General features: G+C 36.6%; 4 protein-coding genes and 1 long non-coding RNA gene across 6 annotated transcripts; 4 read left to right on the forward strand and 1 right to left on the reverse strand.

Annotated features, from left to right (window-relative positions):
* Positions 1-31,004: 31,004 nt before the first annotated feature.
* On the forward strand, positions 31,005-33,403 carry LOC145068445 (Ubiquitin carboxyl-terminal hydrolase family protein). Its single transcript, XM_079015415.1, has one exon. It carries the CDS (start codon positions 31,394-31,396, stop codon positions 32,660-32,662), a length of 1,269 nt encoding a protein of 422 aa, XP_078871541.1. The 5' UTR covers positions 31,005-31,393; the 3' UTR covers positions 32,663-33,403.
* A 1,496-nt stretch (positions 33,404-34,899) lies between these two features.
* Positions 34,900-36,245, forward strand: LOC145065991 (uncharacterized). Of its 2 annotated transcripts, none has more exons than XM_079013129.1 (2): positions 34,900-35,032; positions 35,375-36,245. In XM_079013129.1, the coding sequence occupies exon 2, from the start codon at positions 35,381-35,383 to the stop codon at positions 36,020-36,022; it is 642 nt and encodes a 213-aa protein (XP_078869255.1). In that variant the 5' UTR covers positions 34,900-35,032; positions 35,375-35,380; the 3' UTR covers positions 36,023-36,245. The 2 variants fall into 2 exon arrangements, with proteins under 2 accessions (XP_078869255.1, XP_078869256.1); XM_079013130.1 differs by lacking the exon at positions 34,900-35,032 and adding an exon at positions 35,042-35,185.
* Positions 36,246-36,441: 196 nt separating this feature from the next.
* On the forward strand, positions 36,442-38,184 carry LOC145065993 (uncharacterized). The gene is made up of 5 exons (XM_079013131.1): positions 36,442-36,597; positions 37,424-37,500; positions 37,605-37,677; positions 37,779-37,834; positions 37,938-38,184. The coding sequence occupies exons 2-5, from the start codon at positions 37,430-37,432 to the stop codon at positions 38,056-38,058; spliced, it is 321 nt and encodes a 106-aa protein (XP_078869257.1). The 5' UTR covers positions 36,442-36,597; positions 37,424-37,429; the 3' UTR covers positions 38,059-38,184.
* A 15-nt stretch (positions 38,185-38,199) lies between these two features.
* Positions 38,200-41,184, reverse strand: ABIL2 (ABL interactor-like protein 2). The gene is made up of 10 exons (XM_079013128.1): positions 40,877-41,184; positions 40,226-40,330; positions 40,077-40,159; positions 39,849-39,999; positions 39,653-39,752; positions 39,477-39,569; positions 39,328-39,376; positions 39,155-39,234; positions 38,570-38,712; positions 38,200-38,472 (listed from the first exon to the last, which is right to left on the reverse strand). The coding sequence occupies exons 2-10, from the start codon at positions 40,313-40,315 to the stop codon at positions 38,293-38,295; spliced, it is 969 nt and encodes a 322-aa protein (XP_078869254.1). The 5' UTR covers positions 40,316-40,330; positions 40,877-41,184; the 3' UTR covers positions 38,200-38,292.
* Positions 41,185-69,591: 28,407 nt separating this feature from the next.
* On the forward strand, positions 69,592-70,279 carry LOC145065530 (uncharacterized). Its single transcript, XR_013688444.1, has 3 exons — positions 69,592-69,667; positions 69,852-69,951; positions 70,171-70,279. It is a non-coding gene; the product is annotated as an uncharacterized LOC145065530 (long non-coding RNA).
* Positions 70,280-72,089: the final 1,810 nt, after the last annotated feature.

Below are 72,089 nucleotides of genomic sequence, written 5' to 3' on the forward strand. Positions count from 1 at the left end.
ACATGTATGGACATAATTGGTGTATAATATGACTAATCATGATAAGTGACACCCTACGGGACTAGGAAACACTTGGGACAAGTGTTACAATCACATGTGATTGTATGAAGGGAGTGTAACGCCACACAAAAGAGTGTGTGGTCGGAGTGTGTTGCCGCACACAAGGAGTGTGCTTCCGTACACAGGTGTGTGCGGTCGTACACCCCACACAAAGATGTCCAAAATGCCAAATCTAGGGTGTAGCAAGGCTAGTTTCATGTCTAACTTGAATATGGAAGTCCAAGTCTCACTTTGGAGGTTCTTTTAGTAGTGTGCGGCCCACCTTATGAAGGTGTGCGGCCACACTCCTTCAAAGAATGAAGAACATGATGATTCAAGGCTTAGATCAATTGTATGATGAGCTAGGTGATGGAAAACTCACGTTTTTTAGGCTTTGGGAGGGTTTGCGGTTGAAGACTCTTGAGACAAAAGGAGTAATGTGCTGCCAAGGAGTGAAAGGAATGAAGGGAAGGGGTCTACCCTTTATATAGGATGATTGTGTGGTCCTGGGGGTGTGTACGGTTGAGGAGAGGGGAAATGAAGTGAAAATGAGCCTCATTTATATATAGATAATGGGTATGCGGCCACACACTCGGGTGTGCGGCCATACACTCGGGTGTGCGGCCATACACTCGGGAGTGCGGCCATACACTCGGGTGTACGGCCACACTCATGTGTGCGGCCATACACTCGGTTGTGCGGCCACACACTTATGTTTGCGGACATACACTCGGGTGTGTGGCCACACACTCCTTTTGATGGAGTGTTTGGCCTATCTGCAACCCTAAATCTTAAACCAACCCATCCCTAATTCAAACTTTGGTTGTACAAGGCTTTAGATCATTCAAACAGGCTCAAAACAATGCTAAAAGATAGCTGAAACGATTTTAACATTGATAGAATTGGCTAAGTGTACAAGATAAAAGTTTCGGGTTGTCACAGTTTAGTCTTGACCGGGCCCGACACATAAGTCAAAACAAAATCATCGAGGGGACCAAGATATCGCTTTTAATCCTCTTAGAATAAAAGGAACAGATAAACTTCGACTTATATGCTTGTACTAACTACTTGTTAAATCATATACAACAACACGTTTTATAACATCAAGTTACTGATGCGGTTTCGCACTGTCAATGTACAACCAACTCATAATCAACAACTCATATATCTTGGTTTGAAAATTATACGATATTATCATCTCATAATCACTCGTGATATATTCCATGAAGTGATTCATGTGACTGTGGGTTTAGTCCAATGCTCAAATCTTATTTCAAGAGCACTCATGAATGCTTGTAGCAAGCCTTTGCAATGTCTAACACCTTAGACAATCTTACAATACCCATTCACGATAGTCTACTTACATAACCTACTCCCAAAGTATGATCGATTGTGGATAGTTTGAATAAACTTATTATTTGGAAGCCAAAACATGCAAAATGAAACAATAGTAAACAATTGAAACAAGGTAGTAACTTCACTTATAAATAAAACTCCTTTTATTCAATCATCAAATGTCAATTACATTTTAGCTATTACAAGTTTCTAAATATCTATCTAATCATTAAAACTAATATTGTCCTTGTTGGATTAGCGTCTAAGTCCATAACTATAATTGGTATGTACTTGACCCGATTTGGCATGGTTTATTTGGGTTGCATGACATCGAAACAATTTGGATAGACTTTCGTGAGAAAAGGATATTCATGATTTATTAATATATTATAAGTTCTAATATATTAATATGAAATCATATTATTTAATTAGTATTGATCAAGAATTAATTTCGAAATAATTCTTGATCAAAAGACACTAATTAAATATATGGGGATTGATTGTGTAAATCATTCATTCTTGTAAATGTGGGCTTATGATCCATAGTTCTTCGTGTTGGGCTAAACCCATGGAGTAACCCATGGATACTCCATGGAGGTTTTAACCCATGGAACATCAAGAATATGGAGAGTCATGAGTTACATGGTGTAACCCTAATAGCCACAATATATAAAGACCCCATAGCTCAAGAAATCGGCCTTAAGGGATTCATATGAGAGGGATAGCCGATTTTGAGCATAAGAACTTTTCTCTCAAGTTATTTCAAGTTGTTGGTGGTGTTGTGTGAACCATTTGAGGTGTCACACTTGGGGCACTAGGCTCTTAAGCTCCATGGAATCAAGCTACAATGAAGAGGTATGTTATCCTAACTAAAATATTGTATTGTTTATGTCAAATTGCTTGCTAGTTCTAGGTTAGTGCCTTGGAAACCATTTGCATGTATAATTAGTGACAACACAGATCCAAGGTATTTAGGGTTGTATGTGCACCATAGGATGTTGTAGTATACTAAAACCCATCAGTGGTATCAGATCCAATGCTTGTTTTCAATTATACTTGATGCAAATTGCTGAAAAAAGCTGAAAAAATGAATTTTTGTTGTCTAGCCAGGGGACTCGACGAGTCCATGTGTAAACTCATCCAACTCGTCGAGTTGGTTCTTGCACTCGGCGAGTTGGAGCCCCTGACAGCAAAATTTTGATTTTTTTGGCCTCTTTTGGATTAGAATCATTACCACAAAATGTTTTTGTTCATAAAATTTGATTTTGTTATTATGGTAATGAAGATTCTCATTCAATTAAAAGATAATTGTCATAATTTCAGGATTTGTATTAGTTTATATGTTCATGCTAATTTCTTGAAGATTTGAATTATCTTGTTCTTATGAGTGTGAAGAGATTAATAGAAAAATTATGTGATAATTTGTTTTCGATCCAAATTGGTCTAAAAGTTGTTCATAAAATGTGTTTTTGTAACTTGTCATCAAGTTATATGAAAAGTCTCATTTATGATTTTTAAAACTCATAAGATTTCCATAAGTTATGAAAATGAAGAGTCTCATTTTAAATGCTTTAAAGTCTTCCATAACTTGTCCTCAAGTTATGAAACTTGAAGAGTTTTTTCATTAAAACTAATTTAAACTCATAAGTTATGGAAACCAAAAGTTTTTTCAATTGTTCAAAACTTGCCCTCAAGTTTTGGAATTTGTAAAGTTCCCCCCCCCCCCCCCCCCATGAATACTTTAATTCCAAGTTAAACCCTTAGATTTTTAAAAGTTAAAATTCAACCTTTATATTATTACAATATTAATATATATATATATATATATATATATATATATATATATATATATATATATATATATATGTATGTATGTATAAGAACAAATTCAGTCTTACCGTTAATAGGCCTCATTCACGAAGTTGATCTATAGGGGGGGTATAAGGTTACTGCCTATAAAATGGCAGTTTAATGGGAGTCCACTCTCACCCACCGCTTCCTTGACTGGTAAAGGTTCATTAACTGAATGGGTACGAAAGGACTATAATTCTCCCTTCATTAAAAGTATAATGATAAATACTAAGTAACTAAACACTTATAAATTCCCAATCTTAGATACTTAGGAAGATGTGATTTTGGTGCTAACCTATGAAATTACACTTTGTACCTTACCAAGTCGTTGGTGGAGCGTGTGTGGGTAACCGACACACTAACATGGACTAGTAAGAGTGGAAAAGGGTGACTTAATGTTTATCATAGATCGGTGGAGCGCGTGTGGGGCATTGGTTGCAAAAGGAAGGGGCATTGGTTGTAAAGCTGCCTATTTACCTGAAAGATCATAAGGATGGTAAAGTCAAAAAGTTTGACTCTACTTCAGGTAAAGTCCACTATCTAACTCTATTAAGTTTCTATTTGGAGATTCTTAATACATGATGTGACTAGGTCGCATTTTGATATTTTAAGACTTAAAGAAAAGAGAGGAAGCTTAAAGGAAGAATATGTCGATTCTGATTGCTAAGATCGATTTTGATCGCATGGTTCGGTGATCAGAATTTTGAGTTGTTGTTTAAGAGTTGTGATAGATTGCCTAGGAATAAATAACAACATTATTTTCATATGCATTTGCATTGTAAGGATAAGTTTTTCTGCAAGTTTTAAAATAAAAGAAAAGTTTTGATTTTATTTATTTTAAGTATCCTTACAATGACATTTGTGAAAAAAATGTTGTTTATATGATTCCATTGATAGCAATATTGGACAATGCATTTGATTCTTTCGTTTGTAGTAGTGTCATAATTTACCAAATGAGGAAAGATTCTCGTCACTCAAGTTTCAATTGGATAACAACTTGAAATCATGCAACTTGTATTGTATGATGAATGAGAATTTTTCATCTTTGGAAAATTAAAATTAATTCATTGTTCATATATTCGTGTGAGTCAAGTTAAAGACTATAGGATCGGGTACACTTGGTTGTGCATTGGCCAGGTCCACCACAAGGAACAATAAGGCTATCATCATGATTTACTAAAGCTTAGTAAATATGGTTGTGCTTACAAGTTTAAGTATAATTTTGAAACATTGGAAAAGTTTCAATGTATGGCAGGACGAATGAGAAGAATCAAATTAGGCAGAAAGATAAAAGTTTCTCCAATCTAAAAAGATGGGAGAGTAGTTCAGTATCATGTTTTATGATCATCCTAATGATTATGAAAAAGCATATCACAATTGATTCTCTAAGGACATTTAGTGCATTTGCTTGACTAAGAAGAGGAATCGTGAATTGTTGAATTGATTAAAATCAAAATGATGAATCATACCTCGTTCCAAAACAATTATTAGAGTGATACTCCAAGATTGTAACTTGAGTGACATAATCTTAAGAAGGTTTGTAACACTTATCAAATGTAGAGTAAAATGTTTTCTTACTCTTGTACATTTGAAATTGGTAAGTTGTGATGTTTTGGATAAAACAAAGACCAACTATGACCAATTGTGTGAAGTGTCTATAAGTATCCGCACTAACTCTTGAATATTTGTTTTGTCAAGGAATCGTTCTTGACAAGAGAGACTTATATGTCAAAAGGTCAGTAGTAGTCTTAAAGATCTTGAAAAGTTTCAAGAACTAATCAAGAATAAAACATGTTGTTTATCACTGGCACACGACTTGAGGTTTGTAACCTATCGTGTCGACATATTCTTATTTTTGTTCCCATTCCAGTTAAAGTTGACTATGCATGTGAGTTCTATAAGCTCTCAGTTGTTTGCATAACTACTTGGAAGCAACAGTAGTCCCTTGTGTTGCTAAGTGGCAAGAAGTTAAGATTAAACAAGTTCCGTCCATGTAGTGTGGATTTGTCACTAATCTTGTCTTGTGAGTATGTTTATGACAAATTCACATGGATAGGAACACATACACCATAAAAATCTAAGTGTCATAAGGTTTCTCTCTGATTCATGAAAATGATGGTGAGGAAACGCTTTCACTGAGTAGATTTTAAGTAGATAGCAATTGTGATATTTGCATTCTCATAGTCGTTAGTGGAGCATGTGTGGTTAACCGGCACACTAACTGTCACACCCCCAAACCAAGGATGGCGGAACGTCCAGGGGTGGAGGACTTCATGTTCAGTATCACAACAATATGTATAACAGTGCTCAAAGTAAATACAACCATCATAAATATAATTGAAAAAGTTACACCAAAGTATTTGTTTACATGATTCAAAATCAATTACAATATGATGACAAAAATAAATTGTTGACAGTTTAACGTCCCATCCTCAAAGCGCTGAAGTTTTCCTGTTTCACTGATTTCCTGAGAATACAAGTAGTTTTGAAAAGTGTCAACAATTAAGTTGGTGAGTTCATAAGAGTTTTGTTTGGAGTAGAAACCGTTTTCCTTTTTAAAAGCGATAGGATATGAATCCAGAAAATCCAATATTTTCTTAGTTAGGTGTAGACAAAATATTCCTATATGATGTGTTGATGAACCCTAGATTGACCCGTAGATTTCCTCTATAATCATCCAGCGTATATAAGTTATAGAAGATTTAAGTCAGATAAAACGTCGAATGTAGTGGGTCTGCCCTAGGTCCACAACCCAACGAGGAACAGGAGATGAGGCGGGCACCACTAATTCTAAGCCAATCCAGACTAAATTCTTGTATGACTCAAGCATATACGCTCAATGATTATAGTTGAAGTCTAACAATGCTAACCTTTAATGTGAATATAACCTATACATATCATCGTTCACCGGGGAGTAATAGAGATTAGTGAACCTGAACTATGCATATGAATAGCTTATCGAAAGTGATGTGATGGTGAATATAACCTATACATATCAAAAGTGATGGTGAATGTGAATATAACCTATACATATCATAGTTCACCGGGGAGTAATAGAGATTAGTGAACCTGAACTATGCATATGAATAGCTTATCGAAAGTGATGGTGAATTCCTTTCTTGTAATTAAGTTCCTAGGGTAGATGAAACATAAACTATACCTATTATAGTTTATTACTTTGTTTGTAATATGTATTTACCATAACTATACCGATTATAACTAACGCGTTCGTTTGTGGGGGTATAATGGCTTAACTATACTTATTATAGATTATCTTAATCGTCCATAGCGGCAATAACTCTTTTGTAAGTGTAAGACCTTTAATATTGTGTTTGTTATATAAATAACCCTAAACTATACCTATTATAGTTTATCGATTGATTTCGTGAGAAATGAGCATAGGCCTTACTTGTCATAATTTATCAATGTTTATATTTTAATGGATATAGCCTCGTAATATCGTATATATATATATATATATATATATATATATATATATATATATATATATATATATATATATATATATATTGTCATACTTGTGAAGGTGTAAATCCACTTGTTTTCTGATGTATGTCTATGTAAGAATACAAAATTTGTCATATATTGCAATTACACATAATCACATAACAATGTATACCTTGCTCAACATGTTACAAGGTGAAATGAAATTTATTGTGTTTTTCTGTTAATAACATTTTCTGTAACTGTTATTGGAAAAATTGTAGAAAAATCATAAAATGTCCAAATCAGGTTCTGTAACTTCTGAGAGTTTGGAAAATGAGTCTAGTTTGTTCATAATTTTTATTATAATTTTTAATGACCTCTAACTTGGGTGAAAAAGTCCATAATCACAGACTGGTCCGGATTGATGTTTGAAATGATAGGCAGTTTTGTAAAAATCACCATAAATTGTAGAAAAATCGTATGGAGATGTGCAAGTAGTCATTTTAAAGCTAAGAAGTGGAACTACATGCACCTAAAACAGTTTTGAAAACAAAAATATTTAAGATGTCCAAAACAGTCCGTGAATGGAGTGAAACTTTTCTGATGAAAGCTGTTAGAAAAATATAGTTATCTTCTAAGTATTTTAACTTGTATTCCCCCCCCCCCCCCCCCTAAAAACTTGAGAAAACATGAAAATGTAGGGGTATGAACTCACCTTAAGTGATTTCAGTAGGTAAGTGTTGAAGAAGAGAAGTGTTCAACCCAAGAACACTTGAAGAATCACTTGAAGATTCAAAGATCTAACACAATTATAATGGAGTTTGTGTAAGATATCCATGATTTGAGTGGAAATAATTGAGGTAATCATAAAGAGAATGGATTATTCTTACCAAATGTGGAGGAAATCCAAAGAATCAGCCCTCAAATCTCGAGTTCTAGAGAGGGAAAATGAGAGAGAAAAGAGTTTGCTCTTTTTGGTGAAAAGAGAGGAAATGAGAGAAAATGAGGAGAGAGGGTGCATATTCAGCCCTCAAAAACGTGGGAAAGAGTGATGATTGAGTGGAAAGTATATTGATGTGACCTAGGTAAGGTGGGGAGGTGTGGCTAGTCATAGAGTGGGTGTGGGAGTGGTTGCTTGTGTCATAAAGTAAAGCAAAGTCAACACTCCACCTCTTTGTACTTTACCCACTTGCTTTTATTATTTAAATAAAGGTTTTTATGAAAATATGATTAAATTGTGAATATTTAGGGTTTATTATGTTAAAATATGATTTTGGGTGAAAACCCCGCGTTAAAATAATTAAAAACGGGCCTTAAACGTAAAACTATGCGAAAACCGGGAGAAATTGAGCTTCCAGCGAGACCTCTCGGTCCTAGGCCGAGGCTCGGTCCATACTGATGCTGAGTCGGAAACGAAGGTGCGAGCCAGAAGAAGGAGCGAAGGCGAAGGGCGAGGGTCTGGTCCGAAGGCTCGGTCCGAAGGGTCAGCAGGGGAAGCTTCGGTTCGGAGTTAAGAGGCAAGAATGACAGAACCGAACGGACTGTAGTGAACAGTAGTGAACAGTACCTTCGGTTCGGTTAGTGAACAGTACCTTCGGTTCGGATCAACAGCCTTCTTCATCAGGAGGGTTCGGTTCCTAAGAGGGGTTTCGGTTCCTAAGAGGGGTTTCGGTTCCTAAGGTCCGTTTTTCGCGTAGGCTTCCGTTTTTGGGCTGTTTTCGCCAAATTCGAGGGTCGGGATGCCCCGAGTGATTATAGAAAGTTAGGAGAGATTTCGAGAGAGATTTTGAGAGAGATTCTACATACTCAGAGAGATTTGGGAGAGATTTGACATACTTGGAGAGATTTCACATACAAAGAGATATGTGGGAGAGATTTCACATACTTAGAGAGATCTGGGAGAGATTTGACATACTTGGAGAGATTTCACATACAAAGAGATATGTGGGAGAGATTTCACATACTTAGAGAGATTTGGGAGAGATTTGACATACTTGGAGAGATTTCACATACAAAGAGATATGTGGGAGAGATTTCACATACTTAGAGAGATTTGGGAGAGATTTGACATACTTGGAGAGATTTCACATACAAAGAGATATGTGGGAGAGATTTCACATACTTAGAGAGATTTGGGAGAGATTTGACATACTTGGAGAGATTTCACATACAAAGAGATATGTGGGAGAGATTTCACATACTTAGAGAGATTTGGGAGAGATTTGACATACTTGGAGAGATTTCACATACAGAGAGATATGTGGGAGAGATTTCACATACTTAGAGAGATTTGGGAGAGATTTGACATACTTGGAGAGATTTCTCATACAAAGAGATATGTGGGAGAGATTTCACATACTTAGAGAGATTTGGGAGAGATTTGACATACTTGGAGAGATTTCACATACAAAGAGATATGTGGGAGAGATTTCACATACTCAGAGAGATTTGGGAGAGATTTGACATAAGAAGAGATAGAGTGAAAACGATTGAGAGAGGTTTCATTGGTGACCTTTTTGAGTGTCCGGCTACGCACTGCAAGGTCCGTAAACCTCGTTAAGCCCTGTTTAAGGATCTTGCATACTCCCGATGAGTATGCGACATTGTTTTATCGGTTTGGCTCGCCACGTACCTCAGTTTTAGGTTAAGGAGATCTAGGTGTACGCACTTTTTGATTTAGGATCTCTCGTTAGAATAGAGAGTTGTTTAGGAGTTACTTATCATAAGCTCTAGCACTTACGGCAAGATGAGTGGATCGGTTTGACTTGTTGACTTTCGTTGACTTTGACTTGACTGAAAATTGACGGTTGTCACACTAACATGCACTAGTGAGAATGGAAAAAGGTCTGACACATTATGATTATGACATCCCTGCTCATAATTCTTTAGACACACATGTAAGTTATCTAAGGAAAGGTGTATGATTTTGGATACATGTCAAAGCTAGTGAGAGCATAAGTGTTATGCTAATAATTATCATGTTAGTGGGAGCATGATTATTATGTTAAGTTTTGCAAGTTAGCAATGTTAAACAAAGTTTCAAATTTGCAAAGATGTAGGGTTTGAAAAGTTGTTTTGCTATAATTAAGGGAGAGGAAATTATACTTAATTTCAATTCTAAAAGCTTAAATTGAGATTTTAATCATCTTTAGTCAAGGATATATATATATATATATATGAATTTTATGTTGGAATGGTTCAACATAAGGAAATTCCATATATATTGCATTCTCAAAATTCGATTATGATAGCGACATCCCTCTTCATAGTCGAATTATGAAAACATGGCAAATAAAAAATATTGTAGCAAAAGGTTGGTCTAGGATCATGTCTTTATGTGAGACATCATGAATCGTGTCTCATATGCTTTGGGTATAGGTGTCACACCCCAAAACCGGAACGACAGAAACGTTCGGGGGCGGAGGACGTCATGTTTAGTATCACGAGATATGTATATGGTAAGCAAGTAATGAAAAACCATTTTATTTAGAAAGAAAGTTTTTACAATGTGTGTGTTCACAAAACATAGAAGTCATAAAGAAATAACAAAACAAGACTTGATGCTATAATGCTCCATCTTCTGAATTCCCAGCACGAGCATCTATCTAATAGTCTCCTGAGAATACAAGTTATTTGAAAGAGTTGATCAGCAATTAAGCTGGTGAGTTCATAAAATTTTAGTGATGTGAGTAAGCTGTAAAATGTGGTTGAAAATGTATATGTACATGTGATGTAAACTGTAAGTTCTATTTTGAAAGTTCGCCTGTTCCTCTAGAAAATCATATATTTCCTACTTGAATGAAAGTTAAGTAAAATGACACTACAAGCCTTTCTATGCGTACTAAGTGGGTACAAGTTATATATACTTAGAGTAAATAAACAATCGATTGTGCGCATCTACCCTAAACTCACAACCCAACGGGGAACAGCAAGTAAGGCGGATAGCACACATTCCATTGGTTGTTAGATCGTTGTCATATATAATCCTGGTGTATTCACTTGTTACTCATGGAGTTATTTGTAATGGTTCCTTTATATCTAATGATGAGTTCTTGTAAGAAAACCTATATTTTGTTATAGTAAAATATTGACCACAGTGACTACTTTTATAGTAGCTTTGTTTATACTGCTATATATAATCTGATATCGGGTAGAAAGTTAACTGGGTGAATTTGCCTTAAGCCCACAATCCAACGGGAAGAGGGAGTAAGGCGGAAAACACACATTTAAATATCTATTGGATGTTAGTTTTATATATAAACATGGTGTATAAACTAAGGTATTATAGAGTTACTCACTGAAAGTCTTTAAAATTGTACTGACTTAATAAAATGGATTAAGCCCTTATCTGGGAAATCTCTAGTTTTGTATATCAAAAGTACTGACTTTGAAAAGTACGTTTTGTACTAGAAAAACCGTGCTTCGACTCTGTGTCCTATAACCTGATCCATACTTGGTACCCTTATGATGACTTAATGTATACTAAGCATAAATATATATATATATATATATATATATATATATATATATATATATATATTCGGGTAGATAATAGATTGGGGGAACTCGGTTCAAGTCCACAATCCAACGAGAACAGGAAATGAAGCGAAGGCACACATCCTATTAGCTGTCAGAATCTATTAGCATATATGTATTCTATAGTGTATACATTAAGGAATCATAAAGTTAGCATTATGATCCTAACCTTTAATCGTAGCCTTCTACCAAGGCATCTTCTGTTCTGAGTTAAACCCGATTGTTCCTTTGTCAAATGTAGAAGTATATTCTCCCTAGTTTATGACTATCTTGACTAGAAAATAGATCGAATTTCAAGTGGTACCGACACTTTATGAAACTAATGGGAGAAGTAAGTACACAGATGTCGTTTATAATGACCTGCGAATGTACTAATAACCTAAAAACATATTTGTTTTATTACGGTCATAATGTGAAAGCTAGAACCCCTACTAAACACTCTCAATGTAAAGAGATTGAGGGAACCAAACGCGACCCCAGCAATTCCTTTCAAGCCGTGTAATTCACATTAAAGTTATATGATCATGTACACCCAATATAACTATCACTAATGCGTTAGTGATTCATTGGTATAATTAGATCCTGTCTGTGTGTTATCATGCTATAGCAACCTAACTTGTTTGTTATGTTCTATTCTGGTATTGTTTGATTCTCTTCACTGTTTGTTCTGTTCTGGTATTGTTTGATTCTCTTCACTGTTTGTTTTGTTCTGGTATTGATTCCTTGTGTGCTTCATTGTACTAGAAGTAATGAATAGCATTCTCCTAAACTATACCTATAATAGTTTACTAATGCTCTACTTGGACTGTTACTAAAAAGACTCATTTCTCTATTAAGTTATGCTTTTAAATCTACAAACGGAGTTTTGTATAACTATCAAGTAACATAACTTTAAACAAGTTATTGAAATGTTTTGACAACTTATAATTAACATAAGTAACATTTTGAAAGATGTTTAACAATAAACATTTACACAATTAACATTGTGTTCAACCTGTATCCCCCCCCCCCTTAAAACAATTCAAATAGTTAAAAGATTCATTACGGGGTATGAACTCACCTGATGTGGGTGATTTAAACGGGTATGCGTGTAAGGATGAGAAGTTCCACGAATGAAGTCCCGAGACACAATAAGTCCTAAATGATATATATAGACACATATTGACATGAATACAGTGTTTATAAACAACTATATAAAAGGAAACACCTTTCGGGACTAGGAAAGACCTTGACCAAGTGTTGGAATCACATGTGATTCAACAAAGGAAGGTAGAATGGCACTCACATGAGTTTACTACCATGGGTTTACGGCCCAAGGTAGTTTACGGCCGTAAACTCATGGTTACTCATGTATGAATGCAAGTTTGAAGGCTAGGGAAAGATTTAGGGACCTTAACTCTACTCTAGGATGAGGAAAACCACCTTCTTTGGAGTTTTTGAGGTGTTTACGGCCCTAATGAATTTACAACCGTAAACTCATGGCCATTTATGGTTACGAGGGTCCTAAAGGTCATAAGGAAGCATCCTAAATTCAAGTCTAAGCCTTTGGAAGTGTTTGTGGCATCAAAACACCCCTAACTTGAGTTTTCGGCCCTTGGACCATTTTGGCTTGAGTTTGCGGCCGTAATCACCTATGGGTGATGGTATTTTGATTGCTTTGAGTCCTAAATACATCAAGGTAAAGTTCTAGGCTAGTCTCTTGGCTTAAGGAAGGCATTTAGGGCATTTTGGCACCATAAAATGGAGTTCACGGCCCAAGAACATCCTTGGCCGTGAACTCACTTCTAGCCCTTGTTTCTTAATGATTTTGAGGTTTAAACACATCATGGGTAGTCTCTAGGTTCCGTTCCAAGGTTTGGAGGGTCATTGGGCACACTTTGGCCCTCAAATTTAGTGTTCACGGTCCAAGAAGATCTTGGGCCGTGAACACCATTTCCTTGGTGTTTTTGGCTGATTTTCATGTTATCTAGGCATATATTACACTTTAATACACTCTAGGGTTAAAGTACATACAATTGGGGGTGAACGGATGAAGATCCTTGAGAGAGAAATCGGCTTTTCTCTAGTTGGAAATGTAACAAATGAATAAATATGGTTAAGAACCATATATATACCCTTAGGGTTTTTGGCAGAAAATATTTTATTCAGGCATTGAACTCTAACATCGACGAGTTTTGGAATAACGGAGTTGCACAATACCCTAGTGCATCCTCTCTCCTGATATCTCTTTAAGTGTAAATCCTGAAATGCTCAAACTTATCCCAAAAGTTTGAAAGTTAGCAGAACGGATTTGACTTCGATTGTTGTGGATGGTTTTACATAATGGAAACTTTTGGGTTGTCACAATAGGATTGATTAAATGTTCTATAATATTCATCCGTTCTAAATTTTCCAAATGCCTAGGGCATTAAGAAGGGAAAAGGTCTACAATTAGATACGACTAAAATGATTAAGCAATTGTCGAGGACAATCCAAGGTATACCAAAGATTGGTTGCTCATGGAAAATTGGAAGTATAGTGTTAATTTTGAAAGGACCATATTGACATATTCTGAAAGGAGGGAACTCTTGATCAGAAGTGATAGTCAAAATCAAAATGGAATATGGAAATGTTTCCATAAGTGGAAGTTATTCATTAAATCTGTGTAAGATTAGAAAACTTAATGCAGGAAGGATGTTCAAAGGAATGTACTTTGAATTATAGACTTCCTTTCCATGGAATTTCTCTCCATTGGAATAATTTGTAAATGTCTGTTGTCAAGTCTTTGTGACGTTGGTGCATAGTCATTACAAGAGGATCAATGCATATACATTTAGAATCTAACAAATTTCAGTAAATGGAAGAATCTTGTATTCTTACATTTGCGGTAAGGATTTGGGATTGCGAAATGAGCATCATTGGAATCATGTTCAATTGGTCTATTTCACAAAGTAAGAATCATAGAAAAATGTAGTGTGCATACTCGGAGTATGGCATAACTATTGTTTAGACAAACATAGTGTGCATGCTTGGAGCATGGCGTGACTATTGTTTCAGTTCAAGTATTAAGTTGATAATTTGAAACATTGTACAATGAATAATGTGTAATCAATATGGTGTTTAAATAAAAGGTGTTTTATTTACTCTCAAAGGTGCTTGGGGCCACATAGGATTAGTATTATTTTTGTGTTTCACTTTGCATGTTTTGACTTCACGAATAACTAGGTTATTCAAACTCTCCACAATCAATCATACGTTGGAAGTATGTATGAATCAAGACTGTCATGAATTGGGTTTTTAGGTGTCTAAAGTGTTTAGACATAGCAAAAGTTGATGCAACATTCATGAGTGCTCCTGGAATGAAACTCGAGTATTGGACTAAACCCAGGCTTATTTGAATCACTTCATGGATTTTATCACGAGTGATCATGAGACGATAATATCTTATATTCTTCAAACCAAGAGATATGAGTTGCAGTCTACAAGTCGATTACACATTGATTATGTGAAAACGCATCAGTAACTTGGTGTTATAAAACACATTTTTGTGTGTCATTTGATAAGTATATAGAGCAAGCATATGAGTCGAAGTTTATCAATTCCTTTTACTCTTTGAGGGATAAAAGCGATATATGTAGGCCCCCCAATGATTTAGTGATGACAAATGTAGGTGCTCGGCCGGTCCTGGACTGATTTGATTTGTTCAATTAGTTGGTCGTCATAAATCAGAAATCGAGAAACAACAAATGGACAAAGAGAATGATAAAAATCCATGTCTCAGTCCATATGATGTCTATAATGGAGGAATATATGATCCCTTATCTAATGGAGACGTCATTGATTTGTTTAGAGTACGACAACGACTTTTAAGAGCTACGATTGCTAGTCAGGTTGCAGAGTCATACTTGCAATAATAGATATTATACTTATCCAAGTGGGAGATTGTTGGATTAGTGTCTAAGTTCATAACTATAATTGGTATGTACATGACCCGATTTGGCATGGTCCATTTAGGTTGCATGGCATCGGAACATTTTGGATAGACTTTTGTGAGAAAAGGATATTTATGATTCATTAATATATTATAAGTTCCAATATATTAGTATGAAATCATATTATTTAATTAGTATTGATCAAGAATTAATTTGGAATTAATTTTGTGATCAAAAGAAACTAATTAAATATATGGGGATTGATTGTGTAAATCATTCATTCTTATATATGTGGGCTTATGATCCATAGTTCTTCATGTTGGGCTAAACCCATGGAGTAACCCATGGATACTCCATGGAGGTCTTAACCCATGGAGCATGAAGAATATGGAAAGTCATGAGTTACATGGTGTAACCCTAATAACCACAATATATAAAGACCCCATAGCTCAAGAAATCAGCCCTAAGGGATTCATATGAGAGGGCTAGCCGATTTTGAGCAGAAGAACTTTTATCTCAAGTTATTCCAAGTTGTTGGTGGTTTTGTGTGAACCATTTGAGGTGTCACACTTGGAGCACTAGGCTCTTAAGCTCCATGAAATCAAGTTACAACGAAGAGGTATGTTATCCTAACTACTATCTTATATTTTTTATGTCAAATTTCATGCTAGTTCTAGGTTAGTGCCTTGGAAACCATTTGCATGTATAATTAGTGAAAACATAGATCCAAGGTAATTAGGGTTGTATGTGCACCATAGGATTTTGTAGTATACTAAAACCCATTAACCCTTCAACCCAATACTTCTTGCATGCAGAAAGTGCTTATCCTTGATGAGTCCCTTTGTAAGGGGATCTGTTGGGTTCTTCTCTGATGATATCCTTTTCACTACAAGTAATCCTTATTCTACTTGATGTCTTATAAAGTGATATTTTCTGTTGATATGCCTAGATCTACCATAATCCCTTGGTTCCTTGGCTAAGGCAACTGCATTTTCATTGTCACAGAAAATATCCATAGGCTCCTTTACAGATGGTACAACTCCAAGCTCTCCAATGAAGTTCTTTAGCCATATTGCCTCCTTTGCTGTTGTGTACTCTGATTCGCACGTTGAATCAACCACAATTTCCTGTTTGGAACTTTTCCATGTTATTCCTCCTCTATTAAGGGTAAATATCCATCCTGACTGAGAGTGAAAATTATCTCTGTCAGTCTGAAAACTGGCGTCACTATTCCCTGTCACTCTTAAGTCATCTCTCCCACCGAGGGTAGGGATCCAGTCCTTAGTCCTCCGCAAGCACTTAAGAATGTTCTTTACTATAGTCCAGTGAGTTTTACCAGGTTTCCCTTGATATCTACTGACCATGCTCAAAGCAAAGGCCACATCAGGATGAGTACATGTCATAGTATACATGATCGAGCCAAATGTAGAAGCATATGGTATTCGACTCATTTCTACTATCTCAAACTCTGTACTCGGACTCTGAGTTTTACTCATTTTGGTATTGTTATGGATTGGTAAATCTCCTTTCTTGGAATTCTCCATGCTGAAACATTTCAACACCTTTTCCAATTAGGTGCTCTGACTAAGTCATATTAGTCTTTTACTCCTATTTCTCAATATCCTTATCCCTATATTGTAAGCAACTTCTCCGAGGTCCTTCATAGCAACACACTTCCTAAGCCAAGACTTAACCTCCTGCAAGGTTGGAATATCGTTTCCTATGAGCAGTATGTAGTCCACATACAACACGAGAAAGCTAACTTAACTCCCACTAGCTTTGGCATATACACAGGACTCATCCTCGCTTCTCGAAAAGCCAAACACTTTGACTTTCTCACAAAAACAAAGATTCCATCTACGAGATGCTTGTTTCAATCCATAGATGAATTTCTCAAGCTTACACACTCTATTAGGGTACTTTTCATTGACAAAACCCTCTGGCTGATTCATGTAAACATCTTCAGCCAACTCCCCATTAAGGAAAGCGGTTTTGACATCCATTTGCCATATTTCATAATCATGAAATGCAGCTATGGCTAGCACAACCCTTATAGATTTAATCTTCGCTACTGGTGTGAAGGTCTCGTCATAGTCAACTCCAGGAGTTTGAGTAAAGCCCTTTGTAATCAATTGCGCCTTATAAGTGTGTACTTTCCCATCCATGTCAGTATTCTTCTTGAAAATCCATTTGCAACCGACTGTCTTACGACCAGATACATTGTCGACCAAGTTCCAAACTTGATTGCCATACATGGATTGAATCTCGCTGTCAATTGCCTCTTTCCATTTTGCAGACACAGGGCCTGCCATGGCTTCCTTGTAGTTTTTAGGTTCATCCAAATCTACCAGCGTACTATCACTGGTAAATGTATCACTTTCAGCTGTTATATGAAAACCATATAATACAGGTGGAACACTGACTCTACTGGAATGTCTCAGAGGTATGAACTCGTCAATTGGTTCAACAGGAGTTTCCTCCTCGGGTTAAGTGCTAGTATTTGAGGTTCCTTCATCGCTTAACTCTTGAAGCTCTTCAAGGTCAATTTGCGTCTCACTGTCCTGTTGGCATATGAGTTCTCTCAAGCGAAAGACTCATCTCCTCGCACCGAAGACAACATTGCCACTCGGTCTATAGAAGGGATATCCAAAGGATTTCAGTGGATAACCGATGAAAATACAACGCTCACTACGAGGTTCGAGCTTGTCATGAGTTTCTTTTCTCATAAAAGCCTCACAACCCCAAACCTTGATGTGTGCTAACGAGGGAACCTTCCCTGTCCACATCTTGTGAGGTATTTTGGAAACCTTTTTAGTTGGGACAAAATTAAGGATATGGGCGGCAGTCTCTAAGGTGTACCCTCATAATGAGATAGGTAACGAAGTTCGACTCATCATGGAACAAACCATGTCCAGCAAGGTTCGATTGCGCCTCTCAGCCACACCATTAAGCTATAGTGTCCTAGGTGACATCAATTGTGAAACAATTCCACACTCCTTAAGATAGTCTTGGAACTCGATACTAAGATACTCTCCTCCTCGATCGGATTGGATTGGAGCATCTTTATCTTCCTGCCTAGCTGATTCTCCATTTCTTATTTAAACTCTTTGAAATTTTCAAAGGTTTCTGACTTATGCTTGATTAAGTAAATATAGCCATATATGTTGTAATCATCAATAAAAGTCACATAGAAGCAGTTAGCATCCCGTGTGGCGGATCTGAAGGGTCCACACACATCGGTGTGTATGAGATCCAACAAACCTTCACCCCTTTCACAAGTACTAGTGAAGGGTGACTTGGTCATCTTTCCAAGCAAATAAGATTCACAAGTGTCATTCGACTTTAAGTCAAATGACTCCAACACTCCATCCTTTTGGAGTTGGGATATGCGCTTCTTGTTAACATGTCCAAGACGAATAGCAATAATTATTCAGTTCTAAATCTAACCTACTACTAAGAAATAAGGTAAAAATTCTAATCTTGGTGACAGATGAATTTTTCCTATTCCCCATGATCAAGTTCATCTTCCCGTGCTCCACATCCCTACTTTCTTTTTAGTCCCTGCAAATCAGAACAAATGTGAAAACAACATCCTGTATCCAGCACCCAAGAATTAGCATGTGATGAGTTATTAGACAAAATAGTATAAATACCTGCGAATGAGGGTTTGATCTTCCCATCCTTTATGTCTTGCAAGTCTTTGGGGCAGCTTCGCTTTCAGTGCCCTTTTTCATGACTATGGAAACACTCTGCTTCCTTTGGGTTTGAGGAGGGTGTAGCAGGACCACCTTTGGACGCACTAGAAGAGGATCCAACATGGGACTTCCCTTGTGGCTCTTTGAGGAAGCTTTCCTCTTTTTTCCCTTTCCATGTCCAATTACTAAGATAGGGGCAGCAGCAGTAGGAGTAGAAACAATAGATTTTCCTTTAAGACTACTTTCAAAAGTCCTTAAAAGGCCTTGAAGCTTGCTTAGAGTGACTTCCTCCTTGTCCATATGATAAGTCCTATGAAACTGATCATAACAGGGAGGCAAAGAGTGGAGAATAATATATATGGCCAACTCTTCATCGAAGTTGACATTCAACTTCAGCAAGCGGTTCATAAATCTTAGCATCTTCTGCAAGTGGTCCGTGATGGACTCTCCATCCTTCATCTGGGTTGTTATAATGGAGGCTATGATTTAATACCTTTCCTTCCTAGCACTTTGATGGTACCTTTCCATCAAATCTTGGTGCATTTCATAAGGCCAAAAGTCCTCATAGGACTTCTGAAGCTCAACAGTCATGGTAGCAATCATAATACATGACACTTTGGTCGCGTCCCTCTCATGGGCCTTGTATTCAACAATTTGTTCGGGAGTAGCGGTAGATTCATCAATCTTCTTAAGCTGTTTAGCTAGCACATATTCTTTGTCCTCATAGAGAATGGCCATTCGGATGTTTCGAATCCAATCATTGAAGTTCGATCCATCAAATATGACCCTCCCACATAAGTTCATGAGGGAGAAAGAGCCTAAAGGGTTTGGGTTTGAAGCGGTGTTGGAAGACATCTGAAAAGAAAGACAAAGTTTAGATTAGATAATGATCCTTAATATAGTACCCAAATGAAATATTAAGGCTAGGACCCAACACAATATTTTACAATTCGGAAGAGGGATGCCATAATCCAATTGCAAAATATTTGAAGGTAGGTAAATAAAGATTTTCCAATTTCCACCATGAAAAACGAAATTGATTATTAAGTTTTAAATGAATTGAAATTCCTAGATTCTTTTAAGATTCATTGATCTTTTCAATGGCATGCTTAAATCTCGATTTTGCCCTTCAAGTTTGTGACTGGGATGTCGATGATCACAAACAAGGTGTGAATAACCATGCAAATTAGTTTGGTACACTTAATGTTACAAATCACATATTCAATGTGCCGGTTAACCACACACACTCCATTGATCCATGATTAACATCAAGCTACCCTTTGTCATACATTGTCAATCCCAAATTAGTGTGTCGGTTAACCACACACACTCCACTAACGACTTAACAAGGTGTAAAGTGAAATTTCAAGGAATAGCACCATTTTCACATTTTTCCTAAAGTAACTACGATTGGGAATTATAAAAGTTTAGTTACTTTAATAATTATCATTATACTTATTAATGAGAATTAATGTCCTATCCTACCTATTCGGCTAATGACCCTCCAACAGTCAAGGAAGCGGTGGGTGAGAGTGGACACCCATTAAACCACCATTTTATAGGCAGTAACCTTATACCCCCTTATAGACCGGCTTCGTGAATGAGGCCTACTAACGGTAAGACTGACCTGTCTTATACATATATATATATATATATATATATATATATATATATATATGTGTGTGTGTGTGTGTGTATGTGTGTGTGTATTAAACTCTTAATATTATAATAATATAAGGGTTGAATTTTAAATTTTATAAAATTCTTGGGCTTGGAATTAAAATTCATAAATGAGACTCTTCAAGTTCCAAAACTTGAGGGCAAGTTTTGTAACTTGTCAAAACTTTTGATTTCCATAACTTATGGATTTTAAAGTTCCATGAATGAGACCTTTCAAATTCCAAACTTGAGGACAAGTTATGAAACCTTTCAAGATCTCTTGAATTCTATAACTTACAAGAGTTAATAGTTTCATGACTAAGGACTTTTTCATATTCCATAACTTGAGGACAAGTTATGAAATTTTTTCAAGAAACACATAGATCAAATTTAACTAATCTAATAATCACATAATTCATTATTTACCAATTTGACCTAATTTGATTCATATTACAAGATAACTTCAAACTTGACAAATAATTAGTTTTACACAAAATCAAGTAATTATCTTAAAATTTGACAACATTCATGTTTTTGGATGGGGATAAACATTACCATACTAGTAAAATCAAATTTTATGAACCAAAACAGTTTGTGGTAATGATCATAATAAAAAACAGGCCAAAAACTCAGAAATTTTGCCGTATGATGAAGCAACTTGTCGAGTGCACTAATGAACTCGATGAGTTCATCTTCATAAGGCACCTACTCGTCAAGTTCATAGATGGACTTGTCGAGTAGGCCTTGGCAGAATCCAAAATTGTCATTTTTCAGCTTTTTGAAAATCACACAATTGCATCAATATAATAGAAAACACCCATGGCTATGATACCACTGATGGATTTTATGTACTCTAACATTCCTATGGAGCACATACAACCATAATGCTTTGGATCTAAGTTTTCTCTAATTATACATGCAACATTGTTTTTCCAAAGCATAAAGCCTAAACAAGCATGCAAGGTAACATTTGAATCATAAAAAACAGTTAGATGATTACCTTGTGTAGTAGCTTGCTTGTCTTTGAACTTTAGGATCCTAGCACCTTAAGTGCGATGCCTCAAATGTCTTATAAAAAAACAAGAACAAAATAATGGACTTGAGTGAGAGGTTTGGGAGATCAAAATCGACTAGCTATAACTCTAGTGTGCAGGGGGGTGATTTTAGGGTGTTAGGGACTTCTTTTATAGCTTAGGATTACAACCATGCAAATCCTAATGACTCTTCTTATTTCTTAGGCCTTTTGGGCCAAACCTTCTTGGAATCTCACATAGGTTTAGTCCAAATCTAATCAACATGAGTCATGAGTCCAACTAGAAGTATTACTGATTTACGTAATCAGTCCCTGTGTCTTTAATTAGTTTCTTTTGATCACTAAATTAATATCAAATTAATTCTTGATCAATACTAATTAAATAATGTGATTTTTCAATTAATATATTATACTTATAATATATTAATAAATCACAACAACCTCTTCCTCAAATATCCATCCTATCAAATTGTTCAAAAGTGTTACAACACAAATGGACCATGCTATTATCGGGTCAAGTACGTACCAATTATAGTTATGAGCTTAGACACCTAATTCAACACGACCTATTCTCTCCTCGAAATCTTTCTATTGTGCCTTTCTCTTGCCACATATCCTTGAGGGCTAGAAATTAAGGAAAATGGAAGAAGATCGAAAGTTATTTTATAAAGAAGCCATGGCCAAAACCTTCATTTTTTTACCCAAATTGAAGTTGAAAGGAGACGCGGGTTGGTTCTCTACCAAGATTGAGAATGGGTTTTGATAAAAATTACTTCACAAACACCATTAACGAGATACCCAAAGAAGAGTGTGTTTACAAGTTTGATTTTGAACAGAGAGAAAGAGTGTGTATACAGGTTTGATTTTGTATAATCCATATGTTCACTCTCAATTGTCATCGTTCTTTTGTTTCCTATTCATTAGAGGGGAGGGTTTTGCTTTTGTTTTCCCTGGATAAGGGAGATGCGGGGTTCCAGATCTGGATCCTCTGTTCCTGCTCTTACAAAATGGAAAATGTTTAACAGCCGCTAGGAAATCAAGAGATTATCCCTTCTCTGAAATCGATAATGGGTGTAAGAGAACAAAAATGATTAACAACGATTCTAGTTATTGAAAGTGGGTAAGAAAAAAATTGAAGAATTGATGAACATGGATTGTTGGGTGCTATTTCATGCAGGTTTCTAATAAAAAATGAAGAACAAGGGTTGGAGATGAAGGAGTATGGTGGTGGTGGTGAAATTAGGATGGTGAACCAGAGGGAATAGAAATAGAAAGAAGAGAACCAAAATTCATTGAGAGAAGGACTCCTTTGTATATTATTTCATTTTTTAAAAATAAGAGAAAACATCATAAATGGTCTCATGATAGGGAAATGACGAAAATGACCTTCAGTTAACAGCAAAACTTAACGGAGTTAACAATAAGGATCAATCGTTAAAATTTTTGAAAACATACGGACCATCTATGATGTTTTTAAACCACAAGGACTAAACTTCAAATCTAAAAAAACCACAGGGACCATTTATGATGTTTTTTCTAATATTAACTAATCATAAATACAAAATTTAATATCTATTTATCAAATTCATATAAAATTTACATATATTCTAGAAAAATCAAAACACAATAATATATTTTATAAAAATATATAATTGAGATAAATCTTAAAATACAAATATTATAACAAAACATACAATTAACCTCTGTAATACTATTCGTTTATAACCACATAGATTGTTATATTTATCTAAAAATGTTATAAATGTAACTTTTTTATTAATAAATTTTATTTTAATAAAACCATAATTAATTCAAGTTAGTTATATACAAACAATTTATTTTGTTATAATCTGATGATAACATAATATATTAAATTGTTGTAATGTAAAAAAAATAATACATATTTATTAAATGAATTTTGCTTTTTGACAATCTATAATATACTAAAAATATACTAAAAAGTATATTTTTTGGATGTAGAAATGAAATGTGATGAGACATGGAACATTACTGAGATATATATGAGATATATATAGTAAAGTTCTAATATTTTCATCGATTTGGCAAGAAAGTCTTAAACTTTATTTTTTTAACATTAAAGTCTAAATTACCGACAGTTTTTGACATCTTTACCCTTTTTCCGGTTAGCCAGTAATTAGGACTTTTTTGTTAAAAAAAAATAAAGTTTAAGACTTTCTTGTCAAATCGTCAATTAGGACTTTACTGTAAAAAAAATAAAGTTTAGGACATTCTTGTTGCATCACCACTGTTTTTCTTACCATCATCATCTTTACCCTCACACAATCACGATCAGGAGAAACATATGCAAAAGAGAGAGCGACAAAGGGTCAAAAGACTTTGTAAAACTTTCTTCTTGCTTCGCCACGGAATCTTGAACTAAAAAGTGGGGACAAATTATACAAACACAAACAACACATGCCTAGTAAAAAATATGTGAATGTGGAGAAAGGAAAGAAGGCTAGGACAATTTGTTTTTTTTTTGTTTCTTATTTCTCCATTTTTGGGACTGCAAAAACCAACACAACACTGATTCTTTCTTTCTTTCTTTCTTGATTATCTATATTTTTTTCAATGTCGATTTGTTGAGATTAAAAAAATGATTTAAGAAGAAGCAAACGTTTCAATAGGATCTAGCTGAAGTAGAGAATGTTTTAGGCGTTGTTTGTTTTTTCTTAGGAAAAATGTCTACAGTCTGCGGATCACATCTGTAGACCTTTGCAGTAGAAGAGGTGGACCAAATGTCTGTAGTCTGAAAAAAGAAGACTGTTTATTTTTTTAACATCTGCAGACTACTAAAATAAACTAAAATCTAAATAAACTGATTTTTTTAAACTTCAGAATGATTTTTTAATATTTTTATGACTTTGTTATAAATAATTAACGAATATAGATCAACTTTTATGTATTATTGTATAAAAATAAAAATGGTGTGAATTAACGTATATATTTGATAAAAACCAACAACTTTGGTTGCAAAGTTATAACTAAACATTATAATTAGTGATCAAAAAATTTGATACATAAATCGATGGAAATAAACTTCGATTTTTTCAATTAAATCCATTAAAAACGTACCATAAATATTTTCTCGAGAAAGTGACGATACTGTATTAAATAATGTTTTACAAATTTTGGCAAAAAATATAAGATTATATTATGATTTTTTTTCATATTTATAAGAACAACTTCAACGACTATTATTGTAATAAATATTTATTTATAAATTTGTCAAAAATATCATGTTTGTATCGTCGAACGTTTTTTTTAAGTTTTGTATTTTTTTTCAAATTGTTTATCATTAATAAAGTTGGAAAAAAATATAAATTAAAAAAAACTTAAAAAAATAAAGATATATATGTTTTTTTAGGCTAGAAGATGTTTGAAGATGTTAGAAGACTCTGGTTCACATCTGCGCCAAGAAGAGGGCGCGTAGACATTTTTAGGTTTGCAGTCTTCAAAAAAACAAACAGTCTGCGAAGGCTAATGTTTGCGCGGCGCAAACAGAAAATGTCACACAGATCTGCAGAGAAAAAACAAACACTACCTTAATAACTCTTAGACACTTGGGTGTGGGCAACGCCAAAGGGGGCGTCATTGCATGTTATAACGGCGTAAACACCGTCCCACCTCCCCGTTATTGCACGTTATTAGTTTCCACGTTATTTTTCGTTACCACCACCATGGCCTTTAACGTCCTTTTCTTCTTTTTTCTTAAAACACGTGAGTGGGCGTTGCCCACTCCGACCAGTCTTATGCTTAAAGAGTATCATACCATTAAATTTCTAACCAAAAAAGAGATATATACACTAAAATTTTAATATTTTCAACGATTTGACTAGAAAGTGCTACACTTTATTTTTTTGACAGCAAAGTCCTAATTGATTTGACAAGAAAATCCTAAATTTTATTTTTTTGACAAAAAAATCCTAATTACCGGCTAACCGGAAAAAAAAGGGAAAAAGTGTCAAAAACTGTCGGTAATTTGGATTTTACTGTCAAAAAATAAAGTTTATGACTTTCTTGCCAAATCGATGAAAATATTTGGACTTTAGTGTATATATCCAACATTATTTACAAATTTTTTATTCCATTTCGATTTAAAAAAAAAATAAAAATGGATTGAAGATGATCTTAAAAAACAAAAACAAAAGTAATCCAAATAAAGAGGAATTCTAAAATTTATTTATGCTTTTTTGGTTACAACCTCAACAAATTTCGTTTAAGGTTGATAACATGCCTTCATCATTTAAATATAGTGTATGTTCTTCATACAACATTTGTAGGTGCTCATATCCTATATTGATGTCATTACATCATATAGCATATACATCGTAATGAATTGATTTGGGTTGGATTCGGTTCAACAAACTTATTAAATAGGCTAAAGATCTCAACCAATACAACGAACTTGGTTATGATCGGGTCGGGTATTAATTTTAAAGTGTGTCAATATATGGGTCGGCTCAACATCTTGACACCTAACAAAGATGGTAAACTACTTATTAAATAGACTAAAGATCTCAACCAATACAACGAACTTGGTTGTGATCGGATCGGGTATTAATTTTAAAGTGTGTTCATATATGGGTCGGCCCAACATCTTGATACCTAACAAAGATGATAAACTACTCATTAAATAGGCTAAAGATCTCAACCAATACAACGAACTTTTTTGTGATCGGGTTATGTATTAATTTTAAAGTGTGTCCATATAAGGGTCGGCCCAACATCTTGACACCTAACAAAGATGGTAAACTAATTATTAATAGGCTAAAGATCTCAACCAATACAACGAACTTGGTTGTGATCGGATCGGATATTAATTTTAAAGTGTGTCCATATATGGGTTGGTCCAACATCTTGACACCTAACAAAGATGACAAACTATTTATTAAATAGGCTAAAGATCTCAACCAATACAACTAACTTGGTTGTGATCGGGTAAGGTATTAATTTTAAAGTGTGTCAATATATAAACTACTAAACTACTAAACTGTATCTCTCTTCCTAATAAAAGACTCTCTAAGATGCCACATGTCATGCTTTATACACCTTAATTTGCCACGTGGCATTATTGTATGCATCGGGTTTTCATTTTCCCGCTCATTCAAAAAGCCATTGACAAAATCCAATATAATCCATTTCAATTTGAATCTTTCCTGTGTCGTATCCGAAAAATCAGTCACCTAATTGGTATTCTCTCAAATCCTCAATCTTAATAAAACCCTAATACAAAAGAATGATTATAAATAATTCTTGATCGTTCAAATTCATATTTTAAATCCAAAAAAGACCCAAAATGTTAGCCTAAAATTTCGTCAATCGGTATCCCCAGATTATAGGATTTTGTTTGGTATGATTTCACCTTCTTATAGGATTGCAACTCCACCTCCATCTTTTTATTTATTTTTTCGGTTTCTTGATTTGTTGCGCCTCCACCCACAACCATTTGTGCTGCTAATGGAAGTTGTTTAACCCTAATGTTGATTCTCAACTGGTGATAGCAACGACACTCCAACCAAGGGTCGGAAGAGAGATGTTACATGAGTACGAAGTTCGAAATTGGGTTATGCAATGTCATCCATGAATGGTACGTATGATATACCTATTTATTTATTTTGTGAAAACTTTTAACTTGATTTTATTAAAACAATTTATTTAGGTTTGGAAGTAACTATTGTCTGGATTTGATTGTTCTTCTGTTTCTATTCTATCTACTTCAATGTACATGAATTTGATTTTAAATCTTTAAGGAAACGTAGAAGGTATTTGTTGTTAAGAAAAATGAGGATGTTAATTTGGTATTCTCTGTAGATTTTAGGTTTCACACACATCATAAGTACATGAACAACCATTCAAATTAGGTTTTGACAATTTTTATTTACTCCAATTTAATGGTACGAAATTATCCTTCCTTTTGTTTTCTATTGTGATTCTTTGAATGTGATTTTTACTTTAAGGGATTCACTATACTTTTGAATATGTTAGAAATATGTCATTTTGAGCGAATGAACAACGCAAGGATTGATGGTGATGAAGGACCATCAGGAATCAATTAATGGCCGTTTACAAAGATGTCATTTAGAAAATGCGTTCCAAATGTGAGCCCCCACCTAAAAAAGACATTGGTTTTGTTTACATGATGATTAATTTATGATATGTGATTGGAGAAGTGTGTTTGTTCTCTACTTATTTGTTCATTCTGATTTCATTGAAATGAAATTATATGAGGATTATAATTATCAGTTTAGGTTGTTCGTCAAGAGTTGTTTATGATTATAATTTTCAAAACATTTGGGACTAAACAATATGGTTTGGATAAGTAGGTAAATTGTTGAAAGCTTTGATTGTTTTTATTGTGCTGTGGGGCTTTACTTTGCCCTAACTCAATGAACTCATAAAATAACAATTCATCAATTTTTAAGTCTAAACATGTTTCTAATATGTTTTCAAGTTCATTGATACGCTCATATAATTTCTTTCATCTTTTTTTATATATATTGAGTGATTTCATTTTTTACAAATTCTTAGAATGTGATTATTTTTCTTTAGGTTTTTGGATCCTTATGTGATTAAGATGAACCCATCTGGTAGATTTTATGGTTTAATGCCCATAGTGTTTTTCTTTTTTATATTTAAACCTCATAGCTTGTGGTGATGATTTAGGACCAGAGTGTAACCGTGGGGACAAGAAAGATAAAAAAAAAAAATATTAAGATGTAAGCCTATATTTGGGTATTTCTTGAAAATTGCCACCCAAAAATAACATTATACTTTTAAGGTACAATGCTATAATTGGGTGGGTATATGTTGAAATCCACCATCCAAAAATAGCAATTTACTTTTAAACTACAATGCTTTAAAAAATAAAAATAAAAATAAATGTGAAATGGTTTTGATGCCACCCAAAAATAGCATTTTTATTACTAAACATCCTCTTTCATTTATTTTATCGTTACTTTTAAGCGTGTTAGTTACGGTTTTGCCCTTGTGTGTTGCACGCTTATGTTGAGGGTGGTTATGGTTGATCTTCACAGTTAATGCTTAATAGTTCATGGGATGTGCATTTGTTGGTTTGCTCTTACTTTCTTCTAGCTGTTGGTGAGTTTTTCTAGCTTGGTGGAAGGTTTTGCCCTTGCTTCCTGTGTGATTGTCATATTTTGCTTTTCTTCACAAATTTCCTTTTAGTTTAGTTCATTGGGATGGTGTTGGTCTGTTGTTGTCATGGTTAGGCTTGGTTTCCTTTTTGTGGTTTTTTTATTGTAGTTCCTGTTGATTTGTTTAGTTTGGTTTCTTGTGTCGTGTATTGGCTTTGGTTGGTTGCTCTTTTCCTTTGTATTCATGTTTGTTTTTTCAGCTATCCGTTGGCCTTTATATCAATGTTATATTTTGTCCTTTTTGGTTAGGTGGCTTGTGTTGGGTCGTTTTTTTACTTGAGATGGGGGAAAGAAACTCTTGAACCGAAGAACTTGAAGCTTCATATTCACTGAGTTTTGTAAATGGATATTATTTGGATTATAAAGGTCACAATAGAGGTTATAACATCATACTCTGATAAATGATTATGTTTCAGAAATTGTTTTTCCATAAAGTGCTTTTGGTTTTTTCATTTATTGCATCATACTTTTCTGTTGTAACAGTTTTGAGTTATGACAAAAAAAATTGTTTTTCATTTATAGCATCATACTTTTATGTTGTAACATTTTTATAACAAGAACTTTTATTTATTTTTTTTAATTTTTTTTACTCAAAAGGGAAAAATGACAATGTACTTTTTTTATTGTCTTATTATTCTCATATTATAGCATCATATTTTTCTGTTTTAAGAGTTTCATAATTGAAAAGTTGTTCTGACTTTTTTTTTTGTCTTGGTTGAAGTATAATTTATATGTTTTAAGGGTTATACATGCATTGAGTTTGGTAAATGGATATCTTTTGGGTTATGGACCTCACAATAGAGGTTATAGTATCAAACATTGGAAGTCATACGGCATTATGTTTTAACAATTTTATAACAGGAAAGGTTTCATTTAAACAAAGTTGTATTTTTTTAATAATGGCCAAAAAGTTTTATCTCTTCAATTTTTTCATTTATAGAAATTATTTTTTGTTTTAATGGTTTTATAGCATCATAATTTAACTTTTTAAAAGGCCAAAAAGGTAATGTATTGTTGTTATTATTTTATTATTATTATCAATAAAGGTATGTTGTTAAAACCATCTACTTTATTTATATGGATCATAATAATTGAACATAAAGACAAATATGACAAATTCTAATTATTGTGAAAAAAGTTAAATAGAAAAATCAATTTAAACAGGATGGAAATTTGGGATGTTAATGATTTAAATAATAAACACAAAACAAAACCACCAGCTAGCTATTAATATGTTAATCAATAAAGAAAAAAAAGATTAGTAAACTATTAGGTTTACTATCAAATGTAAATTCAAGGTATCAATTAGATATGGTTTTTTTTAATATGTTTTTTTACTGTGTAATATAAATTCATCATATTGTGACATAAGAATGATTAAAAACTATTTACTTGTCATCATATTTATATAATTTCATATATTTGCAGATAAATGGTTGCACATAGCTATATATAAAATTAGATTCGTGTAGTGATGCTTTAATTTAATACAATTTTAGCATTTTTAAATTAAATAAAGACCATATTACCCCTGCTGTTAATTTACTTATACTTTTCGTATTTTGGTATTTCTACTTATTTCTTATTAACGTCATATATCAATTTTTAATAATTGTTTAAGCAATTCCAATTTCAGTTTTTCCTATTGGAGGCATATTTTTTATAGAATTATTTCCTATTATAGCCCCATACTTTATATAATGATTTCTTAACTGTAACAATATCTTAAAATGAAAAAAATATATATCTTTATAACACATACATACGAAACTATGATGTTATAAAATGCAAATAGATGTATGTAAGTTGCTATATACTACAATTGTAGTACTTCAACCGGTAAAAAAATACTCACATGTGTATATGGTATTTGTTTCACAAAATAAAATTGATAACAACATTTAACATAAAATCGACTTCAAATTTCTTTGTTTGACAACAATTTACAAATTTTATTTTAAATGCATATTATTTTTTCCTTTTTTTTATAAGGACAAATTTGTCTTTTTCAATTTAATGTAGAAAATTAAATACAACTTAACACGATCTGTTTTACAACTATAACACTGACACATGTTATTATATTAATAATTAAGTTATTGTTTAATTAAAATTATTTTTAAAATTTTCATCCGTAGAGTCCACGGGTTATAACCTAATTAATTTTAAAGTGTGTCCAACATCTTGACACCTAACAAAGATAGTATCATGGTAAACTACTAAACTGTAAATGATAGAAGGATCGATTTGAAGACCTATTCTTGTTTAATCTAAAAACGTAGCAAAGGGTTATATTTGGAACTTTGTAGTAGGGAAGGATGAATCTTGTTATTCACACATTTAGCAAAACAAAAGCGAGAATATGACCAGTGACCACCACCAGCCACCATGAAACCGGATTACTCAATCGCCATCCCACTTTCATGTTTAGCAGGTACTGCTCTTTTTTGTACGTTTCATCATCGATGCCAAATTCTTGTTTAGTCCAATCAACTATTGAGATGACTACTCAATTGCATTTGTATCGAATTGTTCCTTGAATTCCACGGTTAACCCTAAAACGACTCTGAGGTGCATCGACAACAATTCGCACCGCCGACAACTCCTCTATCTCAGAACTGCAGGTATTTTTCCCACATAGTTTGTTTCTTAAGTCCTCTAACCGTTAATTGCTTTGAATCACTAGTCAAATTGTCTAATACGCTGAAGATGCTCCGGTGGAGTTTGGGTTTCGGGAAAAACTGCAAATTTCCCTGCAATCACCATAGTAATCTAGGGTTTAGACATAATCAAAGATACAGTTTAGTTAACGTAAAATTGAAATGGGTGAAGGATAATGTACTAGATTCTGTTGTAACCGGTGAAAAAGAGCTCAGAGCAGCCTGGGTAATCGTGTCAGTTATAGCAGCCGATCCTGGTTGTTGCCTCCCCATCTACCGTCTCTCCGGCCGGCGGAGAGGCCAACTGGGTCTTCCCGAAGACCTCAAAGTTTCCACCTTTATGAGAAGATACCCAAATATCTTCGATGAATTTCATCTTCCTGACACCGGTGGTACTCTTGTTCCCTGGTTTAGATTAACCCCAGATGCTATTCGACTAAACCAAGAATCCATGGCGGTTTTCCAGCAAAATCAGAAAGATTTACTCGATAGAATCATAAAGCTTCTTCTCCTCACAAAAGACACGATTCTTCCTTTACATACAATCGACCAATTGAAATGGGATTTGGGGTTGCCTTACGATTATCTCGATTCTTTCATCTCAAAATACGAAAATATGTTCTCTTTGATTCCTCTTCCCCACAATCGTCTCGCTTTAAAACTCATATCTCCACCCAATGAGCTTCCCCTTTCCCAATTAGAAACGAATGCAGAAGAAGACGATGTTAAAAATGGTAGATTAAGTTTCAATGTGGGATTCCCAAGGGGATTTGGGTTAAATCGGAAATCAATGAAGTGGTTGGAGGAATGGCAGAGGCTCCCATACACATCGCCATATTCCGATTCCAGTCATTTGGATCGACGGACAGATGTTTCCGAGAAGAGAATCGTCGGAGTATTTCACGAACTTTTACATCTCACGATTGAAAAGAAAACCGATCGCCGGAACGTGAGCAATCTCCGGAATCCATTGAATCTTCCTCAGAAATTTACAAAGGTTTTCGAGCGTCATCCTGGGATTTTCTACATCTCAAAGAAGAACAACACCCAAACGGTTGTTCTTCGGGAAGCGTATGATCGTCATCGACTTGTTCAGAAACACCCGATCTCTGAAATCAGGGAGAGGTTTCGATGTTTGATGAAGGAAGGGTTTCTGGATAAGAGCCGAGGGTTATATAAGAAACAAACTGCTGCCAATTCCAATTCCGGTGAAGATGTTTGTGAAAATGGGTTTGAATCGGGGGAGGAATCGGAGGGTCATATGTTTTCGGATTATGAATCTGATGAAACCGCTCATCTTTTCCGATTGTGTGAATAGTCTTAAATCTCCACCCAATCTGATTCTGAACAAATCCCAAAAAGTCTTTAAGGCAATTGTCAAAGATTACAGGATCTACAAGAGCTTTCTTTAAAGATAGATAGACTCCATTGTTTGTTGGGAGTTTTGCTAAGAATATTTATGCTAGTGGAAAGATTAATTGAGGGTATGAATTGAACACTTGAAGAAGCTTAGATACTTTAGTCTAGATGTTTGTTGATGTAATTAATAGCCCAAGAGAAATGCAAGAACTGATACTGATATAGGCCATTGTCTTCAACAGTTTGTATTTGTAAGCACCTTGGTGACACTTTACCTTGACAAAACCATGGATGTAAACCCTTATGATCAGATTAAGAAACCATGAACAAGAAGGAAAAGCAAGGGATCTGTTAGATTCCTTTAACAATACTGCAATACAGACACTTGTGACTTTTCCTACCAGGTGATCTAAAATTCTAACAGGGAAGAATTGATTTTTTTCTTTAATTGAAACAAAATTTTCAGATTAACAAACGAGGAGCTACAAAAATTTTGGGTTTGGCATCCACGCAACCCAGCTGACTTTCAGTTTATGAAAGAATTGATGTTAAATGAAATGAAATAAAATAAAGTCAACGCAATGGTTTTGTGATAGAAGGCTTGGGGAGGGTTACATTTGCGATTGTAAGATTTTTCTTGGATTTTGTTGGTGTGGTTCCATGTGTAATGTGTTAAAGTAGTCCATGAAGTTTTGTATGAGTGTAAGTTTGCCATAAATTTCTTTAGCTTCAATATATTTGATAGAGTAAATTACTGAAATCTTCCCTATGGTTTGGTTAAAATTACACGTTTGGTCCCTAACTTTTCTTTTGCACTCGGATCGTCCCTATGGTTTGATTTTGTTGCGTTTTTCATCCCTTGCATACATAAAGGTAGGGACCAAATTTGCAATTTTGACCAAATCATAGGGACGAAAAACGCAACAAAATCAAACTATAGGGACGATCCAAGAAAAAATAAAAGTTAGAAACCAAACGTGCAATTTTAATCAAACCATAGGGACGGTTTCAGTAATTTACTCTATTTGATATGATACATTTATACTTATATATTTATTAAGTAAACATAATGAATTCATTCTATATAGTATATACTGGAGTTATTTCATCTTGATATAGCTTTCAACATTATGAGCCTTGTTTTGGAGTTTTTCTTCCGGCTCCTAGTTGAAGTGCTCTCTCTCATGTTACGCCCCTTTTTCGGTAGACCTATAGCCACTAACGTGATTAAACATAAATTGACACCTTATAATCTTTTAAGTTTATGGTCCATTAAATAACACATTTATCTTAAACAGAAAGTTGCTCTCTTATATACATTTTTTCCCAATCCTATATGTAAGCAAAATATTTGTTTCTTGATGGTTAGTATTAATATTATTAAATTAAAAAGCAGAAGACACTTTACGTTGCGAAAACCTTATAATAGAAAGCAAAGATAGCGTTTGGTATGCAGAAATTAATAGAACGTTATCACAAAATGAAAAAAAAAATGGTAAGGAATTGAATGAAACATTTCTTACAAAATATTTAATGGAATTTTCATTATATCAGGAAGAATTATTAAGTCATGTCGAGAATGAAATTATATGTATTATAATTATAAATTTTTTTATTCATATAATCATCAACAAATATTAATTTTTTTTAATTTTAAAAACTTCAATTAGATATTTTTTAGTTTTACAAGATATATGAAAAATATATTTATTATTATCTTTAAAGAGTTTATGGTATTTTTCTTTTTATTTTGTAAGTATTTTATATTGTAGATAATCTTTTTAATTAATTAGATATCATATAATATGTATATCGAATGAAATGAAATATGTTTATATACAATTTATGTAACAATTTATCACTATTTGCTTAAAATTTATTTTTTTATAAAACAACATTTTCTCTTTATTGATTAATTTTAATTTAATTTAGTTTTTTATTATTAATAACAAATAACATGTTTTAATGATTCATTTGATATCTTCGAGTCAACTATACATGCCAATGAAATGTAATTATTTATATCATTACTTTGTTTATTTTATTACCTATATCCATTCCATTATTGATGATTGCATTGAGGGAAACAAAGACCTTAAATGGTAATAGATAGAAGGATCAATATGAAGAGCTGTTCTTGTTTGAGGGACGATTATCGTTAAAAACGTATTATAGGGTTTGATTTGAAAAATTTTGCAATAGTGGAGGACGTGTCTTGTAATTCACACTTGCAGTTAGCAAAACAAAAACCTGAAGGCTGAATACGACCACCAACCAAGAAACCAGATTCATCGATCGATATCTTGTTACCCATCTTCATGTTAAACAGGTATTACTCTTTATTGTTCGTTTCATCATTAATTATCTGCCAATTTCTACTTTGTTTAATCGGATCAACTCTTGAGATGAGTAATCAATTGCTGTTGTATCTGATTGTTCCTTAATTCCATGGTTAACCCTATAACGACTCTGAAGTTTTCAGGTTTGATTGTTTTCGATTAAATCTTAACTATCCGATTTGTAGGATAGCTCCAATTTGACTTCAAATCTAGTACTTAGTTATGCAGAATTGATATCGATTTGTTGAAGATTCAGAAATTATATTAGTAACCGGCGGCGGATGTGCTATTTCCTAATTATTCGTTTGATTTTTCTGTAAATCTCTGTTCAGGAGATAATGGATTCAGGAGAAGGTAAGCCTAGGTGGGTTCATTACGCTAATAGTTCCATAGTTCAAGAAGATTACAAGGGAACTTCACCATCTTCATCTAAATTACCTTCAGAAGAAAGTCCTGGTGATGGAGTCAAGTTATATGATCTTGCAGGTGACACCAAATGGTGGTTACACCATCAACCTAAAGAAAATCCCACCTCTTTCTGGGAACCATCATGGGAAACCATGGAAATGGAAGAAAAATATGCAAAAATCAAGGAATTTGAAGCAGAGAAAAAGAGTCAAGATGAACTGAGCAAGGCTGAGCTTTTGGAAGCACTTTGCCATTCTCAAACACGAGCAAGGGAAGCTGAAAAAGCTGCACAAAAAGCAAACAATGAAAAAGAAGACATGATCAGTCAGTTTATGAAGCAAGCTTCACAGCTATTTGCTTACAAGCAATGGTTTCGTATATTGCAACTGGAAGCTACTAGGAACAGTAAGTATCATCAGCAAAGGGTTTGGAAGAGGAAGAAGAAGGAGAAGGCTGACTCTGGATCATCAAGATACAAAAATGGAAAGTCTTTTGGGAGCTTTGTTTTGGGTTTGAGTCTTGGTGGTGCGGGTTTCTTACTTGGTTGGACATTGGGTTGGTTATTCAGATGAATTTGTTGGTTGATTGATTGGTTTGTTTGAACAATTGAACATTTGAACATGTCCATGTTAATGTTATGTTTGTAAATAGAGTTGAAGATTTGTTCTATATACAGATCTTGTCTGGTATATAGATGTGTTTGTTTGTTTATAATCTTGAAACATTTCTGATGTCTGTAAATAGGATGTTCAAGTTGGAAGTATGTATATAAATTTGAGTTTGAAGTTTGAAGAATGTTTCTGGTTTTGCCATTATTTGTACTCAACTTTTATTTCATAATTACTCGGATACTAGGATCAAATAATTGAAGATATTTGAGGAAGATAATTTTCAGAGAAACGAAATTAAAATTAAAATTGAGCTTTTGGGCCTAAAACAACAGATGGGAATGAGGGATTGAGGCCCATTTTAAAAGTCTATCCATATCACCAATTTATTGTGGCTTTACAGACTGATAAGTCTAATAAGTGCGTCTAAAACCCTCCGGCCTCCACACATCTGCTTCCGGCCAATCATTCCCTCGGACGCCGCCGTAGGCACCTCCTGTATCCGTCGTCTTGTCAGAATCCGGTAACGCAGTAAATTGGTAAGCAATTATTCCGACGTTTTATTGCTTTACTTACACATGACAGCAGATCGATTGATATGACCTGATTATAATTAAATTATTAACTAAAATCAAAGAAAGAAGTGCAATTTCAATTTTATTTTTTTAAGTCAACTTAATGTTTTTATAATGCATATTTCTATGGATTTTGGTGTAATTTGTTTTTGTGATACAGAATGTTCAGTATTTAATTGCTAGATTCAACTCTTTAAGTAAATGTCAGTTATGGTAAATATTAGCTGAAATGCGATATTCTTCGGACTTTAGGCAGATAAAAAAAAAAAAAAAGTCAAATCAGATATCTGTGAACATTTTCGAGGATATCATCCGCGAAAATGGCATTTCTCAGTTAAATTTTTGCCATAGAAATAAATATTTGGCTACTTATTTTATTAAACATTCATAAAACCAACATGTATGATGTATCGTTAAATTAAAATTCCAATACCTTAAAATGAGATCTTTGAAAGGAGATCGGTGTTTAGGACTGTAACTGGGAGTTATGTTTGACCGTGTTTTTTTTAGAGAATTTTCAGTTTTTATTTTTTATTTTATGTAAAATGAAGAAAAAGACGTAAATGGAGTTTTTGTTACATCTAATCTGTGGGACCTATCATTTTGGAGATGACATCTGTGAAATGGGTCGGATCATCTACAAAAATCACCAAAATAAAGTTGTTTTGGTGGTTTCGACCCATTTTGAAGATGTTATCCACTTATCTGCAAAAAGGGTGGCTATTTAGGTAATCTCATTAATGTCTTGAAAAGTGGTAAATAGAACTAAACATATTTGTCTTTTTCTCAGATAAAAATGGATTCTGTTGCTCCTGCGATTGAAAAAGATGCCCAAAAAACTATTCCATCTCCATGGGAATTCAGCTGGTGAGTTTTCCTCTTAACAAATATGTAAATGTAACGCCCACAAAGTAACGATGTTAAAGTTTGTATTCAAAATCTCATTATAAGCTTTTGTCTGCACTCTACAGTGATTTGGAAGTAGATTATAAGTCTGATGAAAATGCTGGCATAATATATTCAACGCTAGCTGTTGACAAGGAGGTATACTTTTATAATAATCTCTTCATCATTTATGTCATTTCTAATCTAAACATTCCATTTTGCTCATTATTACTATTTTATTTTCATCTTCCTGTTTCCAGCTCCAACCAGATAAAGTCAAGCGGCTGATGTCAGTGTCTGATGGGAAACTTTCAGTGTGAGTTAACTTAAATGATATAAACAAATAGGAAATATTGTGACCAATTCGGTGATTTAAAAGCTTGTGTTTGTTGAAAATATATTGTGTTTATTCTTTATAGGCATTTTGAAGCAGTTGAAGCAAGATTTCTTCGTGCATCATATAGCGCCTTTATGGATGCCTTAACTCTAGCCACAAAAACAATCGAACAATTTGGTGATCTTGAGCATCAAAACATCTAGTGTTATTATACTTGTTGGATTTTGGTGGTTGTAACATAATGATATCTGGATTTCGGAGACATTTTTTGTGTGTAACATTGATTAAACATTATGTTATATAATGATGATGAGAATTTAGAAACCTAATGATGTCCACGAGAATAATAAAATAATACATTCTATCTATCACTTGATGACTTAAACAAGATTACAACAAGCACATGTGTATGCCAACTTTTGACCTGGTCTTTTTCTTTAATATTCATCCAAATAAGTGTAAAGCATGTCATCTTTCTTAGACTTGCGTCTACTAAGCAATGCCTTGAGTAATCGTTTACTTTTGCTTGGAATCTGGTTCTGGTTCTGGTCTGTCTCTCTGTTTGTTTCTCTGTCGGCATGCATACGCATTGAAGCCGATTTCCTAGGCTCCGAAAGCTACACATGGGAGCGAACGATTGGTCCACATCATCACTACAATATTTGAATCAAGAAAAAGCAATAAAAGTATTTGTTGCATCGAATTATTAATTACCATTTGTCGGGAGACCGAGGTTGGAGTTGTTGGCCTACTGCGATTAGTAGGAGTAGTCGATCTTGAATTTGGGGTTGTTGGCCTACTAGACAAAGAACCCGTACGCAAAAGAGAAAATCTACGTGGTGAAATTGATCTTTTTTCTGATTCATGATGAAGAAGAGTTAAAAAAATTGTCTTTTTAGAAAAAATTATGGGGATGTTTCTTTGTTACTTAATGAGCTTAATGAGTTAAACACTTCATTTGGATAGTTATACATGGTTGTTTTTTTTACTTAGAGGTTGTTTGATAGTTTAGGACAGAATTAGATCGAATCAGGGTTATGTCTAGGACCGAATCAAAGATTTCTAATTATGGAATCAAACAGTTTGAATCTGACTCAGCCAGCCTCTTACCCGGTCCGGTAAGAGGCATATCAAACAACCCCTTAGTCTTGAACATAATGACTGAAGGGGTTAAGCCAAAAAAAAAAAAAAAAAAAAAAACAAGTTGATGCATAAGATTATAACCCTTTACCTATTTGTTACACTTTATCCAGACGTCATTATGTAGAACTTAATGAAAAAAAATGAAAGTGTGCATACCTAAATCTTTTCTTGTGACTGCAGCAGTGAAAGCAAACGATCCTGGTTGTTGGGGTGTAGGAGATGGGGATCGTCTTTTGCTTCATTTTTTTATTTGATTTAATCTTTAATAATTAGACATGAACTGAATGTAATAATATTTTTTATTTTTAAATAATAAAAAAAGGATTTACCTGGCCAAAGATGGTGGTGTTTCTTTTTCTTTGATTGTAGCACGAACAGCTGCGTGTAACAAAAAACAGATTTAAGATTTTAAGTTTTATAAATATTAAATGTTTTTATATATAAAACAAAGTAACAAACAACCGAATAAAATTGTTACCATTCTTGAATTCGTGCCACTCGTCTTCATCATCCAAACTGCATCCTTGGTACTTCGATTTTGTTCTCATACCACCTTGCATTGTCTCTCCAACTGAGCAGTAAAAATTTTTAAAAAACAATTAAATTAATGAATCATTCGGCAAAACAATTAAAGAAAAATTAAGGTTTTGTTACCTGGCAAGATATATCTTTTATGGTACTTTGGAATATTTATCAATGAAGACTGTTGTGCTAAGCCTTCATGATCAAAACACCCCTGGCATACTCTTAGTCTCTGTAACACACACAACAACATCAAATAATTGATAATGGAATTGGAAATCAATATTTTGTCAAGATTCCTATTTCCTAATGTGAAATGAAAAAGAACCTGTTGAATAGATGATACTCGAAGCTCTGTTGTTGAAACTTCATTCACTTTTTCACTTAAAAGGTCGTTGACCTTACATGACACAGCACCTAAATGGTCAACCGTGTTCACCAGAGCTTTGATTGCATAATCTTTTAAGGTTTCAACCACTCTGTTACAACACAACACAAACAAGTAAACTTAAGCTGAAATTAGTTACAATGGCTTTTAAGTAATTTCCTTACTCACAGTTGTTTTTGGTCATCATTGGTGTAAGATAATTCAAAGTATTCAGCAGCTGCGTACAGTTGTTTTCTCAGATTCTTTAAATCCTGAAATAAAATCAACCATTACAACACGCAAAACAGAGAATCAAGAACATGAGATGATGAAATTACCTTCAAACTGTCGGAAAATAGCAATGTTTGCTGCATAGCGATCTCATCATAGTTGGCCGGAGATGCAGCAGATGAGGTTAGTGTTTCCATCGTTTTTTTTTTTTTCTGAAATTGATGAAACAATCGATTTGGTTGTTAGAATTTAGATGAAGATATTCAATAAAACATTGTCAGATGAAGGTATTGTTGTTAAAGGACCTGGAGAATTGAATCTGTTGAAGTTTAATTGTTTATAAGAAACAAAACGATAAAAATATTAAACAAAAGAATGCAGCATTAAAATTTAAGATAACTTGTACGACAAACTCCACATAAAACAAAATTTTCAAACTAATGAGAATCACGAACAAACATACCCATCCTTAACAGAATCAAAAGTTTGTATCTTCCCCTAAAACAAACCTCAATGTATTCTCGAAAAAAAGGCAAAAGAACAAAACTTTGAACCCATACAATTACAGTGTGCTAAGAACACTTAAGTATCTTAAATTTCTTACAATATCTGGGTAAAACAACAAAAACCCATGACTAAAACATTCGCACTTCAAACAATCCCATTTGGTTTAAAGCTAAGAAATTTTTGAAAAAATAGCACAATTTCGAGCTACCCAAACAGAAACCGACAATAAAAATGGAGAATTATCTTCTGACCTGATATAATTGGGATTAGAACCACCAACAATAGAAGGAGCTGGTGTCTTTTAAGCTTCGGTTACTGGTTAATTTAGAGAAAAAGGAAGTTCAAAATCAATAAACCCGGACATTTAGCAGAGAATAATGTGGGGTATTAAATTAAGAGGTTTGACTAAACCAGTAGATAAAGACAACAATAATTCAGCTGGTGTATGTGGAGTTCAAGAAAAGCTTGAAAATGGCAAAAGTTTGGAGAGAGAAAGTGGGAACAGGAAGGAAGAAGAAAAGGGATAGAGGGTGATGGAGATGGAGGATAGCATTGAGGGAAGCACGTTTATTAGTTTTGGCTTATATGTCAATTTTGAAGCCCAAAAAGTCCACTCCTTTAGACAAATGCCAATTAATTCATGTATGGATAGTTGGATACAAACCTAAAACCTTAATGGTATTAATTATAGCATTATTTCGTTTTGTTACTGACAACATTTATAATAACCCATATGCCCATATAGTACTGTCGGTATAAAAGAAAAAATATATATGTATCCCGGTTCTATATGTTCTTTTAATTTCAATCTTATGTTAAATACTTTTTATTAGACATAATACTTGAGTGTTGTACAAATAATATTGAATAAAAGACAAAATAATATGGTGATGTCGATTTGTGTCTTTTGAAACAGAATAAAGATGATAGAAGGTGGAACACACAAACCAAAGACATTCTTTTTATTATTATTTGACCAAGTACTTTATTTTTGTATGTAAAATTAGGACTTATATATATTCTGTGAGGAAACCACCGGGAAAGTATAATTAGTTTCAAAATTGTACGATATATAAATTATTATATTCAATGAGAATGATATAATTTGTTAAATTTTTGTGGACTTAAAACAGTACTTTATAATTATATAAAAAATATATATTTTAAAATCGAAAATATGGTAGATATATGTCATGTTGAAATAAATTTATATCAATGTACTTTAAAAATTACGGAAATCGTCCCTATGGTTTGGTCAAAGTTGCAAGTTTGGTCCCTAACTTTTTTTTTTGCATTCGGATCGTCCCTGTGGTTTGATTTTGTTGCGTTTTTCGTCCCTTACATACATACAGTTAGGGACCAAACATGTAATTTGACCAAACCATAGGGACGAAAAACGCAACAAAATCAAACCACAGGGACGATCCGAGTGCAAAAAAATTGTTAGGGACCAAACATGTAATTTTTACCAAACCATAAGGACGATTTCCAATTTACTCATATTTTCATATTTATATGGAGAAATACGTAAAATGAAAAAGTTATGACAACATAAAGAAAAAAAAAATGCATTCTATAACGATATAAAGAAAAACGAATTTTGAAACCGAAAAATATCATATGATGTTGGTGATTTTATCACTAAATATATTTTAATATAATGGACTTAACAAATGTTTCAAAAATAATGTTTTAGTTATAATACAAGTTAGGAGGTGCAAGAATGTACACTTATATTTACTAAACAGTACAAGGACTAATTGTCATTCTTGAAAAGATGAAAACTGTTTTCATTTATCCGTTGTTTCGATAAGATAGGGAAAACGGCATATATTTTGAAACACAAAGAAAACGACGACTTCTTCTTCTTCGTCATCTTATCAAAATTGATTATGATTTTGTGCCTAAAATCAGAATTGTTGCTTCATGAATTATCCCAGTTTGGATTTCGTGATACCCAATGCATATATGGTCGAAATATCAAACAATGAAAGTGTTTACACGATTCCTGTTTGTGATCTAGATTTCCGATAACCCTATTTTGAATTCCCCAACATATGATATATGTCGAATTTAGACAAATTTATAAACGAGACGTCCACAATGACATTTCTAATTTATACAACTGCTATGTGTCGGATTTAGACAAATTTATTTAGTTGTGAAGCTAAAGTTGAGATAGTTAGGGCTATAAACGAACTAAACGTTCGACGAACAGTTCAACTGAAAGTTTGTTTATATTCGTTTATTTAATAAATAAACGAACATGAACAAAAACTCTCATTCGTATAGTTAAACGAACAAACATGAATAATGGTTTCATTTGTTCATTTATGTTCGTCAACGTCCGTTTAAGTTCGTTTATGTTTGTTCGTTTAAGTTTATTTATATTCGTTTACTAATTGTGAGACTCATGAATTACATAGGTTAATTTAAAAAAATAAAAAAAAAGTTAAATATAAATATCAAAATATTTGAAAACTTTGAATTTATAATTAATTAAAAAAAATAATGAATTATTATAATGTAAATGTTTTTTATCTTTTAAATTTAAACAAATAAGTTAAATAAATAAAAAACTAATGAACTTTAATTTTGCGAATTTTGAAACTAAAAGATAAGTACATTAATAAAATTGATATCTATTTATTATTACATTTATTACAATTATTACATTAAAATATTATGTGGAATTTAATAAAATAAAATAAAAACCCATAAAATGACATGTGGGAAAAAAATAATTCGAAATAACCATAAAATGATATTTGACAAATTGAATAAGAATATGACAAGTAGCAAAAAAAAACTTTCATTTATTAAAGAAGATGTTCATTTTTTTCATTACATTACTATAGTATATGTCCATATATGTTCAAATATGTTTGTTTATGTCCGTTTATCATGTTTACGGACAGAAAACGAACCAACATAAACGAACCGACATGAACAAAATAATTTGTTAAGCGAACGAACGTGAACAAGAAAACTTGTTCGTTTATCCGTTCGTGTTCGTTCGTTTATTTTACTAACTTATACGAACGCACATGAACAAACTTTTGTTTGTGTTCGTTCGGTTCATTTACGGTCTTAGTCTCAATGATACATTTTGATTTATATCATGTATCATGTAATAGAAATTACATACTTTATAACAAATTGTTTGATTCTGTTAGTTGGAATTTTTTGATCTAATTGTTTTCGGTGAAATCCTTAACTTGTCCTCAAGTTATGGAAAATGAAAGATCTCATTTTTAAATGTCATCTTAAATGGGTTTAAGTCTTCAATAATTTGTCCTCAAGTTATGGAACTTGAAGAGTCTTTTACATAAATGTTTTATGAACTCCATAACTTGTCTTCAAGTTATGGAATGTCACGAGTCTTTTCATAAAACCTATATTAAACTCATAAGTTATGGAAACCAAATTTTTTTGAATAGTTACAATATATATAAAAAAAAGTACATCCCGGGGGTTTTAGGGCTTATTTATTTATTTATTTATTTATTGACTTATTTATTTTATTTATTTAAACGAAATGTTACAATTCTCACCCACTTAAATTAGATTTCGTCCTCGAAATCAGCTCCCGCTTCTACTTCAAGATGCACTCCCCTACAAAAAACAAGATGAATGAAAACCCGCAGAATCAATTGGTCTCTGAGTTTCTCGGCCACACGTCGACGCTCTAATCCTGAACCAAAAGGGCATCGCTACAATGAAAACTAATTGATCTCATGTTAAACTGAACCACACTCTTACTTTGCTCCGACAGCCCAACTAAGTTATCCATTCTCAACATTGGGGCTCCCCCTGATCAGACGATAGCAGACAAGCAAACCCTCGACCTGAGCTCCTAACACCTTAGGGTCTAAGCACAAACACTCCGTGCATATGCTATCACAACTAAGACTAATATGAATCGAAGGGAAAATCCAACAGCTGACAATGACCTTGCCGCAAAACCAGAAGATTTAGCAGTTGCACACAAATATGGGGTTAGAGAAATCTGTCTGAGAACTGAACTTGACACCAAGTTTTTCCTGCTGTGAGGTTCCACTCTCCCTCACTTGGAATATGCTAGAAACTGAGAACTACATAGGCATTTGATTCCCATACTATCTTGGACTCTACCACTTGATCCCAACCACTGATATCCACATACATATGAGAATCCGAACCCACACCGCATTCACAAATTCGAACTCGCATACAATCAAGGACAAGGATAATTAATCCGTACATAACAAAAGATCAATTGAAACAAAGCTAAATAAGATAACTCCATTTATCTGATCATCCATGATTATAACTGAACTTTGAAACACAAACAGAAATTAAAGATGAATATCAATACTACCACAAATCATATGGAAGATCTACCAACTCAATTTTCGGTCCTCGGGACCCCAGTGGTCCCCTGACGACCATCAGGTAACTGCTAAGATAAGGGTGTAGGATCCAGAACCTCTTTGAGAAAAGAATAATGAGCTCTAATATGGCCTTCCTTACCGTAATGAAAACAAATTCACACACTCCGCCCGCAGTCTCTTCCAAAATAACCCTCCTCGCTACACCGACATGCAACAGATTTGCGCCTCCCTCCAACTGATCCTAAACTCTGGCCGACGGACTTAAACCACTTCGCTACAGGCTGGGACTAATCTGGATCATAAAACTACTCCCTCTCCTGGGTCTCTATCTCAATCTCTCACCTCCTCGCGACAACATGAATCTCAGCAAGAGAGCCATAGCGTTGGGTGGACACGAACTGCCGAATGTCCGTCTTGAGCATGCTCAAATACCGAGTCATCTGAGCCTGCTCTTAAGTAGCGAACTCAAGACTGAACAAAACCCTCTCAGTGAACATCTTGGTGATCTCCGTCACCGACTCAATCGTCTGTCTCAGATCCAGGTACTCCTAGGCCTGTCTCTCCTCTCTACTAGGGGAACATACCTTGCACGGAACATTTCCGAGAACCGTTCCCAAGTCATTGCGACCCTCTACTCAAGAGTATAAGAACTAGTCACCAGTCTCCACCAATACCTTGCTCCCAACCTGAGAAGGTTCCGGGCGCACTTGACCTTCTAGTCATCTAGACAAGAACACGTGAAGAAAAAACCCTCCACGTCAGACAACCATCTCATCGCCACAAGCGGGTCCGAGAACCCATTAAACTCTTTGGGCTTTGATGTGTGTGAAACCAACTAGTTTTATCCTACTTTTTAATTATGAATTAAAAACACAAAGGCAATAGACCTATCAATTGTGGTATAGCTAAATAAGTAGGGTATCGAACTCAGGGAACGTAAATTAATCTAATTACTAATATTATCTAAAACAAATATTAAAGTAGAAGGGGTTTCTCTAGTTTTACAAGACTAGAAACTTAACTAAAACTTAATTAAGCAACTAACAGCTAAACATTTAAATTGCAACTAAATTCAATGATAAAAGGACTTCTATTTAGGCTCGAAGCAATTGATCTTATAGTTGATTTTATGGTAAATATATCGGATTAACTTTTCATTGGCTACCGATTGAGATGATTAGGTTCACGTTCGTTATTGCTAATCCTTAGAAAACAGATTAATTCAAGCAGTGGCCAGTTGTCTAAATTAATAAGTTCCCTAGTTAATTAATTCAGGTTAAGTAAGACTTGTAATGGTTAATTGAATTGGTGATTCAATTAACCTCTTGTTGATGGTGTATCACACAAGCTCACGTATTAACTTACCTATCTTCTAGTTAATTCTAGTTCCACATTCGGTATTCCTAGATATATAACTATGTGGTCACATAAATCATATGAAATTAATAACTAAGAGATGTTCATACAACTTAATTACTGATTTATTAACAGAAAATAGTTGTTAATATATGAGGTTCTTTAACAAGCTTAACAAAACGATATCACCAATTAAAATTAATCCTAACCATAAAATCAATCCATGTTCACAATCATCTACCCTAAATAGAAGATAAAGGTTTTAGTTCATAATTGTAGTAAAAACGAATTAAAAAATGAATTCAGACAAGCTAGACATAGTCCTATTCAAAGATAAAGTGGAAAATTAAACCTAAATTGCCTTATTCTTCTTAGAATTGAGGATTAGGGTTCTTCTCACGTTCTTCAGATCTCCAACAATCTCCTTAATTGCCAAGTAAGCTTCCCAAAAGCCAGAGAGAGAGTCCATTCGGATTTGTGGCTTCTATTTATAGATATCTCAAAACAGGGGCTACTCGTCGAGTAAACAACCGACTCGGTGAGTCCCCTTGAGGATTTTGTATACGACAAGGACTCCACGTGTAGCTTCGCGAATCTTCGTGTGTACTCGTCGAGTAGACGTCCCTACTCGCCGAGTAGCTTCAGGATTTAGCATTTTTCTTCTTTCTTCAGTTCCTGAGCTTTCAATCGTATCTCCTACTTCCTTTTGCTTCTGATCTTCTCTTTTGGACTGCAAATACAATCTGAACACTATTGAGTACCTTTTGTCCATAATATGTAAATAATTAGCTAATAAATAATGAAAATCTATACTAAATATTTAGCTAAATATGCATATATCAGGCTTCGTATATCGGTTATCAAAGTACCCCGTCATATCTGCGCCGGACAAAAGAAACAACTTCCTCATGAATGATCTCTCTGACATGGTCCTCAGCCGATGTTGGCTCATCCTAGCCATCTTCTCCCGATCCTGATTTGAATTCAGCCTTAAATCGTCTCGTACTCGCCATACTGATAATAAACCAGGGAGATATCATACAAAACACATATAACACCAGGGTAACCAATTCCCAACAAAATATTAGGGTTTGTGACCTCCCTGATACGTGTACGGATCTTGTACTTTCAGTAGTACGAGCCCATACTACCCTTCACACTAACCCGTAGTTGTCTCAGATGATCATGACAACAACCCTAACATTACACTGCACTATAGCATACTCATACACTCTATCCTCACTTCTTAGAGGAAACCTACCCATATCGCGATTGGCCGACTGACCCCACATAACTCATCCTACCGTCAACTGCCACACGAACCTCCATTGGTGTCAAATAACTATCCATGAACACTATCACATACTACACAACTTGAACAATATTAGGCTAAAGGATTGAATCCTACAACGGTTGGACTCAAAAAAGAGCTGCACAAAAGGACCAAATCCCCCACCCTAAGACCATTTAACCAATGTAGTATGTGACGTAGCACATTCACTCAATAGTTAGTTCACACACGAAAGAGTCATACAACGATCAATAAGGTATTTTACAAGAGATAAGGCATCAAATATCAGGCAATTTTATCATACGATTCCTGAGGATCCCTAGCCTATCACTAACATGTTGTTCTAACATAACATAATATAATCTCAAATAACTGTGTGGTAATTTGGGGTCTACTTACTGGCTCCGACTGATCGTACACATCTCATCCTCCTTGATTATTTTGAAAACCATTTGAAATTTTTTTTAAAAATCTTTTTCCTTAGTTTGAGACTAGATTCACACGAGTGTTCCTCCAATTCACTCAAACCAAGGCTCCGATACCAACTTGTAACACCCATAAAATTCATGAAAAAAATTCAACTTTTTAAACAAACCAGATATCATATTTATTTACAACATAGTTTTCAAAATATGTTTAATATCATATTTTTCCCAAAATCATAACACAAAACACGAGGAGGTGCACAATCAATCCTTCACCTTCCCACGATCATTTGAGGTACCTGAAACATAACCCAAAACTGTAAGCCTAAAGCTTAGTGAGTTTCCCCCAAAATACCACCGCACAAAACAAAGCATTAATACAAACACTCATGCCTGGCACAACCAGCCTCAGGTTGGAATACCAGGCATGTCCACGATGGGTACAATCATCATCAGGATGGAATACCCTCGTATCATAAGCATATTGGCCCAATGAGCCTCGAGTTGGAATACCAACATATTAGGTCCAATCAACCATCAAGTTAGAATACCAAGGGTTTGTTGGCCTACCGACTTAACCCTCCCGCTCCTCCCGAGCCTCCATGCCTATGGCTTACAACCGGCCCACACTGGGTATCTTGGCCTACCGCACAAAGCAGGATCGCCTCAACCCATCAAAACACAATATGTCGACATATAAACAATCAGGATCAAGTAGGCACATAATACAGGCAAACAGCAATCATACATCTCACTACTGCCTACTAAACATCTCATAACATACAATCCCGCTAGCAGCTAACCTCTATAGAATGCGTAACCATAAGTAACCAGATGTGATATATCCACTCGAACAGATCGTCCTATCTAGACCCATAACCAAACAAGGAACATGCAAGAGAGCCTAGACCAAGAGTTCTCATACTATCTTATATCAGGGTTTTCTAAACCCTAATTAGGGTTTCCAACCACAAACTAGTGCCACTCGGATTAAAGTTAACTGTTTAGATAATTCAGTGATTAATAGGTCGGGGACCACCCACTGCCACCTCGGGCAGTGGTGGTCGGCGGTGGTCTATGGCAGCAGGAGGCGGTATCCACCATTTTTAATGGTGGTGATTTACAATCTAACCCAAAACATTTTCAAAGCAATCCGGTACACACAAAACATCCATCTAATAGACACATACGCACACAACCACCCAAGGTGGCAGTTGGAGTGTCGGCGACGATGTGTACCACCCGGCCTCGGACCCCGCCCGACATCGAGTCCCACTCGGCCTCGGGCCCCGCCCGAAATTGAACCCCACTCGGTTTACAGATCTGTCAATCACCAGGCCCCTCCTGACATCGGACCCCGCCTAATACACATATAAACATATAATCATACTATACATGTGATAATCACAAAGATAATAACATACAATATAGTCATCGGGCCTCGCCCGACATCGAGCCTCGTTCGGTATACATACCAATACATACACATGCAAGAGTCACGCAGACTCTAGCATCCTAACATAATAAACCCTGGGGAGACGTTGGTGCCTTCGACCCGCTAAACACAATAAAGAAACTCACCTCAATCCACTGATAATCAAATGAGTGCTCGAGTTGCTGAACCGGATAATCTCGCGTCAACTAACAATAAATACAAGACTTAATCAAATTAACCCAAAACCCAAATTCAGAGGCCCACTCCATAAACCAACATCCTAAAGGATAAAATATCATTTTACCCTTTTCTTACTTGGCCCAAAACCAAGGCCCAACCCAATTGCACAAAAAGCCCAAATGGAAACCTAAAGCCCATTATGGCCCAAACTGATGGGTTTTGAGCATTCTAACACTCCTATGGTGTACATGCAACCCTAGAAACCTTGGATCTATGTTTGACTAAGATACATGCAAATAATTATTTTTCCAAAGTTCTTATCCTATCTAGCATGGCATGAGGAACTCGAATCAAATAAAGCTAGTAGAATTACTTACATTGTAGTTGTAGTTGATTGCTTGGAGTTTTAGAGCCTAGCACCAATAGTGTTGATGCCTCAAATGGAAATCACAAATCACCACAAACTTTGGAACCTTGAGAGAATAGTGACAACCTTCTTGAAATCGGCCCTCTTAGTATACTCACTACAACTAGTGTGATTTCAAGAACCAAAGCCTCCTTTATATAGTGTGGTGGATTAGGGTCACATCCATGTAAACCCTAATACCCATGTCTTTTCATTTCCATGAGATCCATGGGTTAAAGCTCCATGGACTTTCCATGCAAGCCTAGCCCATTCAAAATAAGCATTAGCCCACACTATATAGATACAAGAGCCCATATTTAATTAGTCATACTTTTGATCTCTAAATTAATTCTAGATTAATTAAAGATCAATATTAATTAAATAATATGATTTTATATTAATATATTAGAACTTATAATATATTAATAAATCATAACTTATACTATTCTCAAAAGATTATCCATAAATTGTTCGGGTGAAGTGCAACCCAAATGTACCATGTCGGGTCAGGTCAAGTACATACCAAATATAGTTATGGACTTAGACACTATATCCAACAGTCTCCCACTTGGATAAGTCTAATAACTATAGTTTCAAGTATGACTTCAGGAACCGATCAGCAATTGTAGCTCTTTAAACTCTGTTGAACTATGAAGCGCCATTTTAGATAAGTGATCATATAATCCTCTATTCTAGATATCAGTCGGACAAATACATGGAACATGGTCTTGCTTATTTTCCAACATTTGTTGCCCTATTTCCGATTTGTTTGACATAGAACTTAACTGAACAAATCAATTTAGTTCTGACCGGGCCCGGTACATAGGTCAAAACAAAATCATCGAGGGCCCCAGATATTGCTTCTAATCCTAGAAGGAACAGATAAACTTCGACTCATATGTTTGCTCTACTACTTGTTAAATTACACACAAAAGCACAGTTTATAACATCGAGTTACCAATGCGTTTTTGTGCAATCAATGCATAACCAACTCATAGGCAACAAATCATATCTCTAGGTTTGAAGACTTATATGATATTACTGTCTCATGATCACTCGAGATAAATTACATGAAGTGATACAAGTGAGCGTGGGTTGAATCCAATACTCAGAACTTATGAGCACTCATGAGTGTTGTAGCCCCGCTTTGTCTAACATCTTAGACCTCTACAAGCCAACCCATGACAATCTTGATTCATATCTACTTGCAACATATGACCGACTGTGGAGAGTTTGAATAATATGATATAAACCATAACATAATTATTTTGGAAGTCAAAACATGCAAAAAGAAATAATAGTAAATGATTGACAAGAGATAGCAACACTTTACTCATAAATAACAGCTTTTATTTATCATCAAATGTCAATTACATTTTACAAATTTCAAGATTATCTAACTACTAAAACTAATATCATTCTTCAACCCTATGCTTCGAGCATGCTGGTGATGATTAAACCGAGTCAGTCCCTTCGTTAGGGGATCTGTTGGGTTCTCATCCGATGATACCCTCTTTGCCACGAGGATTCCTTCTTCTATTCGATGTCTGATGAAGTGATATTTTCTGTTAATGTGTATGGATCTCCCATGATCTCTTGGTTCCTTGACTAAGGCAACCGCACTATTGCTATCACAGAAAATCTCCATTGGTTCCTTTATAGTTGGTACAACTCCAAGGTCTCCGATGAAGTTCTTTTGCCATATAGCCTCCTTTGCTGCCTCGCTTGCTGCTATATACTCTGATTCACAAGTGGAATCAACCATTGTGTCCTGCTTGGAACTTTTCCAAGTAATTGCCCCTCCGTTTAGGGTAAAGACCCAACCCGACTGAGAGCAGAAATTATCCATGTTAGTCTGAAAGCTAGCATCACTATACCCTACAACTCTCAAGTCATCACTCCCACCAAGGGTAAGGACACAGTCCTTAGTCCTTCGCATGTACTTGAGAATATTCTTTACCGCTGTCCAGTGAGCCTTGCCAAGATTCCCCTAATATCTACTGACCATGCTCAAAGCAAAGGAAACATCAGGGCGAGTACAAGTCATAGCATACATGATCGAGCCTACAGCAGAAGCGTATGGTACTTGACTCATCTCAGCTATCTCAGCCTCTGTACTCGGAATTTGAGCTTCACTCGGTCTGGCATTACACTGGATAGGTAACTCACCTTTCTTGGAGTTATGCATGTTGAACCTTTTCAACACTTTGTCCACATAGGTGCTTTGACTAAGTCCAATTAGTCTTTTACTCCTATTTCTCAAAATCCTTATCCCTAGGATATAGGCAGCTTCTCCAAGGTCCTTCATAGCGAAACACTTCCCAAGCCAGGACTTTACTTCCTGCAGGGTTGGGATGTCATTTCCTATGAGTAGTATGTCATCCACATACAGTACCACAAAGCTGACTATACTCCCACTAGCCTTGATATAGACACGAGATTCATCTTCACTCCTTGAAAAGCCAAATTCTTTGACTTTCTCATCAAAGCAAAGATTCCATCTGCAAGGCGCCTGTTTCAATCCATAAATGGATTTCTTAATCTTACACACTCTATTGGGGTACTCTGTACTGACAAAACCCTCTGGATGAACCATGTAAACATCTTCAGCCAATTTTCCATTAAGGAAAGCGGTTTTGACATCCATTTGCCATATTTCATAGTCATGAAATGCAACAATGGCTAACAAAACCCTAATAGACTTAATCTTGGCAACTGGTGAAAAGGTCTCATCATAATCAATTCCCAGGGTTTGAGAATAACCCTTTGCAACCAATCGTGCCTTATATGTGTGTACATTACCATCCATGTCGGTCTTCTTCTTGAAGATCCATTTGCACCCAACTATCTTACAATCAGGTACATTGTCAACCAAGTTCCAAACTTGATTGTCATTCATGGACTGTATCTCGCTGTCCATAGCCTCTTTCCATTTAGCAGCCTCAGGGCCTGCTATGGCTTTCGTGTAGCTGTTAGGTTCATCCAGATTTACCAGTGTGTTATCACAACTAAGTGTTTCACCTTCTGCAGTAATATGGAAACCATAATAATGCTCAGGTGCATTTCCCTCATATAAGCCCTGGAACCAATCCAGGCCATACCCAAAATGACACGTGCATACTGAAAATTCTGAGATAACTAGAGTCGATGCCCTCACTGCTCCTCCCTGATCGTCAAGTGGTTGACTTCTTTGTTCCCCATCTGCCTTCAACGACAATATGACGGACTTGCCCCTATGGGGATTCCCTGCTGATGTGGCCAAACCTGCTACACCTGTAGCTACCCAGATCACCGGACAACCTCCGACAATGACTCGGAGCAATCACAATATATGCGGAATCCACTCCGCAAGGTACGTCCATCTGAAAGATCCTTAAAGATTCCTCGGTGCGCTGGCTGGCACCTGATACTCTTGCTAACTCGAACAATAGCAGAAATCTGACCCGAGGTCTAACTATCACACTCCCCAAGTAATATAAATTACCGGTACCACCGAAAATGACCGAAAATAATATATTCGCAAACCTCTGGAGGACTCCTGATCATCTCCTCCTGAGTTACCTCGACCATACGGAAAACATGATGAAACACTTCATCCCAATCCCAATGGCAATCCAATCCCTTGTAACGAGCTCCATCACATAGTTTTCGCAAGTGTTGCACCGAATCCGGCCCTGTTGGCCTCTCAAAAACTTATCCAAACTCCTGGATCCCCCCTCCTGAGATCCTCCACTATATGCACCCGGGCTGGTCCCCTTTTCCAAAGGTGACCCTAATCAAACCCTGCTCTCGAACTCTAGAAATCATAACATTCAGGGTCTCGCACCCTGGCACACTCACCTGCTCAATCGTCCACGTCCGATCTACAATAGATGGAGCAACCTATGCTCCCAACCAGTTACCAATTATCCCTAAGACAAAGTCTTTAACTCCGAAAGTGCAATAGATCACACCATCAATCTTTGCCGCCTGATGCAAGAGATCCAATGCGAACTCCCAATCCTGGCAGTCCTTCTGCTAAGTGGCTCTCTACCGGAGCTAGGACCAAACCCTGGTCCTTCCCCTTGCGTGCTCATCCGCATTCTGCACTGCAGCTATCCCCACAGTCCATTCGTAACCACGAATTCCTCTCCCAGGTTTCTTGGATTCTTCGAGAGTTTCCCCGATTTGAGTATGGATCTTGTGCTTTCAGTAGTACGGGCCTAATACTACCTTCCAGACCTATCCATACTTTCCTCGGGAATCATCCCAAATCCTCTAAGTCACCTACTTCCCTGATGTACTAAATGTCTACTAGACAGCAGCACAATATCCACCTAAGCACCTCCTAGGTCTCCCTTAGGCTCCCAATCACACCGAAGCGCCTCACTACTCACTGGAGCATATCCTAGGCTTTCCTAGGTTCCCGACCTCTCCCTGCCATCAGCTGCTGAGGAACTCCTCACGATGCCAGTCATCTACCTCCTTGATATCGTCACATCCACTTAGTAGCTGACTCCCATCACTAAAGAGGTCCACAAAGCACAAAGCAAGCAGCATTCGTGCAGACGCACTCCTAACACTAATCTCATCCTAGGCTCATCCTAGAGTAATCTCCGACCCACAAACGATCATAGAATATCCGGCCCACGTACCACAACCCAAGTTGTCCACATCCACCCTCGCTAACAGTTGCCTTATGCATGCAAATTGTACACAAAACAGGAAACGGGCCACACCAATTATTCTATGGCCATGAGATCCTAACCGTATGCAATTTTAAAACATACACGTAGCAGTTACCAATATTAATAATCATTCTCATTCTAGCATGGCATCCAGCATCCCAAGGCTATAGACATCACATATCAGGCCAATCTATCGTTGTCTACTCAGCAATAGCATGCAAGTCTAAGAGCTCATATAGCATGCAAAGGCATCCCTCCTAGCCCTAACTAGCATGCGATATTCAGATTCATAACCAAATCATAACAGATAACAGATTTGGGTATTCTGGGGAAACTTACTTGAGCTCGGCCGATTGCATGCACCACACCCTTTCTTTTCTTAGAAAAATTTTCCTTGAAAACATTTTCCTTTAAAAAAACCTTCTAGATCCTCGGTCTGAGTTCAGACACACCTGAAAGTATGTCTGAATCCCTCAAACCAAGGCTCTAATACCAACTTGAAACGTCCCAAAAATAAGGGGTAAAAATTTCATTTTTATTATAACTAAAACATTGATACCATTTAATTCAAACAATCAAATCATAGTCAATCAAATCATTTATCAGAGTTTATCTCAAAATAATTCATTGCGGAAATCATAGGTGTGTGCACTGCGATCAACCCGAGCTCTTCCTTTCCAAAACAATGATACCTGAAACCATAAACAAACCTGTAAGCACGAAGCTTAGTGAGTTTCCCAGAGCATACCATTCACACAAACCACATATCACATATCATGTTAGCTATAAAAGCTACACACATATCATATATACTGTTAGCTATAAAAGCTACCATATATCACATAAGCCTTGCATACATAAAACCTGTAATAGTGCCATGGGCTACCCCACATGGTCTTTACATAGGACTGTCATGGGCTACCCCACATGGTCTTACATCCAATGCCATGGGCTACCCCACATGGTCTTCGCCTAGGACTGCCATGGGCTACCCCACATGGTCTTACATCCAATGCCACGGGCTTCCCCCGGAGTCTTCCCTGCAAGTACCATATATAACCAAGATAGCATTTCCTGCATCACATAGATGTCTACACATAACACGTACATAAACCTGTAAGGATACCGTGGGATACCCCCAGGGTCTTATACCATTGTGCCATGGGGTACCCCAAATGGTCCTCCATGCAAGTATCACAAAGACATCTAGCATATCACATCTCACATAATCACTAGCATACCACCTAGCATGAAGCTAACTATCATATCAAACAACATAAGATGGGCCGGCCTTGGTGCCTTAGACCCATTGGTATGGTGAGAAGACTCACCCGCAACTGTCGACTGAAGAAATAAGATCACGCTGCTCCAACCACCGACACGAACTCTTCCACTGGTCAACACCAAACAAGTGAACTCAATAAATACCAATAGTTACCAAAATACCCATGGAAGTCAACTAGTCAACTCTTGGTCAAAGTCAAAGTCCTTAGTCAAATTCAAACTTCCTGACTGGCTCTACTCGTCGAGTCAACCTTCTGACTCGTCGAGTCCCTATGCTCTGAAAACTCCCTTATCACGACTCAACTCGCCGAGTTAACCCTCTGACTCGTCAAGTCCAAGAATCTTCGAGTCCCATCCTGCTCACTCACCGAGTCGTCCCCCGACTCACCGATTCACAACTTAACCAGAAAGGTTAGGGTTCCATAACCAGACTCACCGAGTCCAAGGCCATCTTCAACAGACTCACCGAGTTGTTCTTCCAACTCGTCGAGTTCATGCACAAATTCATATAACTTTTTGAGTACACCCATGTGACTCGCCGAGTATCTCCAGTTCTCAATCCATTCAGAGGCTTTTCAAGCCATTCAAAGGCTCCAATCCACAGATCTACCCTTCTACAAGCTATCCCTCGCGTAAAGTTGCAAACTTTACGTGATACCAAAGAGATATAAGCCCAAAACATGCTAGGGCTTGGGTTTTAGAAAAAGGGGCTTTACCAACAACCCAAGAACTGAAGCTTTATGACAATTTAAGCCATCATGAGTCTAGATATGGAGCAGCAACCCCAGATCTAACTCCCAAATCTGAGATAGGTCTCAAAACAAGGTAAGGGACTCCCAAAACAACCACCAAGGATAAACCAAAAAGGGAAATAGCTTAAGATAAGGCTCCTTACCTCAGAGATGTGCCCAAAATTGATGTAGATCACAGATCTATACAAGCCCTTGATGCTAACTTCCAATTTCTCAAGCTCCTTCCACCAATTTCCTCTTCTAAGCCCCCAATCTCCTCAATAATGAACCCTCACACGAATTTTGGGGTTTCTAGAACTCAAAGGGAAGGTAAAGAGGCTGAAGCAGGAACATAACATTCTTTATATAGGGCACAACCCCGGGATTAGGGTTTTTCTCTCTTCAGCACCAACTCGTTGAGTCCAGCTACTGACTCGGCGAGTTGGTCACTTAACTCGCAACCAAATCCCGCTCCGACTCGGCGAGTCGGAATACCTACTCGTCGAGTCCCATTCTTTATTTTCACTTTACCCCCTGAACTCTTGATTCTGACTTGGGATGTTACATTTCCTTTCTTGGCCTTCCGGATTTCGGGTGTTACAACTACCATTATTATTATCAAAATAAAAGGTACAGCCTTGTTTATACAATGCATGAAAGGAAATAACATTTCTTGCCATTTCTAGCGTATAATAACATTTATTCAAATCTAATGTAAACCCACTATTTAGCACTAAGGAATAAACCCCTATCTTGGTGATAGGTGAAGCTTTCTTGTTTGCCATGATCAAGTTTAACTTTCCCTGCTCCACGTTCTCACTTCTTCTTAGTCCCTGCAAATCACAACATATGTGAATACTGATGGGTTTTGAGCAATACATCAATCCTATGGTGTACATGCAAACTGATGTGCACAAAAGTACCCACTAATTTTAATATTTATAACCTAGCTAACTTAAACTAACTATGCACTTATAGGCAGTGTACCTAATCAGATTACAGTATAGCTTGGGTAAGTCGGGTGTCGATCACGGGGAACGGTGTTACTAATTAATCTATTTACTATTAAATTAACCTAATTATTAACAAGTTTAAAAGGGGTTTTATTTGATTTTACAAGATCAAATGAACTTAAATCAAATTCAATAAGTAAAAACATACTCTTGTTTAGTTTGAATCCACTTCTTCCTTATGGCTAGCTAATGATTACGGATTATTAAGTTGGTTTTTAGTTGTATTAGTAATTTAGTTCTAACTTTACCAATAATTAACTAACTCACACTACAAGAAAAAGAGCCTTTTACGACGCGCAAACCACGACACTCGTTGATTTATGTTACACAAAAGAGAGTGACATTAAAAAAGTGTCATCTCTTCAAAAAATTTAAGTATTTAGGTCACCCATTATTGCGTGCCCTTAAATTAGTGTCTCATGTAAAAAAATAAAAAACACGGAGGGCACTTTATCTAAAATGTGCGTCGTCTGTGAATGTCCTTTTATATTTTTTTTTAAGAAACGCGCGTCTCCTTAGAGGAAAATGAAATCCCCAAATTTTTTAAACCCCCGCCTTCTTCTCCCTTGTCTCCACCCCGAGCATCACCCACATTCACCGCCTCCAATCATCGTTGCCTCCTCTAGCCTCAGACTGCACGTACTGTTCATCTTATAAAAAAATCATAAGGGATCTAGGGTTTTACAAAAGGATGCTCTCTGCAAAGTTCATTACATATGCTCACTTCCGCTCACCTCTTACATCCAGAGACCTCCGCTCAACTCTTCCCACTGGCGACCTCGAGCTCATCTCACCTCACCGAGTTTAAGAGCTGATCAATTTTACAAGCCTTCATTCAAGAGCCAACCATTTACGACTCGTCACACTCACAAGAATATGATTTAGGGATCGTTACATTATGCCTATGTCAAACTTACAAGGAGATTAAGGGCTTTGCGAATTATCCATGTCGCCATCTATGAACTAGCGAAGCCCTATATAGGTCCGATTCTAGCATCGTTTAAGGTATAGGTAGCCTTTCCTCCTCCAAAAATCAACGTGCAAGTTGTCTTCGTTGTTCCTCCCATCAGGTAAGTTGATGGTCGCTCATTATCCTTTTGAAGAACACTCAGAACACTCGCTCACCGGTACTCGTTACGTGATCTCTACAATCGATCCGTCGCCGGCAACTCAGGCTCACTTCTTATCCTTTTCCGGTGACCTTATGGAAATAAAGAACGTCTCAGAGGTATATTCAGTCGACTCACAAAGTCCGTGTTAGGTTTTATGTTGTCGTTGCTATGGAATATGCTCACAGATCTTAATGAAAATCCCGTAACCCCAATTTTGACTGGTCAACCAAACATTTAACCTTTAATCGAAGAAAATCTCAAAATTAAAGAACACCATAGAACAAATGACCCTTTAGACTGTCTCAATATTCAAAATTAATGGTGAATTTTGTTTGTTTTTGTCATTATGTTACTTATATACATAACCCTTTTTCATTTTGTATAATATTCTAAATTTCTATTTAGCAAAAACATGTTGACCTTGATGAAGCTCTACAAGGATTCTGGGATGCATCGGTAGATCATTTAATTCAAAGATCTTCTCCTTTGCTTTCCCAAATCCTAAATGCCATTACATCTTGGATGCGTTTATTCCTACAGAATGGTAAACTTTGGAACCAAAAACGAACACTACGGAATGCAGATTAAAAACGACCTGGACAAAAAGTATGTAATTTTCAAATAATTTCCTAAATAAATTAGATCAGTTTTTATTCGGTTATTTAGTTGTGTAAAGTAAACTTGAAGATGATGAAAAGTTGACCGTTAAGTTGACTAGGATGAGCTTCCAAAGATCCTGGTCAAGTCAATGTACGTTTCTTATCTTGCAGGTTGCTTCCGGTCTGTATGTTTCGGGTTAAAGGATTTTTTTCACTTCTTAATAAATGAAATTAAGTAGTCTATTTCCCCTATTTTCTTTTTTATGAAAATATCATTTTATATTGATCTCTTGTAGAACCTTCACCTCTGCATACAACCACAATTTCAGAAAAAATGCACTCTTAAATTGATTGATAAACACATGTTATGACAAGCCACCAAGCCTTTGTCAACCTTCGTATAGTATATAACGTAAGTAGATATATTTAACCTTCGAACTTTATTTTTTGTTGTAATCCACATGTTACAACCATTCTGGCATATTCATCTTTGTTTGGGACTTAATCTTTCCGTTTCTCCTTAGATATGTTCACATGATTGACAATGATGTCCTCATTGTTACTGAAACTCTACATAAGAGAGATGTTCAAGAAATATTGGAGAAATTTCACCCTTTAGGGATGTTTGATAGGTAACATATCCTTAAAACTCATTTTCTTGATTTTTTTTTCTTATTGTAATATTTTTATTTTTTGTTTTTCTTAAGTATTGCCATCCTGGAAGTTTCTCAGAATATGCATGAGCTCTATAGACCGGTACATGTGGATACACCACTTGCTCCATACTTTTCAGAGTGCATTACATCAGAGCATTTGGATGATATGCATATTGAGATATTATGATAAATACCCTTTACAAGGCATATCTTGAAGATGTCTACCAGTTTTACCAGGTAAGCATGTACTTGTTATTTCTGATATTACAAATATCATTTTAGATTTTTAGTTCAAAAAAGAATTTTGGAACAGAACTAGGTGGTGTCACTGCAGAAATAATATCTGACATTTTAGCTTTTGAGGCTAATAAAAGAGCTGTTAATATCACCATAAATAGGTGCTTCCATTTCTTTTAGTCCGACTTTGACATCGTTAATTGATGGATGCTAATTGACAAATTTGCCCTCCATCATATACTAAATCTGTTGCAGGTATATATATGTTGTTTTCGACAAGATGGGAACATTGACATCTGATGACATGGTATTTATAATTCTGCCATTCATGGTAAAATTGTAACAGCCCGGAATTTCAAATATTGAGATAATTATGATTTTGGGGGTGTTTTAAGAGGGGACTCGGCGAGTTGGAGCCTAGACTCGCCGAGTAGGATCGCAGACCTGGTCGCGGGTTCGCGACTGGACTCGACGAGTCCAGATATGGACTCGGCGAGTTTGCGCTGTTTGGCGAAAACCCTAACCGTTCAGGTTTGGGACATATAAGAGGCACTTATTGGCCGTCATTGTTCATTTTAGCATTATGAGAAGAACCCTAAATCGATTGTGTGCATCTGGAGCAAGGTTATAGGCCACTGTTGATTATAGAAGAGTTGTTGTGCAAGGAAGAGAAGGGCTTGGCTAAAAGAACAGCAAGGGAGTCACGTTCTGAGGATTGGGGACACAGAGAGTACATCATCCAGGTAAGAATTCAAGTATACTCTGCTATGTTGATGTGTTTATGGAATTAGGGTTTGTGGAACCCTTTTGTGATTAGATTGAATGCTACCCTAGTCCCCCCAAACGATTGTGACTCTGTATTGGGACATTTGGAGGTCCAGAATGTCCCATGCCTGTACATTTCGGGAATTGATGAAGGTTTTGGATTGGAATCCTTATGCCTTAGGTCAATATGTATGTTATGAATCATGGGGTGTATCATGAGCACCAAAATGAGGACCTTACATGATGGACCAGTCTAGGAAGGCCAGGCCTATGAATGGTCGGAGCAGTTCTGCCATTAGAAAGCAGTTTGAGCGGTTGCATGGCATGGACTCGCCGAGTCCGATGAACACACTCGGCGAGTAGCTTGAAGATTTACTGGGACTCGTCGAGTTGTTCTTCAGACTCGGCGAGTTGAGTCGGGGTGGCCCCGCGATTCTTCCAGGAGGAACTCGTCGAGAAAAAAGGGGATACTCGACGTGTAGAAAGGGTGTCTTAAGGAATCGGTGAGTTAAGGGCGAGTGGACTCAGAGTCGTTGAACTCGGCGAGTCTTGGGGTGACTCGGCGAGTTAGATCGCGGGTTGAGTGAAGTTCTGAGTATGGGGACTCGGCGAGTCATAGGTTTGACTCGGCGAGTAGGGTCAGTCAGGGGTTGACTTTGACCTTGTCTTTGACCAAGGATTTACCAGTGGTTCCAGGGGTATTTTGGTAATTGTTGTTATTGTTTGAGTTTAGTGCATTGGTGACTGTCCAGAGGTGGAGATCGTATCAGTGATCGGAGCAGCTTGAGCTATCTGTTCAGTCGGCAGTTTCGAGTGAGTTATCCTCACTATATCGCTAGGGTTTATGGCACCAAGGCCGACCCTTTTTACCGGATGGAAATCCGGGTAGTTGTCATTATATGTTACAGGCCGGAAGGCATTATATGTTACAGGCCGGAAGGCATTACTATGTGGACCGGAAGGTCATGGCCTGGAAAGGCGTATGTATGCATTTAGTATGTTGACTGATTCATAGGGTAATGTTATGATAGTGACCGGCTAGACCGGTATCTTGTTGGAGTAATGCTATGATATGTAATCTGTTGATCGATTGTTGTCTATGAACCGCTATATGATTATTCGTTATGTTGTATATGCATTTTATGCTTATGGGCCGGAAGGCAATATGTTATGGGCCGGAAGGCGATTATGTTATGTTATGGACCGGAAGGTCGGCGATTATGTTGTGGTTGGTATTCTGGGGGTATCTCACTAAGCTTTCGGGCTTACAGTTGTGGTTTTATGTTTCAGGTTCTCAAGAGTCTGTGGCAAGGCAAAGGCGTGATCGTACCGTTCCACGCGTTGGTGTTTTATGATATGAACCTGGGAAATTACTCTGTTAATAATGTATTGAAAACCTTTTTGCAACAATGTTAATAAAATGGGTGATTTTGAAAAGTTTTAATTGTTTTGAAATTTTGGATGTTACAAGTTGGTATCAGAGCCTTGGTTTGAGTGAATTGGGGAAACATTCGTGTGACTCCAGTCTCAAATCGAGGAGGATTTTAAAAAGAGAAATTAAAATGAGAAATTAAAATGGTTTTCAAATTTAGTAAAAGGAGGACGCGGAGGTACGATCAGCCGGAGCCAGTAAGTAACCCCAAGATACCATACATGATATTTGTTTTATTGAGCTTGATAGAACAACATGCTAGAGTTAGGCTAGGGATCTTCAGGAATTCATGATAATGTTGCCTGATTGTGATGCCTGTAGCCTAGGGTCCCTTATGGGATATTCTCAGTGTTCCTCTAGTGGTGAGGGTTGATAGTTGTTATGCATGTTCTCTAGGGTATTGTGGTAGTACTTAATACAAATATGGGTAGGTGTGGAAGGCCCGTACTACTGAAAGCACAGGACCCATACGCGTATCAGGGAAACCATGATCTCTAGGGTAGGGTTGCGAGAGTTGGATCCCAGGATTGTGGGAAGTGTCTGATATTGGTAGGGTGCCTTCAGTATGGAGATTTCGAGGCATGATGATAGTGGATCCGGTTTAGGATCGGGAGCGGGAGAGCGAGTTCCGGGTGAATCGGTGTCGTCGGAGGTTATCGATCGGACGAGCACGAGCGAGCGGGATGCGAGGATTCGCGAGATCCTGCGTGATGAGGTTGCTGCATTGTTACGGGTTGAGTCGCTAGAATTGTTTGGGTCGATCAGGACCGCCATGGTTGAGTAGTTTGATGAGCGATATGCGGCTCTCGCAGAGGCGGCTGCCGCGGCAGTTACAGCGGCTGTAGCAACGGCAAAGAGAGGAGCTAGTCGGGGTTTTCAGTATCGGGACTTCTATTATACGAAGCCTCCCACATTCGATGGGGTTCAGGACCCGATTGCTGCTATGAGATGGTTATCAGACGTGGAGGGGTGTTTCTCCACGAGTTTATGCCCTGTTGATCAGAGGGCGAGGTGTGCTCTGGACCTATTGGTGGAGATTGACCATGGGGTCATATTCCGACGCGCAGAGGGCTGCGGTTTTAGGGGATCAGTTAGAGAGATGTTCAGTACTCGCTATGTTCCGCAAGATGAGAGGGAGAGATTTGCTCGGGAGTTCCTTGAGCTGAAGCAGGATTCGGAGTCGGTGACTAAGATCACCAGGATGTTTATTGAGAGGGTGATGTTTTGCCCTGAGTTCACTTCAGAGCAGGCTCAGATGTCCTGATATCTGAGTATGCTCAAGAGGGATATCAGACAATTCGTGTCTGCGCAGAGGTGTGAGACCTTGTTGGAGTTGCAGGAGGCCGCCATGAGGCGTGAGTTAGAGGTTGAGTTGCAGTTGCGTGAGCTGAGGCAGGCCCCGATGCAGTCGCAGTCGGCGCCGAAACGGTCCAGGACCGTAGATGTTAGAATGGGGGATCGGAGCGGCCACACTTGTGGGAAGTGTGGGAGGGGTTACACCGGAGCTTGCTGGTCTGGTGGTGCATGCCGCAAGTGCGGAAAGGAGGGGCACGGTTCACGGGATTGTCGGCAGTCAGTGCCAATTCGGGATTTGAGGATTTGTTATCAGTGTCAGCAGGTTGGACATTTGAGGGTCAACTGTCCACAGCTTTCTGCAGGACTGGTACAGGCTCTAGCACCGGCCACCTTGAGGAGTTCAGGAGGAGGACAGGATGGAGCGGAGCCCCAAGGGCTCAGGGTCGTGCTTATCGGCTTGCGGCAGAGGGAGACGGAGCAGTGCCGGAGGCAGCTGCGGGTATGATGCTTTCTTGATGTCTTGATTGTCTTGCATTGATTGTGGCGTATTGTTTGTGCTGGTATCTTGTGTGGATTTCGATGCGGTATTCGTTGTTTCGCGGGTTTGGCATGGTTATGGATTGGTGCTTCAGGTTTTCGCTTTGGCATTCGTTGTTCCCTGATGGTTTGGTATGGTTATAGTTTGGTGTTTTGGTGCCGGTAGCCTTGTGCGGTTTTCGATGTGGTATTCATCCTTTGGCAGGTTGTGGGTTTGGTTACGGGTTATTGTTGGGAATTCCGTTGGTTATCGCTCGTGAGGGTTGTTAGTGGAGATGCGGCACTGGGTTGAATGTCGGGTAGCATCTGCAGTCGTAGAGCGGAAGATTGAAAGACCGGATTCTTTTGAGTGGATTGATCAGCGAGGAGATGTGTTTTGCTGAGGGTTGCTTATGCTTGTGGGAAGCAGTCAGTGGGTAAATGTTCTCTTTGTGCAGGATTGTTTTGAAAGGTCGTTAATGACGATCGGTGGCAGTTAGTCAGTGCTTTAGTGGGGGAGAATTGGAGAATTCTCCGGGAGATCGATGAGTATGTGAGGGTGCTTAGCTGTTGGGATTCAGCAGTGTTTGTCAGCTCAGAGTATAGGCCGACGAGAGCGAGTGTCGGGTATGCGGGGCGGGATACAGACCTAGGGCATTTGATTGTGGAGGCCTGAGAGAAGGCCGGGATCAAGCTTGAGTAAGTAACCGGGGTTATGCGATCAGAGTATTGGTATGTTTGAGGTACGTGATGGGTTGTACTGCATTAATCCCACGGGATTATGTTGTGCATGTTTCTAGAGCTGGAACCGGAAGGTTCCCAGAGTTAGAACCTGAGGGTTCGCAGAGTTTGGGTGTACGGACCCACAGAGATATAGCCTCGAGTGGCTAGTATGTGTTATGAGAGTCGGTCCAGTCATGCTGGAGACTCTGTTGGTATTGCTGGATCAGTTTGAGATTGCGGATCGTGTATGTTGCAGTGTGATTGCATTGGAAGGTCTGGCCCCGGGTTAGTGATCTTGTTAAGCTGAGGCAGTGATTTTGATGAGTGGAGAGAGTGCATGGGATTGAGAGCCCCTGCAATGAGAACCAGAGTATGTGAATAGCGGTTACGCAAAAAGGGTGGTGTCGCTTGGGGCAAGCACCGTAGCACCGGTTGGAGTGGCATCATGGCCAAGAGGGTCCCTTGGAAGGAAGAGAGAAAGGTGTGTAACTCCGAAGGGGAGTGCAAGTTCACGAGAATGAAAGCTGCAGAGCAGAGTTATGGTTAGAGTATTTCGAGTATGCCTTCGAGCATCGTGTTCGCGGCAACGAAGTAGGAACCCATCCGGTTTGGGATGTCTGTTGAGACTCAGAAGAGATGCAGGGAGAGAGAGAATCTTAAATTCTCAGTGTGATTCTGATCAGAGTGTAGGGTGGATGTAGTGGTTCATCTTGGGGGATGTTCGAGGATATCATCAGTGTATCGGGTTTTCCAACCTGCGGGTGTTGGGACTAGTTCAGTATGTGTATGTGATGGCAAGAGGGGAACTTGTGAGAGTTGCTCTAAGAGTGAGAATGGATCTCTCAGTCAGTCCGGAATGGACAAAGTGGGCTTTGGATCGGGGATCTGGTGGTTCATGGTTTCCTAACCCTTATGGGTCGAGTGATCGTTGATATTTAGAGTAGAGTTGCATCTTGGGTAATTTTCGGTTACAGAGAGTGATGTGCAGTATAGAGATCGTGCTTCAGTCGACAGAGCAGATTCGACAGAGCCGACAGGGAAAGTTATGCAGACAGACGCCGGTCCGAGCTTGAGTTTCAGGTCGGCGACCTCGTACTCCTGAAGGCCTCTCCTTGGAGAGGAGTGATTCGATTCAGGAAGAGGGGGCAAGTTGGGGCCCCGGTATATTGGGCCTTTTCATGTGATTGCGGGGGTAGGCCGGGTGGCCTAACGTTTGGAGTTGCCCACGGATTTGAGACAAATCCACGACATTTTTCATGTGTCGCAACTGAGAAAGTGTAAAGCCGATGAGTCGGCAGTGGTCCCATTAGAAGACATTCAGGTGGATGCGGGTCTGAATTATGCTGAGAGACCAGTGGTCATCAGAGATCGGAAGATCGAGGTTCTGAGGAATAAGGAAATACCGTTGGTGTTAGTTCAGTGGCAGCGCCGGAGGGGATCGGAAATGACCTGTGAGCCGGAGCGTGAGATGTGGGAGCAGCATCCAGAGCTATTTTCAGAGTGAGACTTCGAGGGTGAAGTCTAGTTCTAGTAGGGGAGAGTTGTAACAGCCCGGAATTTCAAATATTGAGATAATTATGATTTTGGGGGTGTTTTAAGAGGGGACTCGGCGAGTTGGAGCCTAGACTCGCCGAGTAGGATCGCAGACCTGGTCGCGGGTTCGCGACTGGACTCGACGAGTCCAGATATGGACTCGGCGAGTCTGCGCTGTTTGGCGAAAACCCTAACCGTTCAGGTTTGGGACGTATAAGAGGCACTTATTGGCCGTCATTGTTCATTTTAGCATTCTGAGAAGAACCCTAAATCGATTGTGTGCATCTGGAGCAAGGTTATAGGCCATTGTTGATTATAGAAGAGTTGTTGTGCAAGGAAGAGAAGGGCTTGGCTAAAAGAATAGCAAGGGAGTCACGTTCTGAGGATTGGGGACACAGAGAGTACATCATCCAGGTAAGAATTCAAGTATACTCTGCTATGTTGATGTGTTTATGGAATTAGGGTTTTTGGAACCCTTTTGTGATTAGATTGAATGCTACCCTAGTCCCCCCAAACGATTGTGACTCTGTATTGGGACCTTTGGAGGTCCAGAATGTCCCATGCCTGTACATTTCGGGAATTGATGAAGGTTTTGGATTGGAATCCTTATGCCTTAGGTCAATATGTATGTTATGAATCATGGGGTGTATCATGAGCACCAAAATGAGGACCTTACGTGATGGACCAGTCTAGGAAGGCCAGGCCTATGAATGGTCGGAGCAGTTCTGCCATTAGAAAGCAGTTTGAGCGGTTGCATGGCATGGACTCGCCGAGTCCGATGAACAGACTCGGCGAGTAGCTTGAAGATTTACTGGGACTCGTCGAGTTGTTCTTCAGACTCGGCGAGTTGAGTCGGGGTGGCCCCGCGATTCTTCCAGGAGGAACTCGTCGAGAAAAAAGGGGATACTCGACGTGTAGAAAGGGTGTCTTAAGGAATCGGTGAGTTAAGGGCGAATGGACTCAGAGTCGTTGAACTCGGCGAGTCTTGGGGTGACTCGGCGAGTTAGATCGCGGGTTGAGTGAAGTTCTGAGTATGGGGACTCGGCGAGTCATAGGGTTGACTCGGCGAGTAGGGTCAGTCAGGGGTTGACTTTGACCTTGTCTTTGACCAAGGATTTACCAGTGGTTCCAGGGGTATTTTGGTAATTGTTGTTATTGTTTGAGTTCAGTGCATTGGTGACTGTCCAGAGGTGGAGATCGTATCAGTGATCGGAGCAGCTTGAGCTATCTGTTCAGTCGGCAGTTTCGAGGTGAGTTATCCTCACTATATCGCTAGGGTTTATGGCACCAAGGCCAACCCTTTTTACCGGATGGAAATCCGGGTAGTTGTCATTATATGTTACAGGCCGGAAGGCATTATATGTTACAGGCCGGAAGGCATTACTATGTGGACCGGAAGGTCATGGCCTGGAAAGGCGTATGTATGCATTTAGTATGTTGACTGATTCATAGGGTAATGTTATGATAGTGACCGGCTAGACCGGTATCTTGTTGGAGTAATGCTATGATATGTAATCTGTTGATCGATTGTTGTCTATGAACCGCTATATGATTATTCGTTATGTTGTATATGCATTTTATGCTTATGGGCCGGAAGGCAATATGTTATGGGCTGGAAGGCAATATGTTATGGGCCGGAAGGCGATTATGTTATGTTATGGACCGGAAGGTCGGCGATTATGTTGTGGTTGGTATTCTGGGGGTATCTCACTAAGCTTTCGGGCTTACAGTTGTGGTTTTATGTTTCAGGTTCTCAAGAGTCTGTGGCAAGGCAAAGGCGTGATCGTACCGTTCCACGCGTTGGTGTTTTATGATATGAACCTGGGAAATTACTCTGTTAATAATGTATTGAAAACCTTTTTGCAACAATGTTAATAAAATGGGTGATTTTGAAAAGTTTTAATTGTTTTGAAATTTTGGATGTTACAAAAATTTTCGTTAGCAGTCTCTAATTCATGTTTTTTTCTTCCAGGAATTCTCTCTGGAGCCGGTGGATTGAGTGCCGATTAAGATCTTGAAACAGAAACTAAAAAATGCCGACTCGAACTTTGGAAATTCTTGCTTCTTGCCATGCACTTGTTTTTGTGGAAAAACTAACTGGTATATAAATTATTATAATTATAATATCAAATTATATCTTGTTTTAGCTTCTAGGTGTGGCATATATATATATATATATATATATATATATATATATATATATATATATATATATATATATATATATATATTTATATTTATACCATTGCTTTTAGGTTGGTGATCCTCTTTAGAAGGCTGCAATCAAAGGGACTTAATGAAGTTATAAATCTAGTGAGAAGGCCATGCCTAAGAAGTAAGACTTTCATTTTATCATGTGTGATTTACTTTCATCTAGTGTTTTTTTTATATTATTGCTAAAGTATTACATATTTCGAAAGATTTGAATCATTTTGGCCTCAATATGCAACAATAACACTTGATAAAGTACAATAAGATTAGTTTCATTCTTTGCTTAATAGTAAGTTCATTAATTGTTTTATATTAGGTAACATCAATTGATTAATAAGGTGAATTAGTTGTTTTATTTAGTCCCACACTGAATAGCATAACAACTAGCTTATGCTCCAAGAACTCACTTGCCATCCATACCACCAGGTGGTATGGATTCTGCCCCTGCACCGTTCCAAGAAGCTGCCTTGACTGAATTAACAAGTCCACCAGAGTACTATAAATCACTGAGAAAGGTAAGGAAACAAAATGAACCAAAAATCATAAATGATAGAATTTTCTCTCGCCTTGAAGAACATTGATTTCAACCGGAAGCCTTCCAGGTCTTTTAACATTTTTGGTCAAAGGGAAATTTTTTCATTTTGCTTAATGGATGAATATATATTCATTCAAGCACATATTAAAAAAATCTTTGGCACTAAAGTAATTATCATTTTGTTATGTAGTGATGGAACATTCTATCTGTGGGAGACAAACACATGGACATCAGAACTGTGGTCTTCAACAAGTGGCTTTGTTACGGTTAGTTTTTTTTGCATATGTAATATTGGTCTGGTGCATGTAGAGATGTCATGTAAAATTGTTGTAGTATATTTTTCATGTGTAACAAACACAACATTAGGGTTTATCTTGTTGATCTCTGAGTTGTTTAGATAGATACCACATGATATTTTGCAGAAGTTGGTGCTAATTGCTATATACATAGGGAGCAGCATGGGATCCTAATGGGCGTATGATTCTTATTGCTTTCTCATAATGTTTAACATTAGGTTCTATTCACTTTGCTACAAAGCCTCCATCACTTCGTATGTGTTGTTATCTTCTGTTTACTCTTTACTTACACTGATTTGACAAAAAGTAGCATTTCTATCTGTGCTTCTATTTAATCTGAAGTTTCTAGAGTTTGATACCTTTTGATATTAATGTTAGATTTATGTTTCTTCTTTGGAGTTGGGCTTTATATATCACCGTCCCTTATTGTTGTCATGTTTTCCATTTCTCATGATGATTTTCATTTTCCTCAGATGCACATCTGCTACCTGTTGACTTGCCAGAGCTGAAATCTTTGACCAACAGGTAATTACAAAATTTGCCTTTTGTTATCTATTCATTCTAGTGCTTTTTTTTGTTTTTCTTTCCTTCATCAGTAAACTTTCATTGATGATAAATTGATCTAATTTACTTTTCAATGTAAAAGTAAAACATATGCAACTTACACCTTCTTAAGTTATGGCAAAATTTGTAGAAGGTTGCATATGTTTTAGGATAATATCATTTGTATAGACTGATTTATTCTATGTTAGGTAATGGTTGTTCAAAGTCGTTGGTATAGGTATAGGTATAGAAGCATGATTATCTGTCCTGTTTATATTTGGTGTTATTTATGTTTTTCTTTGTACATAATATAAATTAGCAAAGGCAAAGTAAAGAATAAATCTTATCTTTTGTAAGTTGTAACATAAGATATGGTTGATAATTGATTGGTATGATTATCTGTCCTGTTTATATTTGGTGTTATTTAGTTTAACTTTACTTTATTTGTTTTATGTGAAGGCACAACTTGTGTCGGTTGTATTTTGGTGAACATAATATTGAGGGAATGCTTAAGGTTTTATATCTCTATAATAATATCATCATGAAGGTAGGCCACTCTCTGGTTGTATTTTTCACATACTTGACAAGGAGCTGTTGTATCTATTCAGACTAGGCTTAGAGCAATGGTTGCAAGAGATGAGTTTAGAAGAAGAAGAAACAAGGCTGCAACTATAGTTCAGGTACTATGCATGAATTATGTTTGTAAAGTATTTAAGAAAATGATTAGAAACAAGGGTGAATTTGTATAGATTAGTTAGCTACTTGTAGGTTGATCTTGAATAAGTAAAGGGGCAATGGATTGTATTTTTTGTATCTAATTCGTTTGTAAATGGATTCTATTTTTTTGTATATGATATTTTATTTTCTATTATGAAACATTAAATACAAATTTAATTTGAAAATAAGTAAATCTATAAATAATATTTTTTAAAAACATTTAAAATTATGATACGCAAAAATGTGTGTCATCTTCATTTATGACATGACCTTTCTTGATATGCATTGTGTGCCATTAACACGCACGTTGTAAGGTTACGACACGTGAATGCGTGTCGTCTTCCTTTATGACAGGGCCTTCCTTGATACGCGTTGCGTGTCGTAAACGCGTGTCGTAATTGCACGTCGTAAATGAGCGTCGTAAATGCGCGTCGTCTCTCTTTATGATAGGGCCTTCCTTGACGCGCATTTTCGCGTCGTCTGAGCCTTTTACGACGCGCAATGAGCGTCGTAAAAAGTTGTTTTTCTATTAGTGTCATGTCAAACCATGTATGTTCACACATAATTAAACACATAACTAATTATGAATGTAAATATGCTATGTAAGATTTGTTATATAAATGCAATTATGGTCACAATACACGTTCTCTAGCACAACTAAGCTTATTTTCTCTAATTACTAACTAAGATTGGTCAATCCTAGCTCTAACAATTCAATGTTCACTAAATCATTAGGTGAACAAGTTCATGCAGTTAATGGTCACTAAGCTACACAGAACATGCAATCAAGCAATTAGAAAAACTAACATAAGCATGCTAGGTAATACCAATCAAACACGAGCAATTTTCACCAACTAAATTTAATCCATAAAAATTGAGCTATTCATAAGTTGGAAGCTTCATCTAGCTAAACAAGAGTAGCTAGATTCAGCTGCTCATCATAGCAACTAACAAACTAACACAATTCAAAGTGTAATAAAACATGTTCTTAATTAACAAAATAAACTAAATTATGGACCTTCACTATTTTTGATGTTGAAAGTCTTTTCCCAGAGTTTTCCTCTCCTTAAAATCGTCTTCTGGAACTCCTCTCTCCAGCCAAAAGTTTTCTCTATTCGTAATTGTCAAGGAT

The sequence above is a fragment of the Lactuca serriola genome, chromosome 8 (genome assembly GCF_051521515.1).
Source record: "Lactuca serriola cultivar US96UC23 chromosome 8, Lser_US96UC23_V15, whole genome shotgun sequence".
NCBI lineage: Eukaryota > Viridiplantae > Streptophyta > Magnoliopsida > Asterales > Asteraceae > Lactuca > Lactuca serriola.

Bases quoted from the DNA above. Each gene is read 5' to 3' on its own strand.
- LOC145065993 (XM_079013131.1), top strand. From the start codon at position 37,430: ATGGATTCTGTTGCTCCTGCGATTGAAAAAGATGCCCAAAAAACTATT. The intron at 37,501-37,604 runs GTGAGTTTTCCT...TGCACTCTACAG, and splicing joins TCTCCATGGGAATTCAGCTG to TGATTTGGAAGTAGATTATA. The intron at 37,678-37,778 runs GTATACTTTTAT...TCCTGTTTCCAG, and splicing joins CGCTAGCTGTTGACAAGGAG to CTCCAACCAGATAAAGTCAA.
- ABIL2 (XM_079013128.1), bottom strand. From the start codon at position 40,315: ATGGAAACACTAACCTCATCTGCTGCATCTCCGGCCAACTATGATGAG. The intron at 39,377-39,476 runs GTAACAATTTTA...TGTTACACGCAG, and splicing joins GTGGCACGAATTCAAGAATG to CTGTTCGTGCTACAATCAAA. The intron at 39,235-39,327 runs GTAAATCCTTTT...AAAAAAATGAAG, and splicing joins ACACCACCATCTTTGGCCAG to CAAAAGACGATCCCCATCTC.
- LOC145068445 (XM_079015415.1), top strand. From the start codon at position 31,394: ATGCTCCGGTGGAGTTTGGGTTTCGGGAAAAACTGCAAATTTCCCTGC.
- LOC145065991 (XM_079013129.1), top strand. From the start codon at position 35,381: ATGGATTCAGGAGAAGGTAAGCCTAGGTGGGTTCATTACGCTAATAGT.